This window comes from Bidens hawaiensis, unplaced genomic scaffold (assembly GCF_021521415.1).
Source record: "Bidens hawaiensis isolate Kalapana, Puna unplaced genomic scaffold, B.hawaiensis_p1.1 tig00009224_1, whole genome shotgun sequence".
Classification (NCBI taxonomy): Eukaryota; Viridiplantae; Streptophyta; class Magnoliopsida; order Asterales; family Asteraceae; genus Bidens; species Bidens hawaiensis.
In genome coordinates this window covers 661,899-713,283 of record NW_027491681.1, presented here as the reverse complement: position 1 = coordinate 713,283, position 51,385 = coordinate 661,899, and the positions used below count along the sequence as shown (strand labels likewise).

At 37.6% G+C, this 51,385-nt stretch overlaps 5 protein-coding genes and 1 non-coding gene across 6 annotated transcripts; 4 read left to right on the top strand and 2 right to left on the bottom strand.

The window, feature by feature from the left end:
• The first annotated feature begins 2,608 nt into the window (after positions 1-2,608).
• Positions 2,609-2,681, top strand: TRNAR-ACG (transfer RNA arginine (anticodon ACG)). The gene has a single exon. It is a non-coding gene; the product is annotated as a tRNA-Arg (tRNA).
• A 2,272-nt stretch (positions 2,682-4,953) lies between these two features.
• LOC143531736 (eukaryotic translation initiation factor 4B2-like) lies at positions 4,954-9,302 on the bottom strand. Its single transcript, XM_077026980.1, has 3 exons — positions 8,002-9,302; positions 6,279-6,716; positions 4,954-5,325 (listed from the first exon to the last, which is right to left on the bottom strand). Exons 1-3 carry the CDS (start codon positions 9,078-9,080, stop codon positions 5,301-5,303), a joined length of 1,542 nt encoding a protein of 513 aa, XP_076883095.1. The 5' UTR covers positions 9,081-9,302; the 3' UTR covers positions 4,954-5,300.
• A 2,155-nt stretch (positions 9,303-11,457) lies between these two features.
• LOC143531709 (uncharacterized) lies at positions 11,458-20,043 on the top strand. Its single transcript, XM_077026952.1, has 2 exons — positions 11,458-11,855; positions 19,802-20,043. The coding sequence occupies exons 1-2, from the start codon at positions 11,545-11,547 to the stop codon at positions 19,809-19,811; spliced, it is 321 nt and encodes a 106-aa protein (XP_076883067.1). The 5' UTR covers positions 11,458-11,544; the 3' UTR covers positions 19,812-20,043.
• A 1,502-nt stretch (positions 20,044-21,545) lies between these two features.
• Positions 21,546-27,964, top strand: LOC143531735 (coilin-like). Its single transcript, XM_077026979.1, has 14 exons — positions 21,546-21,769; positions 23,058-23,122; positions 23,219-23,476; positions 24,161-24,343; positions 24,459-24,648; positions 24,948-25,022; positions 25,467-25,538; positions 25,663-25,798; positions 25,955-25,986; positions 26,070-26,261; positions 26,358-26,429; positions 26,519-26,650; positions 26,811-26,949; positions 27,645-27,964. Exons 1-14 carry the CDS (start codon positions 21,572-21,574, stop codon positions 27,833-27,835), a joined length of 1,935 nt encoding a protein of 644 aa, XP_076883094.1. The 5' UTR covers positions 21,546-21,571; the 3' UTR covers positions 27,836-27,964.
• A 1,329-nt stretch (positions 27,965-29,293) lies between these two features.
• LOC143531708 (2-phytyl-1,4-beta-naphthoquinone methyltransferase, chloroplastic-like) lies at positions 29,294-31,298 on the top strand. Its single transcript, XM_077026951.1, has 7 exons — positions 29,294-29,446; positions 29,546-29,610; positions 29,691-29,784; positions 29,957-30,045; positions 30,348-30,543; positions 30,615-30,714; positions 30,912-31,298. The coding sequence occupies exons 1-7, from the start codon at positions 29,315-29,317 to the stop codon at positions 31,010-31,012; spliced, it is 777 nt and encodes a 258-aa protein (XP_076883066.1). The 5' UTR covers positions 29,294-29,314; the 3' UTR covers positions 31,013-31,298.
• A 628-nt stretch (positions 31,299-31,926) lies between these two features.
• LOC143531743 (cysteine-rich receptor-like protein kinase 2) lies at positions 31,927-40,247 on the bottom strand. The gene is made up of 7 exons (XM_077026985.1): positions 39,488-40,247; positions 39,110-39,223; positions 38,894-39,033; positions 38,097-38,307; positions 37,534-37,768; positions 37,271-37,421; positions 31,927-32,362 (listed from the first exon to the last, which is right to left on the bottom strand). The coding sequence occupies exons 1-7, from the start codon at positions 40,239-40,241 to the stop codon at positions 32,021-32,023; spliced, it is 1,947 nt and encodes a 648-aa protein (XP_076883100.1). The 5' UTR covers positions 40,242-40,247; the 3' UTR covers positions 31,927-32,020.
• Between the last annotated feature and the right edge of the window lie 11,138 nt (positions 40,248-51,385).

Below are 51,385 nucleotides of genomic sequence, written 5' to 3'. Positions count from 1 at the left end.
TCACATACCTAGCACCCGCAGGGAATTAAAGCCAAGAAAACCTTGGCGAACAAGTAACCGTAAGACGGATGCGGGTAGAGTGTAAAGGCAAAACCCTTCACATACCTAGCACCCGCAGGGAATTAAAGCCAAGAAAACCTTGGCGAACAAGTAACCGTAAGACGGATGCGGGTACAGTGTAAAGGCAAAACCCTTCACATACCTAGCACCCGCAGGGAATTGAAGCCAAGTACCTCGGCAACCAAGTAACTATAAGACGGGTGCGGATACAGTGTAAAGGCAAAACCCTTCACAAACCTAGCACCCGCAGGGAATTGACGCCAGGAATACCTTGGAAGTAAAATAACCGTAAGACGAGCGCAGGTACAGTGTTAAGGCAAAACCCTACACATACCTAGCGCTCCGCCGGGAATTGAAACCAAGAAGGATCTTCTGGGCAATGCTTGCGGAAACGGAAATAACATCCCCGCATAGCGGGAACGTCGAGAACTACGTTGTTCGAAGCTCCAGGATGGAATTGGTGGTCTTAACATAATTGATCACTATGTTCAAAACCACCAAAACCTCAAGGAGAATCCACACAAGTGGGACTCAACGCTCCTGACGTGCGAGGAGATTACAGCCTACCCGCATCATACCCAAAGACCAAGCAGGAAACTCGGGCATTTCTGCAAGTGACAAGGACTTCCGCGGGAAGAATCCCCATGGAAAACCTTAGAAAAACCCTTTTCAAAACCCTCTGCTTAAGTCCAAAAGTTCACCTCACTTTATTAAACACTCATGAGAAGAACATTGGACTGGGGGGACTTGAAGAGGTAGGTCCCAGCAAAGCCCAGTTGGACCCGCAAGACTCACCTAAAAGAGGGACGTCTGCGCAGAAACCAACTGGATCCGCATGACCAACCATGCTCAGAGACGTGACGTCCTTACGCGCAGTACGCAAGCTGGTCCCGCAGGAAATGCCTCCCGATGGTGAAGGACTCCGCCTGTTCCCGCAGCCTCGGATACAAGCCATCAGGGAAGGCCACCCGCGCAGCAAGGCTACACGCACAAGGCACTTAGCTCTCAATCACTCAGTGTCACCTGAAGGAATGAGCGAAGCCGGGAACAATCCCGCACAAGGGCGGGAGGGGGAATACTCCCGCCCAAATAAGCCAGTCCGTACGATACAGGAAGATCTTCTGTACTGTACCTGACGAGGTATGGGAAAAAGATCTGACTAAAGATACGACAGCTTATTGACAACAGTATGGCGAGCAGCATGCTCCTGCACTGTATGTCACTATTAGCCGCTGCCTACTCACCAACTACTGCCATACCATGTGCGTAGCCGTCAGTTGGTGGAACAGGAATAGTATACAGCAGGCCTGGTCGCCATCAGCCGCTACCTACCCACCAACTACCAGCAGGGCACGTGCGTAGGCTACTGTGGGTGGAACAGGAACACTGTTGCAGCCGGCCATACCTCTTTGGAAACCTACCTTCGGCTATAAATACCACAAATGGTATGACCATCTCATCTTATCATATCTTACCACATTATCATCATATTATACCTGATATCTGCTCTAGCAATCTCTTAATATACTTTTATATTTAAAGAGCAATCTAGTCTGATTCTCACGCCGGAGGGTGGTCACAAGGAGGAACCCCCCCTTCTCAGTGACGAGCTCACGGTGTCTGTTTTGCAGGTTATCAGAAGAACCATCTTCCAAGGGTCTAACCCCTCGTGGGAAACATCTATCTAACCCCCAGGTTACCAGTAATCTGCCCGGGGTCCGGTTAGTGTTTCTTCAGGTACCTCTTAAAATTTAAGAAGTCTCTCACTCATGCTTTATATATAGTATAGATAAAATAATAATAATACCAAAATATAGTTAGTGTTTAAGGCAAGTCGAATAAATGTTTGGTTGGATTTAACTCTAATGAACCAACGCGAAACGTGGGCTACTCACTAGTGAATAAAAGTGGATTAGATACTTTTCTTCTAATAGATTAAAAATTATAGAATATTATGATTTTTGATTAGTGTTTTTTTCTTTTACGTTTCTTAGTCTTTATATTTATGGTGTAGTTCAACTAGGTGACGTTTATGGGTTCTTAGCATTTATATTTCGAATCGCGAATATGTGATTATATACTACACTTATACATAACATATTAAATATAACAGTATTACTGTAACAGTGACAAAGAGAAAACGTAGAAGCAATGTAACCATTCTATATCTCACATTTAAAACATTATATGTAAGTATCTTAAACCGTTCTTGCGGTTCTTTATATATTATTGGATCTGAAAAAAACTCTACTTAATGTCTAGATTTGTTCTTTTTTTCAAAACATTGAACTCTGAAATATAAAAACTTTTAAATTTTTGAATTTACAGTTTATTCTATGCTGATGCTGATACTGATAATATAGAATCCCAATATTGTAACAACCTGACAACCAAGGTGGCCCACCAATCACCACTCCCAAAGTTTCACAATCTCCAATAGGTCTAACTAAATCTGGTCCAGACTCTGCTCCATTTCTCAGTCCGTGAACCTTTGTCGTAGTATGGTTTATTAATATATAAACATTTATATAGTAAATCATACAAAACTGACTCCGTGGCCCAATGGATAAGGCGCTGGTCTACGAAACCAGAGATTCTGGGTTCGATCCCCAGCGGAGTCGGTATTCCTTTTTGTCTGGCTTTTTATCCATTCAAGTATTCAACTACATAAATTATCATTGAATTCATTCTTTGAACAATAAGATTTAGGCGCCATAAATAGGCCTGTTCACGAGCCGAGCCCAAGCCAAGGCAAGCTCGGCTCGATAATCAATCGAGCTAAAAATTTGAGCTCAAGCTCGGCTTGGTTCGGCTCGAGTTTTTCTGTAATAATAAAAATTATATGCAACCATCAAGCTAAACTAAATAAATATGGCGTTAAGATCAACACCAACAAAATACAAACTAAAAGAATACGTCTAATAACACCATCGAAAACAAAATATGTTCAACAAGTCTAAACCAAACCAAATACAAAATTAAGCAGAGAAGTATCATCTATGAGCGACGGCCGATGGCGGAGTTGAATATGAGCGGCTAGAGTTAGGGTGGAAAATGGAACGTATACTGATTATTGAGTGTGTGAACTATGAAGTATCATCTCTCAGTTACTCAGTATATGAAATTATGAATATGAAATATGGAGTGAGAAATGAAATTGAGCTGGATTAAAGGAAAGCCCATGTGTTAAAATAATTGGGCTCGATAATTATATGCATGTATGTATGTATATATATATATATAATAAATTAAAATAAAATAGTTCGAGCCAATCGAGCGAGCTCGAGTCGAGCCGGGGCTAGCTCAGGCTCGGCTCGTTTACAATCGAGCCGATTTCGAGCGAGCTTTCTCCGAGCTTTTTTCGAGCGAGTTTCAAGCGAGCTTCAAGCCGTGAGCATTTTGAACAGCCCTAGCCATAAACCTAATACAACCAAGACACAAAAAGTCACATCTATCTCTCAAGAATCAGATTAATGGACAGTGAGCTCCCCCCTCCCCCCCCCCCCCCCCCCAAAGAAAAGGAACAAGTATGGATCAACGACTATGTTTCTTTGTTGTAACCCATCCATTGTTGCAAACAAAAATGTCCATTAAAAATTGGAATTGCGCTAAAATGTGCTTGAACTTATAATGAAGGTAAATTAATAAACAAGCTCGAGCTCAAGACCTCAAGTTACTTACCAAACTCGACTAGGTTCGCATAGATATAAGTATATTAGTTATATTATTATTATACATTTTAAATATACATAATAATTGCTATATATAAAGTTACGATAAAAATAACAATAACAAGCGCATTACGTTGTATATAGTATTATAATCATATAGAACCATACATACACAAAGTAGATATTTACAGCAAGTAAAGTCAGACTTGAAAAATTACGAACCATACCAACGCTTTATCAATAGCATTTGAAAAACTATAGTTTTAAGGTTAATGTCTTGTTCGTTGAGTCGTTCAATGTTCCAGCGGCGTGAACTGCTTATTAAGCAATAACTAATTCCGACAATAACAAAATATGGTTTATTTGTCATAAAATAAAATGTTTTATCCTTTAATGTGACACATTAAAACTTACATGTAGTAGGTTTAATGGTTTTAACTTTTAAGTTTTAACTGGCTAAGAATGTTTTATAAACATAACTGACAGTTCTTTAGTTTATCATATTAAGTTCTACATATAAGCAAGTATGTGTATGCAATAACAGAAAATAAACCCAACTTATAATTTCATTAACTACATCAACTTACTCATCTTCCATTAACTTTTCTTTTTCTTTGATTTTCACTTTATGAATTCTTTTTCAGGGCGGGTCCATCGGGAAATTAACATCAAAGTCAAGACCTTTAGCCCGAGCTGCTAGATCCGGGCTCAAATTCTGGCATACCCGCGATAACTAATCAAGAATCCATGAAAAGAAGACGGTTAAAGGTTGCCCCCTACTCGTTTGAGTACTGCTGGCCCGTTTAAAGGGTGCATGATGGGTGGCAACTGGCATCCATCATGAAACCCGCAGTTTGAAACCGAACCAGTTTGAGCACCACCCGAAACGCTTGGTGCAGTTGCATATGCAGTACATTATGCTAATGTGATCTTGATACTTGAAAAGTTGAAAAGCTAATTGCACCACCTCATTTGATCGGTCATGAAGCACGAAAGGACTTAATAAACTTATAAAATGAGCATTCGGTTTCTATCTTGCAAAAACAATCTACTATGCAAATCAAGAGAAGATACCAAGACGACCACAAAATACTGAAATATGAATATATGATACAAGTCCAATCACAAAACAATAAAATCTACTGCTAAACCAATCACAATATACTGAACCAGTTTTTTCATTTAGGTCTGTAAACGGACCGAACAAATACGAACAGAATATGTTCATATTCGTTCGTGTAACTGTAATCAAACAAACGATTGAGCACAAACAGAAGCAAATTCGTTTAAAAGTTGGTTTTCCTCATACAAACCAATGCCAATAGTAATTCAGAAGAATAAACACAGTTAAAAACTTAAAATCCAGTTATCCAATTCTAGATTTACAATCAAAATTAAGAGTGTTTGGGTAACAAAATAATAATAAGAATAATAATAAGATAATAAACTCCTGACCTTTTTAACCAAAGTTGGAAAATCCTCTACTTGACATGAAGCTTTTAAGGTGTCAAAAAAAAATTGAATTATTATTTTCTTCTCTTCTACTTGCCAAACACCCCACATTCACTCTCACCATCTATCCCTTGAGCTTGACCTGCCAACAAAACATCCAATCACTAATGTTTAATTTCATTAAAAAGTAGCGTTAACATTGATAGCCCTTTTTGGATAGCAAAACTAAGTCGTTTAAAACTAACATTCATAGAACGTTGGGTCATGACATTACTATTCACGACCCGTTGGACACAAGTAAGTAGCTCTACAACCTCAGGCGCTAGGAAACCAAAAGTGAATTCTATTTAGCTTTTAAGTTTTCTAGTAGTAACGATAAGTATTTTTGTATTTAACGGGAGGTAACAAAATTAATGAAAAAAATGCCATAAAATAAGACAAAAAGAAAAGGTACAAAGTGACAGGTGAAACTTTGCTATCTTTGCAACAAAAAATAAGGAAAAAAAAGTTAGGTTGGTTGCTAGAATTAAAAGTTGGTACATAGTATCTTGCAATTTAATGCAAAAAAAATATAATCAAATCAATGTATTAATGATTGGTTTGTTACTTTGTTTGTCCTTGGAACACCAAGAAGTCAATGTCACAAAAAACACATGATCAAATGTATTAATGATTGGTTTGTTGGCTCTTGACCACCAAAAAGGAAAAGAGCACACAAAAACACCAAGAACACACAGGACAAGAATATCACATTATAATACGGAAATTTAACTTTTTTTTTTTAAATCCACATCACAGTCGACATTTATCATTTTATTGACCATTGCTTACATGGACAGGCGTCCATATCAGCATATTTTTAGCAAGTCAATAATTTGGGATGAAACCTGCTATCAACTATCTTTATCGAAGTTACAAAATGGAAGTATATTGTATTGTAAAAGAAGATCGTGTGCTTCATTAAAGAAAGATTAATAAACTAAAGATCTTTTTTATCTGCTCAAGTTTCAAAGGAATGTAATGTTGGGAGCATACGGCCTAAAATTTGTTTAAAACATCTTTTGTGCCAAATATAAAAAATTTTGAGAATTATACCTGCCAATGTCTCTGTTGCCCAAAAATCCTCTATTATCCGATCCACCACCAAAACCTCTTCTGTCATCACCGCGTCTCACCCCAAAATCACCACGGGACCGGGGCCTCTCTGAAAAGTCAACACTTCTGGATTCATCAATGGAGCCAGATCGAGAAGGTGGTCTTTCTTGAAAGCCCAAGCCCGCTCTTCCTGAACCAGAGCCTGGTCTTTCTTGGAATCCCGATCCCACTCTTCCTGCACCAGAACCAGGCCTTTCAATTGTCTTTTGACTGAACCGTAGCTTATCATCAAGATCCCGGCTTAATTGTTCCAGTTCTTTTTCTTTCTCAAGTAATGTATTTTGTAAATCGGGTTGATTTTCAACAGATTCTTTCTCTAAATGCGTTTTGAGATTATGTATTTCTTCCTTCAAATTCTTTTCTTCCTCTGTCTCGGGCCTGAAAAAGTAATAACCCTTCAGATATCAAGAGAGATTTAACCGTCTGTCTACAGTTCTACACAGTAATTTTTAGAATTTTTTCAGTAATATCTAATAATATTGAACTGCACTGAGTGACAAAAAGCTTGTCGAAAGCATGCATCTTTAGCTAAAAAGTAACATTTTAACCTAATCTAAACACAGTTTAAATTACAAGTATTAACTATTAAGAGCTCTAATCAAGCTCAACCTTGAAATTTATCAATCCAAAAAATATATAGATAAAAATGAAATTATAAACCAAAATGAAAAAGCCGAGTGAAAGGGAACCAAGATTCAGAATTTACTTATAAGTTATAACAACTAGGCAATGAATGGTATCAAAATACACCTAAAACAAAATAGCAATTTTGTTCAATTAATGCCCAAGCTGACTATAATGCGTAGTGAAGTGTTGATCAAGACAGTCATATTTAGAGTTTAACTAGACTACACAAGAAAAAGTAAAATAAAACGAAAGACTATGCTCAATGAAGCATTATTGTCCACCTGAATAAATGGTAATGCATACATTATTTTACCTAGCACTCATTAATCAAGTACATAGTATATCAACTATTTCCCAGAACACAATATTCTTGGTTTTCCCAATATTGCATAAAAAAACTGCATCTACAGATACATACTCAAGCTCAGAGAAACGTGACCGTCTTGCCAGACAAAGTAAAGGGCAAACAAGGTATAGTACCGAGTTACTGACATAAACTCTAGAGTACTTCAAAGAAACTAGTTGCAACAGTATTTAATAATCTGTTCATGCCAAAATGATAGATGATACTATGATAGTCCCAACTCCCAAAGCAGGCTCAAATCAGATAACTTCAATTCATATAAGTTCAAACAAATACGATCAAAATCACCAGCTAAAATATGCGTATCAAGTATCAACAACTCAACTATTTGGTTATAAAAAACAACTGAGTGAGTTTTTAGCCTATAAATGCTTCTCATGCCACCTAATATAGTATTTGAAGCATGCCTAAATTTAAGTCAAAATCAGGATATGGAAGAAGATTAACTCCAGTAGTCTAATAACTATTGTGACAAACAAGAACTAGTCCAAACGGGTTCAACCAAATCATTTTGTGACAGTAACATGCTAGATAAATTTAATGCTATGTCTTCACAACTTCAGTTCAACTATAGAATTTTCATCATCCTAACAATGCAAACTTCTTTAACCTATAGTTTCTCAAAGCATTAACTGATACAATTAAGCAATATTATTATAGAATAACAATAACCTGCCAAGACGCCGTCGCTCCAACTCTAAATCAATCTTCCGGTAATCAACACCTTTCTCTTGAAGCAAAACTTCTCTAGGCTTAGCATCACCAAACGGATTCACCTTAGCTCTCGGTGCAGACACCTCTACCGAGCTACCAGAATGAGCACTCTCCGGCCTACTATTCGAATGAGAGCTTGTCGGACGACTGTTGATAACCTTAGCCTCAACCTCCAAATCCACCTTCCTCCAATCCAAACCTTTCTCAGCCAATATCTCCTCCCTAGGTCTCGCATTCCCAAACGGATTCGGTTTATTATCATTATTAGCCCTAATCGGAACACTCTCACGGTTAGGCGGATCCAACACCAAACGACGCCGCTCCTGGCGCTCCTGGTTCACGTTAACTCCTCTACTCCAACGGTCATTTTCCGGTCCCACCGGTCCACTAGAATCACGAAAACTGGAACCGAAATTAGATCTAGCAGGTGCTGGAGCTATAGGCTTCTTATTAACTGTCCAATTATCAATCTCATCAGCTCTAGAAAACGATCCGCCTGCGCTAGGGCTTCCACCGAGCGAATTATACCGGTTCGGCCTAGAACCGGCATAACCGGAATCAAACGACGTCGTTTTCTTCGTCCTCGCCCAATTATCAACCTCGTCCGCCCTAGACGGTTGATCGTAATCCGAATTCCTCGAAACCGGACCTCTACGATCGTCATCAAATCCACCGTACGATCTCCTATCACTCCGATCACCTCCACCGGACCGGCCACCGCCGTACGACGAGAAACCACCGCCGATCCGTCCGAACTGCATTTCCTCAGCGGTCCGTTGTTTCGGACCGGTCGGAAGCTGCATCATCTCGACCAGAGTCAATCCTCTGTCACCTCCGGTACCTGTCCCGGCCATCGTGAACTCCTGTAAGGTCATTTTCGTCTTTTTCTTACCTTTTTTAGCCGTTACCGCTTCTTTCAAGCTCGTATAACTCTCGGCTGCCGCCGCCGCCGCCGTTGCCGCAGCTGCGGCTTCCTCGGCTTCGGCTCGCTCGGCTTCAGCCGCCCAGTCGCCGATTTTACCCCATGGACTTGACATGATGAAAACCAGATCTAAATTTGTGGAGATTGATTCACAGTGTGTTATAACTCCGGCGTACGTACGGCGGAGATTGTGGTGGTTGTGTTGAATTAAACTAATAATCTATAAGTTTTAGAGAGAGAAAGAGGTTGGATGAGAGAGAAAATGGGAGTGGTTGGATGACGCGCGTGGAGAGTACGGAGGAATAGATGAAGTGATGGAAGTGACTATAGCCGTTGGATGGGTTGGGTTGTATGTTAATTAGAGTGGGGATGCGAAGTAGGTGATCTGGTGGACGTGGCAATATTTTATTGGGTAGACGTGGGTACAGTACAGAGATTAGTGTGTGAAAAATGGTAAGCAACAGCTAACAGGATGAGTTGCATTTTAACTACTTTGATATTTATTTATGCACCTTTTGACCCCTTGATAAAAAGTGGGTGATGCTAAAATTATCCCTCGTGAATGTTAAAAAACCTATTGTAATTGTAAATAAAAACAGATAATGATTTGACGCTTTAACATACTATATGATCTGATAAAAACCGTAGCACACTACAAAATTTATAAATTGGCATGTCAATGTATATATGAGATCACATGCAGAATTAAGGTTGATCTCGTGGCTTGAGTTTGGTGGAGCTCGAGCTTGGAATTAACTGAGCCATGTTGGCTCGAAACAATTAATCAAGTTAACAAACTTCTAATGAAACTTAGTTAACTTATATTTTATTCCAAATTATACTTCTATGTCGTCGATAATTTTACTAAAAAGGACAATCGACAACGCATGTTAGGCTCTTAGCGCGAGGGGGGATAGTAAAACCGTTGAAGTCAAACCTTGGAATCATAGCACAAAGACAAACCAAAGCACAACCATGATAAGAATCCATAACACGTATTTGTAAGACGTGATCCTTAAGCATTGAATATTGGGCCCTATAGGCCATAGAGGCGTATAATAAAGCCTTTACACCCGAATACAAACCTTATACCACCGACTTAATTGGTAACTAAGCAAGTCGTCATTGGAAGTCTTCAAATATAGGATATCCGCAAACCACAATGTCCTCCACCACCACATGCAATCCTTGGTTAAAAGACATCACCTCTTTCATGTGTGCTTTTTGGGACATCCTCAAGCCAAACAAAAGTTTGGCACTATCCATACAAGATCAAAGCATGCGTAGCTCACTATGAGGGTTACACGGTTATGGAAGAATACACGTTACATCAACAACATTAACAACTCTCTTATCTGCCAACCCACTAATAAACCTTCAGTCTTTACTAACGGCTCCCACCCATATGAAGCTTCAAACCCCATAATGGCTTCAAGATGTTTATAGAGAATAAACCCTTACGAAACTTCTTACCATAAACAACTCAATTTTCTTAATATCTAGTTCAAGGCCCAATGTTGGACCTACCATCCCAATGATATCCAACACTCTAGTGAATCCTGCAATTATTCAAAAAGAAGTGGTCATGGTGATTTTCCTTGTTGGACCCTTTATGATGGACATATGCTCATCTCTAGTATAGAGTTTTGATGGTTGCCGGTATAAGAGTTCACTGGTAAATAAGCAACTTTACAAGACAACAAACGAGTTCAAACCTGCTCAAGCTCAGGTTGAATTTAATCCGAGCCAAATCGTGGTCCCCTTTAGTAACTAGATCTTTTGACCCGATTCTTTATACACATGGTATATTAAAGCTAGTGGTGTAAATGAGTCGAGACGCTCGCGAACTACTGGAGATCGGCTCGTTGAAAAGCTTGATCGAGCAAAACTTAATTGAGCTCGAGTCTAAAAGTAAGCTCGTTTAATAAACGAGCCCGGGCTTCACCTATCGAGCTCGATCCGAATCGCGAGCCTAAACGAGCTTGTCATTTATTTAACTTTCTAAAATATATATTTAACATGATGTTATGAAGAAATAAATAAAAATAACTAAATAATATACATTTTATATATAAATTTATAATTAAAGAAAATATAAAAATAATTATAAATACATAAAAAAAACTTTAATACACAATAAACGTGTAACATCCTATGTGAATCTCATATCGGGCGTGGACATAAGAGACTATTGGTTCATAAATAAAGTAATCCGCATCTTAAATCACCAACACGTCTTGGGCTTAATGTTAGCGAACGAGAGATGAGATTCACAACCAAAAGTAAATCTATAAGCTATTCGTGAACAAATTAGACACAAGCCAAGCTCCATGTAAGTTAAAAAAAGCTCAAGTTTAACTCGGCTCGTTTGCATCCCTTTAAATAGCTACTTCAATTGCCATTACTAATAAACTTGGCTCGTTTGCATCCATTTAAGTAGCTGCTTCAATTGCCATTACTAATAAACGAGTCAAGGTTTGTTGAACAAGTTCGGGCTCGACTCGACTCGTTTACAAACCTTTAACTACTTCAATTGTCATTGCCATTATACCAAATTTCCCCAAACCAAAACCCTAACAATGACCTCAACGTACAAAGCCTTCTCGTCAATCTTCACACGGCCACATACCGGATTACCCAACCGGATATCCGATTCACAGCAATGGCGTGGGATCCGCGTGAAGATACTGAACAACAACTTGGAGAGAGGATTGACTTACATGCAGAGGATAATGCAATCGAGTGGAATCGAACGGATGATTAAGAACGAGCAGTTGTATCATATTAAGAACTCGGAGAAGCGTGTTTTGGCTAAGAAGAATCTGCACCGTAGGCTTAAATCGCAGGACCTGGCTCGTAAGCTTAAGTCGATTCTCGTTAAAAAAGTCAGGTACGGTAATTAGTTTATCTAATTTGTGTTTTAGTTATAAATTAATAATGCATTTATAGATATTAGATTAGTTAGGGTTTATAGTCATAGTTAGAAGATGTAATGTACAAACGAGTTGATCGGCCCGCGAGTTAAAATGCTCGTAACTAGCTGAGCTTGTTTGAGCTCGAGCTAAGCCCGGGCCTCAAATAAAGTTAGTTCAGTTATCAAGCCCGAGCTTAAGCTTTGTATGGGAAGCTCGTTTAGGTTTGTCGAGCCTTAACGAAGTTCGTTTAATTTTTGTTTATGTTATACTATAAGGCTCTAGGATTTGTCTGATTGTTGTATATATTAATTATATATTGCTGTGAAATGGTGAACTTTGGTTGCATTTCTAGATTTTAGATTAGTTAGGGTTTATAGTCTTCTGATTGTAGAGGTGGTACAAACGAGTTGATCGGCTCGCGAGCTAGAACTCGGATTGATGAAATGCTTGTAACTAGCTGAGCTTGGTGTTTGAGCTCGAGCTAAGCCCGGCCTTCAAATAAAGTTAGTTCAGTTGTCAAGCCCGAGCTTAAGCTTTGTATGGGAGGCTCGTTTAGGTTTGTCGAGCCTTAACTAAGTTCGTTTAATTTTTGTTTATGTTATACTAAAAGCCTCTAGGATATGTCTGATTGTTGTATATATTAGTTATATGTTGCTGTGAAATGGTGAAATTTGGTTGCATTTCTAGATTTTAGATTACTTAGTGTTTATATTCATACTGTCATCATAGTTAGAAGATGTGATGTTTGAACGTAAGCTCCAATAGTCTTCTGATTGTAGGGGTACAAATGAGTTGATCGTCTCACGAGCTAGAACTCGGATTGATAAAATGTTTGTAACTAGCTGAGCTTGTTTGAGCTCGAGCTAAGCCTGGGTCTCAAATAAAGTTAGTTCAGTTATCAAGCTCGAGCTTAAGCTTTGTATGGGAAGCTCGTTTAGGTTTGTCGAGTTTAATATAAAGTTCGTTTAATTTGTGTTTATGTTATACTATAAGGCTCTAGGATTTGTCTGACTGTTGTATATATTAATTATATATTGCTGTGAAATGGTGAGCTTAGGTTGTGTTTCTAGATTTTAGATTAGTTGGGTTTGTTGTTATATTGCTGTTATAGTTAGAAGATATGATTTGTGTTTAGGTTATGTGATTTATGAACGTAAAGGCTCAAGTTGTTTTTTTGTTTGTTGTATATATTGCTGCATAATGTTAAAACTAGCTTGCATCTCATTAGTCGGGGTTTATTGCTATAATGTTATTATAATATAATTTGTGTTTAAACTATGTGATTTATGAAGTATGAACGTAAAGGCTTAAGGATCCAGAAGCCTTTTGATTGTTGTATATATTTCTGCAAAATGTTAAACCTGGCTTGCATTTCTAGATTTTGATTAGTTAGTTTATATTGTTGTACCCATATCGGAGTTAGAACTTCGAAGATATTATTTGTGTTTAAATCATGTGATTATTAAACGTAAAGGCTGCAGTAGTCTTCTGATTGTTGTATATATTACTGCAAAATGGTAAACTTAGCTTGCATATCTAGATTTTTGTTTAGTAAGCGCTTATTGCTATATCATTATTGTAGTTGGAAGATACTATTTGATTGGGTTTCCTTTGGAAGTCTAGGGGTGTAAACAGGCCGAGCTCGAGCTTGATTAGGCTTGAACTCGGCTCATTTCAAGCTGTTTTTTTTAAATCCTGAACTTGGCTCGCTTATTGTTTAGTAATTAAGTTTTATACGTTTTCAGTTTTTTTTATATCTTTTGAGAAAAAACCATAAACAAGCTTAAGCTCGGCTTGAGCTCGTGTAGTACCTTAAGCGAGCCAAATCTTGGCTCTAGCTCAGCTGTTTAGTGTGAAATTCATACAGTCCAAAAGAGGGAAAACTCAAAAATACACAAGGCTCAAGCTCTATAAATAAACGAGCTTTATTTGGGGCCTCGGCTCAGCTTGAGATTGAAAAAGCTCGGCTCGTTTTAAGCTTTCTGTCGATCTGAGCTCAAGTAGCTGTCGAGCAGCTCGGCTTGTCTGTGTATAAAACCAATTGAATTCACTATAATCAAAATAATTTGAACTGTACCTGTTTGATTTCTCACCCTTGGTACCAGCTGTTCAGCCTTTTCTTCAGTCTCATCAAGACATTAGAGGGATGTACTGTTTTTATACAAGGTTTTTTTAGTCAGTTTTGATTTAACTGCTCGCTAAAGATTTTATGAGTGAAGAACTATTATATAGGTTATTTTGTCATGCATTTACATAATAATTCTTACTTATTAGAGAAATATACATAGATTCACTCATTCACCAAACTTTCTAAGAAATATTGATAAAAAATTTAGAACTCAGAAAGATTCTGTAGACCTTATTGGTAGTGCTTAGACAACCAGTATGTGATGACCATGAAAGTAAATCCCATAAATGCGGATGGCGCATGCTTGTTTTAAGTTTAATTGTGTATAAAGTGTTAGGAACAAAAGGCACACACGAACAAGAAATCAAAGCGATAAAGAACACGAGAATTTTACGTGGTTCGGTTGCAGTGTACAACCTACGTCCACGGGGTAATTAGGTTTGTATTATTTTGGTGATATCTAATAACAAGTACAAGAGACTATTTATAGACCGCATATTAGGGCTACTCCCTTGCTAAACAAGCTAGAACCCAATTGGGCCCAATAGGGTTAGGGCCGGCTAAAAAAAATAACCTCCCTAACTCCTTTAATATGCAGTTGTCTAAATGTGGGTCCGGGGATACCACATCGCCCAACAATCTCCCACTTGGTGTCTTCGGACCTAGAAATGCACCATCTCTTCTGTACTTCTGTAAATGAAAATCCCTCCTGATCTTCAAACCATCCTAATTACCCTTGTCTCCTCAACATTATTCCTGGAGACCAGCTGAAGCTATGCAAAGCTTCAGCTTATCCAGCACCACACACTTGGTAAACATATCAGCTGGATTTTTAGCACGTGGGATGTTCTTCAGACTGATTGTTCCTTCACTGATCAACCCCCTCACGAAGTGATATCTCATCCCTATATGCTTTGTCTTTCCGTGATACACTGGATTCTTTGCAAGTTTAACTGCACTCTCATTGTCACAGTACAATGAGTAGTCGGGTTGTTGTTTTCCTAATTCTTCAAGAAAAGTCTTCAACCAAACTAGTTCTTTGCTGGCCTCTGCAACAGCCATGTATTCTGCTTCTGTAGTTGACAGAGCCACACTTTTCTGAAGTCTAGACATCCAGCTAACTGCTGTCCCTCCCACTGTGAAAACATACCCGGTAGTGCTCTTGAACGTCCCTTTACAACCACCCAGATCAGCATCTGTGTAACCTCTGAGTATGGCATCCTTTTTTCTGAAACATAACCCCATCTTCTGAGTACCCTTCAAGTATCTAAGTATCCATTTGACAGCCTCCCAATGTTTTTCTCCTGGATCTGACATAAACCGACTAACAACCCCAACGGCATGAGCAACATCTGGTCGAGTGCAAACCATTGCATACATTAGACTCCCGACTGCTGATGCATATGGGACTTTGGTCATCTTCGATCTTTCTTCTTCAGTTTTAGGAGACTGATCTTTGGTGAGCTTCAAATGACTTCCCAATGGAGTATTCCTAGGCTTGGTTCTTTCATCATTCATCTTGAACCTTTCTAACACTTTCCCTATGTATTTTTCCTGGGATAGTGTTAGAGTACCTGCCTTCTTGTTTCTAGTGATGTTCATTCCCAGTATCTGTTTTGCTGCACCCAAGTCTTTCATTTCAAACTCTTGGGACATCTGTTTCTTCAACTTGCTTATTTCCTTCATATCAGATCCTGCAATCAACATATCATCAACATACAACAGTAATATGATATAAGAGTTGTTGAATTTCTTCAGATAACAACAATGATCCATCTGGCATCTTTTAAACCCCGACCTCTCCATGAAATTATCAAACTTCATGTACCACTGTCTAGGCGCCTGTTTCAGACCATACAAGCTCTTCTTTAGTTTGCAGACCCAATTTTCTTTCCCCACAACCCGAAACCCTTCAGGTTGCATCATATAAATGTCTTCTTCAAGATCACCGTGTAGAAATGCCGTTTTCACATCTAGTTGCTCTAGATGTAAATCTTCTGCTGCTACAAGACTTAAAACAAGTCTGATGGTAGTCATTTTCACCACGGGAGAGAAGATTTCATCATAATCAACTCCTCTCTTTTGTTGAAAACCCTTGACCACTAAACGGGCTTTATATCGTTTAGACCCATCATGTTCTTCTTTGACCCTGAAGACCCATTTATTTTGCAACGCTCTCTTATCCTGCGGAAGCTTGACTAAGTCCCATGTCTTGTTCTTTTCTAGAGAGATCATTTCATCCTTCATAGCATTCTCCCACTGGCGAGAATCCTTCATCTTGACTGCTTCAGAGTAGCTTTCGGGTTCACCGTTTTCTGTCAAAAGAATATAGTTAACTGAAGGATTGGAATGACCGGGACTATACCTTTCTGGCTGTTTAGTAACTCTGGTGGATCTCCTGACCCAATTTTCAGTCTGGTCAGGCTGTTGTGGGATCTCCTCGTCTTCAGACTCTGAACTCCCACTGTCAGAAGTTTCTTCTGACTCATTATTTCCACCAGCTTCAAACTCAGGAACTGTGTCGACTTCAGTTTCTGTAGCGGGTTCCTGAACCGGTTCGGGGATCGGTTCAGATCTCTGGTTTTCAATTTTGAATTCAACCTGTTGCTTCTGAACCCTAGAGTTTGGATTTATCACATCTTTGTACAACTCAGCCTCATTAAATGTAGCATGTTTGCTGCGGACTACTTTTCTGCTTTTCGAGTCCCAAAGCTTGTAGCCCATCTTGTCTGACCCGTAACCAATGAAAACATACTTCTTGGCTTTTGAATCTATTTTGTCAGCATTCGGATCTAGGTCATATGCACTGCACCCAAAAACCTTTAAGTGCTCATAATTAACCGCTTTCCCCTTCCATTCTTCTTGAGGTGTTTTGTAACCCAACGGAACTGATAGACCTCGGTTGATAAGATAGGCAGCAGTTTTAACAGCGTCTGCCCAGAACATTTTAGGAAGCCCTGCATTTATCCTCATACTTCTGGCTCTTTCATTTAACGTTCTATTCATCCTTTCTGCGACTCCATTTTGCTGAGGAGTACCTGGAACTGTATTTATCATCCGAATGCCATGCTCAGCACAAAAGCTAGTGAACTCTGAGCTAATGTACTCCCCTCCATTGTCTGACTTCAAGCACTTTACCTTCAGATCAGATTCAAGTTCAACAGCAGTTTTCCATTTCTTAAAAACATCAAATACTTCAAATTTATTTTTAAGAAAGTAAACCCATACCTTGCGTGTGGCGTCGTCTATGAAAGTCACATAGAATCTCGAGCCTCCCAAGGATTCAACACGTGTTGGTCCGAAAACATCTGAATGGATAAGCTCTAATTTCTGAGCTTTAGGTGCTTTCCCTGTCTTCACAAAAGATACCCTCTTCTTTTTTCCAAAAACACATATTCACAGATAAACTTGTTTTCAAGTCAATATCTCCCAACCCAGTAATTTCCAAGATTTGGTTATTAGCAAGACTTACAGTACCAAAATTGCCCCGTCTGAAATTCTTCATCTTTCTCGAGTTTGAGATAGCATGAAACAACGCACTCGAGTCCATAATCCAGGACTCGACTATATCCTCAATACAGCAGATCAATGCATCATCAGAATCTGATGCTGTTGAGGAGGCAACATTCACTTCTTTCTTGTCTCTGGGTGGTTCTGTACATTGACTTCTGAAATGACCATTCTCATTACAGTTCCAACACTTTATGTCGTTTCTTGTTTTTGAACTCCCCTTTCTGTCTCTTGATTTTGATCTTCCCCTGTTACTTACCCTCTTATCTTTCTTTCTACCTCTTCCCTCAGTACTTAGCAAAGTACCGGATGATTCACCTGCATTCTTTCTCCTGATATCCTCTCCTAGGATCAAGTCACGAATACCCTCGAACGTGAGTTTGGTGGTTCCGGCTGAACCACTAACGGCAGTGACTGTTCCTGACCAACTTTCAGGTAACGAGGACAATAATAGCAAAGCTTGCACTTCATCATCAAATTTAATATCAACAGATAATAACCGGGATATGATAGAATTGAACTCATTTATATGAGAGGTAACAGACGCACCTTCCCGCATACGCGTATTCACCAATTGTCTAATTAAGAATACCTTATTAGACGCGGAAGGTTTCTCGTACATGTTTGACAACGCGGTCATCAAACCCTTAGCAGTGGTCTCATTCACTATATTGAAAGCAACGTTCTTAGCCAACGTGCATCTGATGACTGCTAGGGCTTTCCTGTCTAGATCGGCCCATTCTTCATCCTTCATATTCTCGGGATTTGACCTCTCAAACATGGAAGCAAATCTTTCTGGCATAACAAGTCCTCGACTTGCATCTTCCACCATCCAAAATCCTGCCCATCAAACTTCTCGATTCTGATCTTACCGTCCTCAGTCATTATCTTTACCGAGTTTCTAACGGAAGCAACCTGCAATACTGATCAGAACTGTTTGACCTCTTCTGGTCAAAAGACAGATTGTACTGTAGCGCGCACTGTTCACACGCCGGAAACACTGTAGCGGCGGCGGTACTGTAGCGGCGGCTAGGGTTTCTGATTAGGGTTTGGTGGCGACTGGCGGCTGGGGTTTATAGTGTGATCCTTGCTCTGATACCAGTTGTTAGGAACAAAAGGCACACACGAACAAGAAATCAAAGCGATAAAGAACACGAGAATTTTACCTGGTTCGGTTGCAGTGTACAACCTACGTCCACGGGGTAATTAGGTTTGTATTATTTTGGTGATATCTAATAACAAGTACAAGAGACTATTTATAGACCGCATATTAGGGCTACTCCCTTGCTAAACAAGCTAGAACCCAATTGGGCCCAATAGGGTTAGGGCCGGCTAAAAAAAAAATAACCTCCCTAACTCCTTTAATATGCAGTTGTCTAAATGTGGGTCCGGGGATACCACATCGCCCAACATAAAGAATTCTAATAAAGTGACTAAAGTCCTGTTTGTGATATTTTGTGTGTTCACGCGCTTGAAGAAAGTGAAACCTAAATTTTGGAACAGGTCTAATTTGTACTTAAACCATGAAAGTCCTGTTTGTGATATACTATGTGTTCATGCAATTGAAGATGGATAAACCTATATTTTTGAATGGCGTTAAATTGTTCTTAAAACATGATTGAGTAAGACCCATAATTTGCATTTTTTTTCTTAAGTATTCAATGAAACATGCTACTTTGTATATGGCCTCAGATTTTTTGTCAGATGTAGTATGTTTGTAAGGAGTTATAGTAGTATGCACCTGATAAGTAGTTAAATACTCAAGTTTATTTGGTTTGATCGTTGAATAAGGTTTAGGATAGTATGGGTTTCTTTTGGTTATCTAATTCCTAGTTTATTGAAATATATTTGAAGTCAAATGTGTTTTGATATAGCCTGGAGGTTAAGTTTGGTTTATTATAAAATGTGGGTCATGAGTTCTTGTAATAGGCAGAATACATTTTTTTCGGTTGATTGGGGTTTGATAAAAACTGTGTTTGTGTTCCTGCGTTTTCTTGTGTTTGTGATTCTGGGTCATTAACCACTTTTAGTTATTCTCATAAGCAAACAAATAAATAAATAATGCATTAACGATGATTACAAATACCGTGTGTTCCAACAATTTTCGAAACGTTTGACTAAAACGAGTTAGGAGGTTGTATTTAGTTATCCTTATCCAACGTTTTCTTTAAGTCTGTTTGATAAATACTTATTGTATCAATAATCTGTTTCTAGAACATGAAGTTTTTGACAGGATAAAAGAATGCTTTGCCTTATTTGACATGCTTGACTCGATTAATGCAGGGGTTATTGACTGGAACTGGATAATAACTTTGATCGAATGCTGGAGGAAACCGTTACATCCTTTTTGATCTGCTACTGCTATATTTTTCATAAAAAATTCAAGGCTTAAGCTTGTGAGCCGTGTGTGTTCAGTCATGCATGTACTTGAATAGTTGAATTTATCTTTCCCTGTATTACTAGATTTTTTTTGTTTGTTTTCTATTTTTTAAAATATCAAGCAACAAAGTAGAGCCACAAATGAATGAAATCATTCCTAATATTTTAACGAAGTGGACGAAAAGTTTTCGCTAAAATTTGAAATTTTGATTAAACAAATTAACGAGTAAGTATGAACACCACTTGATTACTTTTCTACTTAAGGTTTGTGTCGTGTTTTGAGTCGTGTCAGAAATCCGCACCGACTCCTGTTTTCAAAATTCAATCCTAACTGAATGCGGTCAAAATTGTGTATCTAACACAACACAAATAATATGTTTGTTAAATGATTCATACTAATTGATGGATTTGTATAATTAAACAGTTTAAACACATCATATTCTTTTCTCAAGGGCAAACCACACAGCTAATTTTCTCTATGGATGTTCTGGCAAGTCATAAATAAACATACCTAGGTTGTTTGTACATGAAACTGAATCACAGACAGTTAACCGGACACATATAGTTGAAAAAGGAACATGCTCATGTTCGCTTGTTAAGAATCTAAACACGCAGTTCACGAATAGATTAATAAACATAAACGAACATAAGCGAACACAAGCAAATATAAATGAATGAATATAAACGATCAAATATAAAACATAAACTAACAAACGTAAACAAAATAAAAATAATAATATTTTAAGGAACAAACATAAATGAATGAACAATAACAAACAAATGTAAACATGTATGCATGTTTGTTCGTTTATTAAATATAGAACAAACAAGCTTCCCGTCAAACGGTTCACTAGCAATTCACCGAACGTTAAGATTCGTTTGCAGGCAGACACAAACAACCAAACGACATAGTTAGAGCTGTAAACGAACCGAACGAACACGCACAAGGCCTTGTTCGTGTTCCTTCGTTAAGGAAATAATGTGTTCACGAACACTTACTGAACTAGATTTTATGTTCGTGTTCGTTCATTAAGGAAATTAATGTGTTCAAGAACGGTACACGAACACAAACACTTAATTGAACAAATTGAACGAAGACAAACAAGGGCATGCTCGTATTCATTCATTTAACTTTAAACGAACACAGACACTTAATTGAACAAATATTTACGTTCATGTTCGTTAATTAAAAAATTGAACATTTGTGTTTGTTTGTTTAAAATCTAAGTGAATATAACTGAACAAAGATAAATGAACATATATGAACACAAATAAACATAAACGAACATAAATGAACACACTTAAATGAACACAAATTAACAACTATAAAGCTTTAAGTAGATAACTCATACAAATAATAATAATATTTAATTATTTTTTATAAATACATAAACATACATAAATAAACATACATAAACGGATATAAACGAACGTTCATGAACGTAAATGAACGAACGAAACATGTGCTCATGTTTGTTTGTTTAATTAAACGAATACAAACTTTTTGTACATGTTCGAACATAAATGAACTTCCCATCGAAGGTTCGATTAGTTTACGGGTCTAGAAAACCAAACCACTGTGTTACCATCTAAAGCCAAGGTTTACGACGGAGGGGTTTTAGAGCGCAGTATCCATCCACTTCCGTCAGCGGCGTACACACCGTTGTCACTGAAATGGAGGTTCCACCGTTACGTATCCGCATAACATTCGACGATTGCTCAGTTCTTAACCTAACTCAACGTTCCGACGGTATGACCAACAGCTGGACTCTAATCCAACCAAATCAACACCCGAACATCTCAGACGTATGCGTTCATCTTCTCCACAAGTTCAACCTGCAGCATTCGTGCCCTAACGGCATCATCCTCTTTGTAACTAACACTCTATATTCACTCCATTTCGATTGATGCTAAATGTACTAAATAAAACCTAATTAGTTTGTTAATAATTATATACCTAATTTGGTATACTTATAGAGTTTTATTCATAATTCTCTAGAATGTCGATATTTAACCTAATCTGTTGTACGATTTGATTTGTAATGCGGATGTTGAAACTGTAACTTAGCTCGTTTTGAGCTCATTTTCTAAAGTTCGAGCTCGGCTCTTATTATTTGTTTATTTGTATACATTTACTATTTTATTATATACATATTTTTAAATGATTTTAAGCTCGTCGTGTGTAGAATTTTACTAGTAATTCTCTAGAAATTTTTGCATTTAGCTTTTCAATGTCGATATATAACCTAATCTGTAACACGATTTGTAATGCGGAATTGCGGATGTTGAAACTGTAACTTAGCTCGAGCTCAAGCTCGGCTTGTTTTGGCCTTTGAGCACTTTTTCTAAAGTTGTGAGTCGTTTTTTTATTATTTATAAATTTTTTACATCTACTGTTTTATTATATATATTTTGAGAAAATTTTTAAACGAGTCTAAGCTCGGCTTGAGCTCGTATGTAGCAGCGTAGTACCTTAAGCAAGCCAAGGCTCGGCTCGAGCTCCGCTGTGAAGTTTGAAATTAATATATACAAGTCCAAAAAGAGTTAAAGCTTAAAATACACAAGCTCGTTAACGCTCGACGAGCCTAAAATATTTACTTAATACAAGGGTTGAGCTCGGGCTCTATAACTACACCAGCTTTATTTGAGGCTTGAGTTCAGCTCGGCTCTGCTCGTTTTGAGCTTTTTATTGATTCAATATCGAGTATTTTGCGAGCCGCTCGGCTCATTTACACTCTTACCTTAAATTAGTAAAACTGTTTTTGGATGTTATTAGCATTTTACCATTAGTGTGTTTTAAATTATAATAGGCTCATAGGTTAGAAACACAAATAATACTGAATGTGATGTTATATTTTATAGGCCCGAGTTTGAGGTTGAAACTAACTCATTTTGATTCTAAAACTACTGTTCCTCTTTGTTACAAACTTACGTGTTAGTATAGAACTATGCATTCAGTCATTAGCAACAAAACTGTATTCTCTTGGAAAGCTAATATAATCTTTTGTACATGTATGTATTATTTTCTGTTTTTATGTCTTTGCAAAATACCTAATATTGATGAGAGGAATTCAATTTGTGACTTAAAATCTGCAAATTCAATGGTTTTACTCTATCTGTTAATGGGCAGTTAAGATTATGCAACTTTGACCTCCTGCAGATGGAAGGCTTTGTGTTACCACCATCTGAGTCAACTCGTATCTTGAAGGATAATGATATTATTAGGTCAGCTTTACATAATTACATTCGACTTTGCACTATTGTTCTTAAACAAACGTGTACTTAGCCGTTTAATAACTCAACATGTGTTTGTTACTTCAGTGTGAAAAAGAAAGAGCTGGCTTTGGGTGAAGCAACAGAGGGTGAAGATGCATGCAATTTGCTTAATGATGAAGTTAATGGGAGGGAACCTGTAGATAATGGGGTGCTACTTTTAGCCAATGAAGAGTTTGATAAAGAAACTGGAGGCTACCAAAGTGAATATGAGGAAGGTGAGATGGTAAAGTCGGAAGATGAACCTGCACCAAAACAAGCGTCTTCTAAGAAAAGAAAAGCCTCCACAAAGCTTAAAACCTCAAAGTAAGTCATGCAATTGTTATGTGCCTTCTGTTATTTATTTAGATTTGTGGTATAGGATAGGTTAATTGCATAGAAGGGCAATCGACTTTGGCTCTATTTATATCTTAGGTAACACACATTTTTATGCCAGAAAAGACCATGAAAATTTTAAACGTTATGATTTTAGGTAACCAAATCAGTCAAAACGCAGTTGACATTTTGGTTACTATGTTGACTTTTATTTTGACATGATGCCTGAAAACCGGCTATCTAAGGTGATTACCTCAAAGCAAATTTTTAAAAGTTGATGTTTTTTTTACTTTCCTAAAAGACACAGGTTACTCAAAGCAGAAATCCAATCATAGTTGGTTACTTATGAATTTAAGCCCTATAATATATATTGTATAGTAGATGACTAGATGGTATTAGATGCTACTCTCTCGGTCCCATGAAATATGAAGCACTTCCCTCTATTAGACGCCCCTAAAAATCTGTGGCATTTTCTTTGTTTCATGCATATTCAATATATAGTTGCAATATTGCTCATTAGTATTTATTTCAAATTATCTGTATGTATATTATGGTCTACAAGATTCATTATATATGCCATTATTCAATACATTTGAAAATTGGTTGACGGCATTTTTCAAACGATGTGCAAGTTTGCTTGTGTGGCTTACATGTGCTTGCTTTTGTGAATCATAGGAAGAAGAAACACCGATTGGCTGTAACGGATGATGTTGAAGATAAAGTTTCAGAAGAGGATAATGTCATAAATGATGATGAGGATCATCCCGAAAGAATCGATAACAAAAAGGTTAAATCAAAGAAGAGGAGTGGCGGAAAAGCAGTCATTGAAAAGGTTAAATCTCCTTCTAAGGAGAAGAGGTAATTTTATAATCCTCTGTTGTGTATGGCTGTATGCATATTATTAAATAAATTTCGTAGACGATGCTTATATTTTATAATTATTTCTCACAATAACTTGCTTTTGTGAATATAGGAAGAAGAAACATCATTTGGAGGCGGTTTTTATTGGTGATGACAATAATGGGAGCGAAAAGATTAGCAAGAAGAAGGCTAAACCAAATGGGGAGATTAAAAAGGTAAATGCTGAAACAAGTGACAAAAATATAGAAGATGACGTTGAAGGAGTCGAGCATGCATTTTCTGCACCCGATGGGGCTAAAAAGGTATGGTACTGTGTTTAGAATTACATTCAACTTGTGAGATACAGTGAATCGTGTTCCGTCACATGGTCAATAGTTTCTAGCTTTTTTATTTGGTTCTGTAAAAGACAGATACTTCCTATACTGCTTTTATATGATTGTGATATAAACATAAGGACCCTACATTACTGTTTTGACTGGTATATATATATATATAGATGCACATGCACAAGTATTTCTTAGTCATTAAAACAGTTACTGAATAAAGCTAGTTGTTGTGTTTGGTGTGGTAGCACTTATCTTTTCTTGGTATGTATTATCAGGGCCCTAGTAGAAGTGCTAGAAGGAAAAGGGCTAAAAGACAATGGAGGCGGGAACTTGCTAAAAGTGCACATAATGTAAGTTGTTAATTAAAAGTACAGGTGGCAAATTTTGACTCATTTACTTATGAATGGTCAAGTCAGGTTATGTAATATTTCTTACGGGTCAAACGGGTAAAATAAAAAGACAATAACTTAAAAGGAAACAGGTCAAATGGGTTATAAGTTGCTCCAAGTGTATTTAATGCATAAACAACGAGCTTTTACTAAAATGAAATATTTTTTTGTAACCATATACGACACAAGTTTTTTATAATATGATGTAGAAAATATCAATAAAAAGTGTTTTGGCCAACCCAATCCAACCCACCTGTTTTAACCAATTATATAGTATGCTCATATTGCTACCTTTAAATTGCAAGTAATTTCTCTTTGAAATGCTAGAAAACCATGTGTTTTGAAGCCCTATTTTCTCATTTTCAGTTATATGAATATCTCATCACTTCTAATATCATATTGCAGCCCGATACTCATGTGGAGCCAGAAATATCCAAAACCGAGAACAAAGAGGCTACTAAGGATCAGGAGGGACCCGTAAGTAAATTTATATTGAAAACGAATATCTATGTAATAAAACAAGTGCTTTATTCTTTGAGTCTTAAGATATAGTTATTCATTATTAATTGTTCAAGTTTCTTTCTATTTGCTGTTAAAGCAGGATCAGGTGCCTGCAAAAGTTGTGCATCAGACTATTATAAAACAAGAAGAAAGTAACTGTAATGATAATGGAGTAACTAAACTCGTTCCTTGTGTAGTCAGGCCAGGACATATTCGCTTTGAACCTCTTGATGATGGTATGCATCGTCTAGTTTATACATTCACTTAATCATCAAACAGTCTTATTAAGTATTTCCCTATGGCTTATAATACTATAATTATTAGTTTGTTTTGGATCCAATTCCATGTGTCATTGCAGAGTGCTAAGATAACACTGTTTTTGTGTCTTGCAGATGAAGATGCAAATCATATCGAAGTACCAGATGTATGTATTCCAGTTATCCTAACTTTAATTATGCCGTTCTTCATTCAACTTTCTTCTCATTGGACTTTTGAGTTCTGATTCAGGTAACTTTTCAGTGGAATGGTATCAGCAAGAAAAAGGGCCAAAAATGGGGTTTAGATAAGTTTTCTACTTCTAAAAAGGATGACTATCAAAATGCAAACGAAGAACTTTCCACAATGTTGACTATAGATGCACAACCACCTTTGACTAACCCCGTTGACTTTGATCAGCTTCCTCTGTGCAGCTCACCAAAGGTCCCTTTTCCCTCACCACACACACACACACACACACACACACAAGTACATAGCATTTCACTATTTTTAATGTAACAATGGTCTTACAATTTTTAGGAGGGTGATGCCATCGTGTACCGTGTTCTTGAGTTATCAGCTTCTTGGACACCCGAGCTCTCTTCCTTCAGGGTACAGTTTACTAGAAACTATATTCAAGCAAAGATGCCATCGGGTATTTCATTATTGTTTATATGCTAAAAATTCAATTTTAATTACAGGTTGGGAAAATATCATATTATGATGGTGATAACATCATTTTGATACCGGTTCCAGAATATCCCATTGTATCAGATAAAATGGATGAAGATGGCCCTGAAAACTCTCTTTATAAAGAGGATGGAAGTTTAGAGGTACTTAAAAGCTTTCAGAATTATATATGATTGGACAGTTTTACCCTCTTTACCACTTTTAGTTACTGTTCCACCATTGAAATGGTGTATGGGTAAAATTGTCCACACACATATAATAAATGTATTATCTTTTGTGTCTCACTTAATGCTTTCTGTGCAGATAAAGTTTGCAGCTCTTGCTGATGTACGCAGTCTCAATCAAAGTAATTCAGATGCTGTTAAAGTTATCAGTAACGGAGTTAATGAAACTGCTCCAGTTGTTGACGTTAAGGAAAATCTCCCAAAAGATCCAACTCCAGGTATATTATTTGTTAACTATATTTATATATACGTTTGTAGTTATTTTGAATTTATCATTAAGGGTATTTTAGTAATTTCAATGCGCTTAACTGGAAAAGCTAATGCCCATCCATTTCAAGGACCATCCTTGTTACGTTTTAGAAATAATGGGGCAGTATGCATGTTCTTTTTCAAACTCAAGGACCAAACTTGTAATTTGGGAAAATATCACGGACCATCCGAGTAACTAACTGTATTTATAATATTAATTTTTTATATAAAGTAACATATTATTTAGTTATTCTATCATAGTTTTGTATAGTCATTATGTAAAAGTTTATTTAATATATAAAGTTAAAATTATATAAATAATTGAGCTTGGTGTTTAATAAATGAGCTCCAAGAAAGGCTCCAGCTTGTTTAAGCACGGGCTCGAATCAACCTTTTAGCGAGCCGATCATGAGCGGCTCGACTCATTTACACCTCTAATGTTATTTAACCTTTTGGTGCTCAAACAAACAAAATTAGTAAACTTTAGAGGTGGTAAGGTGGCGGAATGGGCGGGTTGGGTCATTAGTCACTTTTTATACAACCAGTTTCTCAAATATGATAATATAGTTTATAAACAAAACGTGAGAGGAATAGTTAATAAATCATCGGGTCAAAGACCTATGCGCGCATGCATTAATGGATTTGTTATAATTTTCTTGACTAGTGGTAGGAAACAAAGAAGTCAACACGTGGACTGAACTGGAGGAGTTTTTAAGCGCAAAGAAATTAGAATTGATGGAAACGAATGAGGAGATGAAAAGGGATGCTGGGCGGAACAAATGGTCATACAGAGCCTTAAGAGGTAGCGCACTTGGCCCGACAATATCCTTATTACGATCTCAAAACAACATATGAAAGAATTGCAGTCTGTTTAGTACTAATGCCATGATTTAAAGTTGGTTTTAGTTAAGCTGCACAGAAGATCTAAAATTTTGAGACCTATTAGTTCTACTGTATATGGATGGAATTTGACATGGTTTAATCAAACCCTTTGCATACCCATTCGGTTCGTGGGTGTATCCGTTTATGATATTATGTGGCTAAAAATTATCTCTTATGATCTTGAACTCACAGAAAATGTTCAATTATACTTGTAACAATTCAATAGTTTTAGTAACCGGTAGTTTTTAGCAAGATACTATTTGTTATTTTCTGAAGATCGTATAATATATTAGTATATCCGGTTAATCAGACTGGTATCATCTAGTATCACACCAATATAAAACTTTTAAAACCAATGTCATACCACAAAACTTGTCCCTAATCATGATTTTACCTCGATTAATCAAACGATCAAATACTAGTTGATGGTTTGGTACAAATCCATATGTTTCGAGTCAGTAGAAGAGATTCTTGCGTACCCGGGTAAGAATATTATTTGTAAAAAAATGTACTCCCTCCGTCCCATTATAAATGTCATAGTTTGACTTTTCAAGTCTTTCTTTTGCAACCTTGACCGTAAATATTTTTGTTCCTGTCATATAATACTTGATAAAAATTATATCAATGTAAAATACATTTAAAACCCAATCCATTCATATATTTTACACCAAGTATTATATAACACAAACAAAAATATTGTCGATCAAAGTTTAACAAGAAAGACTTGAAAAATCAAACTAGGACACTTATAATGGGACAGAGGGATATGGTTGATAAAGAATGATGTTATCTTTAATAAGTAATGACGCTCCTTTACTGATGACGAAATTAGTGAATGACATTATATGGGTGAAACAAAGAAGCAAAAGAACGAGTCTAGATTGAGAGAAGTGGTGCATGTTCAACTTTGTTAATTTTCCACTATAAACGATTGTATGTTTTGTTGATGTTATTTATTTTCCTTTGTATTGTTTGGACTGCTTGACTCTTGTAAGTGGTTTCTCTTTTCGTTTTCATAATATTAAAAATCGAGGGTCAGAATGTTTACAAACTTGTGTACAATACATCTTTTATACATGTACCAAAAAAAGTGGTCCAGCCTTGATAAACTGGTTTAGACCTGACCCGACCCAATATGCAGATACGTATACCCGTTTGTAGTTGCATTCACCGAACCCGATTTTGGATCCGAACCAAATTAAAAAAACATACAAAAAATCATTATCCTTGCCCCAAACCTGTTTATAACCCGAACCAAATCGGTTTGATAGGTGATAACCGTTTTCCTCCAAAACCACATACCCATTTTATATTGCATGTTGATCAATCCGGTAGAGTATATAATATAACCCGAGCGGGTTTGTTTATTTGTTTCAAATAAATTGTTTGTTTTTAACCCGGGATAACGTTATCCTGAAACCATCGTAGCAATAATAATACGCAAATGTAACAATGACGTCACTCTCATCGGTGCTTCAATTCTCGTTTGCGCCTTCGGTTAGACGACGGCAGCCGCAGCAAATTATCATCGCCTCCGGTGACCGGCAAGCACTCTTCAACCGCATTGCTCCTGTTTACGATAACGTACGTACGTACGCTTAATAATTTTATTCCTAAATAGAATTAGTTAATTATTATTTGATTGACATGCAATTAGTAATATATATGATCTGTTACTTACAGCTGAATGATTTGTTGAGCTTGGGGCAACATCGCATATGGAAACGAATGGCAGTTGATTGGAGTGGGTAGGTAATCAATTCAATTTAATTCAATAATAATATTATTTAGGCATTTGAGATATGAATTCAAATAGTGATTAATGTAGGGCAAAAGAAGGTAGTAGTAATGTACTGGATTTGTGTTGTGGAAGTGGTGATCTGGCTTTTCTCTTGTCTCAAAAGGTTGGACTCAATGGCCAGGTCAGCTATTATTATTATTCACTTCAATTAATTTAATTTAATTAATTATTAAACTAGTTTAACTTGTTATCATCACTTGGAGGCGCTCGAGTACGCCTGGCTTGGGCCAGCTGGGTCACCCCGTACGGAGTACCTAGACAATTCTCTGTTTGTTGACCCTAATAATTTGCAGGTTATTGGCTTTGAGTTTTCAAGACAACAACTAGACATTGCTTCATCTCGCCAGAAATCACACCCAAAACCCTGCTACCGTAACCTTAAGTGAGCATAGTATATTTACATTTTGTTTAACTAAAGTGTCCTGGTAATTGAGTAATAGTTTAAGCTTTTTACTTATGAATGGGTCCATCCTGGTTATGTTTTTTGGCCGAATACGGGTCAAATAGTCATGCATAAAACCTACAAAGTCATTTATTTAAAAATTTAGATTGTTATATTAGTATTGAAATAATATAAATTCAGTTATATATGACAAGCTAATTATTTTATAAAAATAAAAAACATGTTGGAAAAAAGTGTTTCGGGTCAACTTAACTCAATGGTGATTATGCTATGGTTTATAGGTGGGTTGAAGGTGATGCACTTGATTTGCCATTTTCTGACTGTTATTTTGATGCCATTACTATGGGCTACGGACTAAGAAATGTTATTGACAAATACAAGGCACTGAAAGAGGTGTATCGAGTTTTAAAACCAGGGTCGAAAGCTTCAATCCTTGATTTCAACAAGACCACCGATGAATTTAGGACATCTATTCAGGTTTGGTTTACATTATGCCTTGTAAGTTTCATTTTGTGAACATCCCGTGAAGTTTATGAGTTTTGTGGTAGGGTTGGATGATAGACAATATAGTTGTGCCTGTAGCAGCTAGTTATGGGCTTTCAGAGGAATATCAATATCTAAAGACTTCAATTCAAGAATTCTATACAGGTTCGTTAATTTTATACGACTTATCTTTATATATAATAAAACAGAATAACAATGATAACATGCCACTAAGTAGGCATGATTTGGCCTTCAATTTCCATCTGTTGGAAGTTTATTAATTTGACGAGCTAGAGATCCTAAGATACCGTAAAGTTTTATATGCTAATATACTCACTCCGCTACTTGCAAATAATATATAGGCGAGGAGTTAGAGCGTCTTGCTTTAAAAGCAGGATTTTCAAGTGCTAAACATTTTGAAGTCGGAGGAGGACTCATGGGCAATTTGGTTGCTACACGATAAAAAAAACCTGTAATTTGTTTGAGGATTTTCAGATGCTTGGTTTTCATCAGCAAAGGTTAGAAATGATATTTTTGGTTCCAAAACTTTATATATCCATGTTACTTCATTCATGAACAATATGTGTTTGGTAATCTTGTTATATATATGTTTCATTGCTTTATTTGTCTATCTCCTTAGTTATTAAGAGATGTAGAATAATTAGAGCTGGAACTACAGGGAATCTTTAGCATTTGAGTAAGTGAATTTAATGTAATCCTCGATTAGAAATTTAGAATAGTGATTCATGCATTTTTACAATTTGAATCTAGGGCATGTATTGATTTTAGAATCTGAATTTAGGGGCATGTTTCTCTCCTAACGGGTCAAATGGTAAGGTCAAAGAAGCTAGCTTAATAGAAAATGGGTCAAATGAATCTAAACCCTAACGCATAAAACCTCCAAATCATTATATTCATGATTCATGAAGTCAGAATGTAACACTTGAATTAAGATAATATAAGTTTATAGTCATATTTGACACACTAATTATTTATAGAAAAAAAGAAATGTTAAAAATTGTTTCCAACCCACCTGACCTGCCTTAGTTGGAAAGGTGTTGGAAGGACAATCCAGTCATAACCAACCAAACCCTTTTTGACTAGTAATTATACATCATCTTTAGGATCTAAACCCATTGTGACATGTTTCTAATCCACCTGACATCCACCTGACCTGCCTGTTTTGCTATCTCTAAAGTAATTAATATTTTCTTCAAAATAGCCAAGTTTCAGTTCGTTTATAGCACTTTCCTTTTTTCTTCAGTTAGTGAGGCTTCTTTTCATGCCCTGTAAAAAGGATTTACAAAATGATTAATGTTAAATTATAGAAAAGAATAGTACCTAAATTATCCCAATAACATTTACTAAACATTTACAGTCACCTTAAATCACTTTACACACCTATAATTAGTTTATCACTGTAACAGTATTGTTTTTCTAATCATGATTGATTAATTATAGCTAACTAATGTTACCTCGGGTATAAACGACTCTGAGAAACTGCAGCAACCGAGCTAGAATCATCTACGCTACGGTTATTAGGTAGACTTTGTGCAATGTTATTAAGTTCCATGGTCTCTTCATATATAAAAGGGGGATTAGAGGGGAAAGGTAAAGGTTCATCATTTGTTGCTAACATTTTTAGTGCTGCTGACATGGATGGTCTTAAAGATGGAGCTTCTTGGGTGCAAAGTAGTGCCACATGCACCACCTTAATAACATCTTTTTGGAAATTTATGTTGTGATAATTTTGCATCTTTAGATTTGGGTCAAATATTTCCTCTACTGTGCCTTGGTTGAAATGCTTCCATGCCTGTTCATTCAAAGTGGAAATAATTTTTATAACCTTAATCAATGCATTTTGATGTAAAAATAGTTCATGTTGTCAACTGATATCTTAAGCTTTAGGTAAAAAAAATGTGATTATAACTTGAAAGTTTTCTAGAAACCAAATGGAGTAATTATTATGTAAAGTGTATAAATCAGTTTATTGAAGGTGATCGTATTATTATTTTGTATGTTAATAATGAAGGAGATTACATCTAAATATATAGAAGTAACTAAATACACTTAGCTACCCTCTACAATATAACAATTAATAATAATAATCTAGTCTAGCTGACATAGTCTAATATTCCCCCGCAAGTTCAGGGCGGTTCGCGATCTGTAACTTGGACCGTAGAAAACTTTTGAGATGACAAAGGCTTCGTAAAAACATCGGCTATTTGATCATTCGTTGAAATGAATTTGACATTGAGATGACCTTGAGTAACCTGTTCACGAACAAAATTAAAATCAACCTCGATATGTTTAGTACGAGTATGAAACACCGGATTCGCAGTGAGATATGTGGCACCAAGATTATCACACCAAAGTGTTGGTGCTTCGCTGTGCAAACCAAGCTCTCGAAGAAGAGACTTTAGCTAAATTAATTCTGCAACCGGGTCTGCAATAGTCTTGTACTCAGATTCAGTTGAGGAGCGAGAAACAGTTCGTTGTTTGCGAGCAGACCAAGAGATAAGGTTTGAACCCCAAGTAGATAGCAAATCCCCCTGTCGAGCGACGATCGATTGGACAACCAGCCCAGTCAGAATCAGAAAAGGCTTGCACGTTGGTAGACCAATGAGAGTCAGAAAAGGCTTGCAGCCGATAGCCTGTATTGTGACGGAACCAAAGACCCATGTTCATTGTACCCTTTAAATAACGCAAGATGCGTTTGACAACTGCCCAGTGGTTTTCTGTAGGGGCGTGCATGAACTGACAAACCCGATTAACTGCAAATGCAATGTCGGGACGGGTAAGAGTCACATACTGGAGAGCGCCAACTGTTTGTCTGTACCGAGAAGGATCGTCCAAAGGAGGACTATCATCAGGAAGCAAGACATGAGAAGTACCCATAGGAGTGGAAATAGGCTTGCAATCCGTTAGACCCGACCGATGCAAAATGTCTCCAATGTATTTTCTTTGGGAAAGAACTAAATCATATTCCTTGTGAATGACTTCCACCCCAAGAAAATAGTGTAGTTGCCCCAAATCTTTAAGAGCAAAGATAGAGTTAAGACGAGTGATAATCTTGGAAACTGTATCAGCATTGTTACCGGTGATGATGATGTCATCCACATAAACCAGGAGATACACCAATGAGCCTTGAGAATTGAGAATAAACAGTGATGGATCAGTCGTTGACCCATGGAACCCCAACTGATGAAGAGCATTTGATAATTTGTTAAACCAGGCACGGGGAGCCTGCTTGAGACCGTATAAAGATTTGTGCAGAAGACAAATATGACCCGGTTTGGTAGGATCAACGAATCCAGGTGGTTGGCACATATATACGGTCTCCTCAAGATCACCATGCAGAAAAGCAGTCTGAATATCCAGTTGGCGCAAGGACCATTTGTTTGTAACAGCTAACGATAAAATCGTCCGAATAGTAGTAGGTTTGATGACTGGACTGAACGTCTCATGATAGTCCACTCCGTGTTGTTGATGAAAGCCCTTCGCAACCAAACGGGCTTTAAACCTGCAAATTTTCCCGTTTTCATCCTTTTTTAACCTGTAAACCCACTTGCAATCAACAATATTAGTATTAGGAACAGGTGGCACAAGAGTCCACGTGCCATTTTTATGCAGCGCGTCCAACTCTTCGGACATAGCGTGGCGCCATTCATTATATTTGTTGGCAATAGTAAAACTGGTTGGCTCAATGGGTAAGGAAGAGGTAATTTTGGCTATATAGGCTGCTGGATTATACCGATCAGGTTGTTTAGGCTTCTGTCGGAGGTTGGGTGGTCGGGAACGAGTAACCGTAGGTGCTGGGTTGTTAGGATGGTGGGAGTTGGATGGTTGTTGGGCAGCGAGGGGCTGTTCCGTATGTGTGTGGTGGGCTGGAGAGGGCTGGGCAGTAGGGGGGGAAGGCAGGGGGGTTTGTTGGGCTGTAAGAGGTTCGGTTATGGGAGTGGGATCAGCATTTGGTGGCTGATGGGGTGAGGATGGTGGAGATAAGTCAGTGGCAGTATGTGTGCTCGTATCGGGTGGGAAACCAGGTGGTGGATTGGGAAATATAGAGATGTATGGGGATGCGGGTGGTGATGATGGGGTCGGTTGTGGTGAGGGTTTATATGGGAAGACTTGTTCATTTAATCGAACGTGCCGAGCTATATAGATACGCTCAGTGGAGGGATCAAAACAACGATAGCCATGGTGGGAAAGACTATAGCCAAGGAAGACACACGGAGTACAACGGAATTCGATTTTGTGACGATTGTAGGGGCGGAGGTATGGAAAACATTATGAGCCAAAGACTCTCAGGAACGAATAATCAGGTTTGCGGAGAAAGGCGTGTTCAAAGGGAGATTTGTTGGAGGATACGCGTGAGGGAAGCCGATTAATTAGGTAAACGGCTGTTTCGAAGGCGAAGTGCCAGAAACGTTGGGGCATAGTTGAGTGAGCCAATAGGGAAAGACCTGTTTCAACGACATGCCGATGTCTGCGTTCCACAAACCCGTTTTGCTCGCTGATGTGTGGACACGAGCGGCGATGGATGATGCCAAGGTTGCGACAGAGGTTGGTGAGTGGGCGGAATTCACCCCCCTAGTCTGACTGAATGGATTTTAATTTTCTGTTAAATTGGCGTTCAGCCATTGTGATGAAATTTGTTAATATAGCATGAGCATCAGATTTTTGTGCTAAAGGATAGAACCACATATAACGAGTACAATGATCAACACACAACAAAAAATACCGATGACCATCAATAGATGGTTTTGGAGATGGACCCCAAACATCACAATATACCAGATCCAAAATATTATAACTATGAAAATTAGAATCGGGTAAGTGCAATTTTGATGATTTTCCCATTTGACAAGAAGAACATAAATCGTTTGATAATTTGTCCAAACTGGTAAAGAACAATGAGAAACAATAGAATTAAAAACTTGAGCATGAGGATGTCCTAAACGTTGATGCCAAGTATTCGAAGAAGCTTTGACAGCGGTGAAGGCAACCTTGGGCAACGACTTGAGTTGTGGAAGACGGACACTGGGACCCGTTAGGAGGGTACTGCGTGTAAATTCGTCCTTCACAACAAAGAAAGTAGAGTGAAATTCAAAGAATACATTATTGTCAAGGCAAAATTTTTGTACGGATAAAAGTTTTTGTTTAAGGGCAGGAACATGAAGAATATCAGAAAGTTTAAAGGTTTTGAGTGGAATTTGGATGAACCAATATGTAAAATAGGTATAGAATTACCATTGCCAACAAGTAATGAATCATTACCATAATATGCCTCAGAGTTGTCCAGGCTAGTTAAGTCTGGAGTAGCATGATGAGTTGCACCCGTGTCGGGCTTCCAAGCAGTTCCAGATGATGAGGCCACATCTGAAAAGGCTGAAAAATTCGCCTGAGGCGTTGGCCGATTTTGCAGGGAGGGCTGATTGGGGCATTGAGAGGGGAGATGCCCGATTCCGCATCGGTTGCAGTGACCGTATACGGTGTTTTGAGTAGAAGCCCATTGAAATTGTCTAGTACCACCATTGTCTCTGGGGCGTGGAGTAAAGGGACCACGAGAGTTGCCCCGAGAATAACCACTGTTGTTTCTTGTGCCACGATTGTTATTATAGGAACGAGACCCAAAGTGGGCCTGGGGTCGTGGTGACAGATTCGGGTTCAGCTGGTAACCCAATTGGGAGGCCATCTAGTTGTATATTCTGGAGTTGTTGCAACCAACTGGTCAAGGTTGGGTGGGGTTGGTAGAAGATTAGGGGTAGCCGAGGAGTTGGAGGCTGCAGCAAGTAAAGCTTGCGGGTTGTTTTGCACCAGTTTAGTGACCACATAATCATGATCAGATAATAGTGAGTAGATTTCATAAAAAGAGACAGGTGGTAGGCGGCCAAGCAAGGTTCCTTTCAGGCCGTTGTATTCTTCACGTAGCCCTGCAAGGGTAAGCATGACAAGTTCTTTATCCTTTACCGGTTCTCCGATGTTGGCAAGAGCGGTTGCATATTCTTGTACCCTGCAAAGATAGTCAACTGGTTTTTCGTCCCCCTTCATCGTGATGCGGAGGAGTTGACTTCTAAGGGTGAATTCATGAGAAGCAGTGACGGGTGCGTAAGCCCGTTCTAAGGATAGCCAGACTTCACGGGAAGTTTTTCCCTGAACATGCTGATATGATTATTCAGAAACGGTTGAGATAATTAAGGTGCGGATATGAGCATCGTTAGAAATCCAGGGAATGTAACTGGGATTATCAGTAGTTGCGGTTTGAACAGTAATCTTTTGTTCGGGACATGGAATTGTTCTGTCAACATAACCGAAGAGGTTATGTGATGTTAAGAAGGATTCGATCATGGATCTCCAGTAGCCATAGTTGGTGGGCTTGAGAGTAAAGGCGAATTTGTGTGAGTTATGGGTGGTCTTTTCTTGGTTTGAGAAGATAAGGATTGCTGCCATTGAAGAAGAGGGTAGGCGGCAGAAGATGATTAGGGTTAGATGATAGGCGGCAGAAGGTGATAAGGGTTAGAGAAGATATTGGCTGATTTGGCTCTGATACCAAATCAGTTTATTGAAGGTGATCGTATTATTATTTTGTATGTTAATAATGAAGGAGATTACATCTAAATATATAGAAGTAACTAAATACACTTAGCTACCCTCTACAATATAACAATTAATAATAATAATCTAGTCTAGCTGACATAGTCTAATAGTATATACTTACCGTAGACGGTAAACTGTCGGTATATTCATCGGTTTTGCTTCGGTTGCTTTCCATTCCGGTGACCACCTCTAGAATTAGAATACCAAAGCTATAGACATCTACCTTTTCGGTTAATTGACCATGGGCTAGGTATTCTGGTGCCATATACCCACTGGCAATGTCAAAATATTTACCAAAAAAAAGTTAGTTTGCCTCTTCCTTCTCTTTTTTACTTAAGTTATCTTTTTTGCATGATTATTTTTATATAATAAGAGGATACTTACAGCGTTCCTGCAATTGCAGTGCTGATGTGGCTTTTATCACCTTGAATAGACCGGGCCAACCCAAAATCAGCTATTTTGGGACGAAACCTTAAGTCTAATAAGTTGTTAGAAGCTTTAATATCCCGGTGAATAATCCGGTGTTTGCTATTCTCATGAAGGTAAACCAAGCCTTCTGCTATACCAATAATAATCTCAACTCTCTTCTCCCAGCCTATTTCCCTGCCTTTTACATCATCTGTACAAATTCACAAATGTTACATCTCAAATCATTTGATTAATGATTTTAGAGTCAATGGGTAACGGCTCAGACTTACTAATGGGTCGAGAGTTATGTAACATGTAATATGGGTTTGGATTCATACAGGTCATTTTAATTATCCATGTCGGATTGGCCACCAAACACTTATTGTCCATTCTGTAAACTTTTTATAGATAGGTAATTCATTATTGTTTCTATAAAAAACAATATTTTAATAAATATAAAACCCGTGTGAGATAAAAGAAAACATATAGACAAATTCACAACCAAACGAATCGAAACTGTAATAACATTTTTTAGAACTTAACAAAAATGCAGTTAAGGCTCATGTTGGGCATATATTCGTATATAAGAACGGTTTCGGATTCTGAACAACTGCATCCTAGTAATCTAAGAAGATTTGGATGTTCAAAATTGCAAATTAATTTAATTTCGTTATAGAAATCTGCTACTTTGAATTTGTAGCTGATGAAAAACCTCTTCACGGCTATTTCTCGTCCATCTGTAAGAACCCCCTGAAATAAATTTCGTTGTTTACGTTAATAATTTCCACCAATTTAGTTATGAATTGGTTGATTTAGTTTTATATGATCTCTAATGGGTGAAACATATAATTGTAAAACAACAAAAATTAACCTAAGGAAAATGTGCCAACTAGTCAAATAGGTTTTACATGTTGAAAGCATCCTGAAGCATAACACGTTAAATGATAAAAAATGACTGTTATGCAAAATAATATAGTTTTTATTAGGTCTGTAAACGAACCGAACTTTCAGTGAATTGTTCGTGAACCGTTTAGCGGGAAGTTCGTTTATGTTTGTTCATTTAATAAATGAACGGACATGCATAGAAAATTTATGTTCATTTAATTAAACGAACGGACATAAACATAGTGAACGTTCGTTTGTGTTCATTTAAGTGTATTCATTTTTATGTTCGTTTAGATTTTAAGCGAACAAACATAAATGAACACGGACATGTTCCTTTTTTAAACGAACCATTATGAACACAAAGTTTTGTCCGATTAAGTGTTTGTGTCGTTAGGTTTGTTTACTAGCCTAGTATTTATGTAAGCTTATTTGAGCCTCAAATCTGTCAAACCTTGTACACGGTCCCGAATCCTCCTTCTCCAATCTTATTAGAGTCATCCCAGTGTCCTGTAGCTTTTTCAACAGTTGAGTATTTGAAGTACAAGCCACTATCGTTAAGAATCTTTACAAGTTTGCAAGTATCATACGAACCTAGAAATTATAAGCAATTAGTAGTTTGTTTCATGGATTTTTCCGAACATGTTTTTTGTCCAGATGTTTATTATACCTCTTCTCTTGTGTTGTACATATCTACGTTTCCTTATATACAAAATAATGATCAGAGAAGTTGTAGTAACCGCCGCAGTACTAACAACTGATACCGCAATTTTTATTATCTTTCCTGCCAATACCAATATCACTATCGTTAAGAATCTTTTTGAACCCGTTTTTCTATTATTAGTGTTAATTCTTATCATTCCAATAAGAGTTTGTTTGGAATTTAGTAAAACTGTAGGCTGAACTGCTAACTACAGTCTTGAGGAGCGACAAACCAAACCGAGCACTTGAATGAGTCAGCCGGTTTTACTCGTTTTGACGGTCAAGCAGTTTTTTTAAATTCTTTTTACAAAGTCATTAGTTTGTATTAATAGTAAGTTATGGTTGCCTTTATTGCTAGATCTTCTTTTTACCGGTACAGGATTGAGAAAATTAGTATCCGAATACCTCATGAAACACCCCAGGTTCAACACACGACGCTCGGACCACGGTGAACATTTCGTTAACGACATAGATGCATTCTCCAAACACGCCCTACAAGAACTCGGGCTCAAAGTCTTCCAACATTGCGCCAACACGTAAACCGAATCGTTAGTACCCGACACCAACATCTCTTCCCTAGCAAAATAGTCATTGTTTCTTAGTGCAACCGATACAGCGTTGGCCGCCGCTCGACTTGTTGACTCTTGAAACAATGCATCCTCTTTTGTTGTATTCCCACAAACCATATTATCTTTCGGGTTTGTATACTCCTCGAAGAAGCTATAATTTTGGATTCGCATAAAGCAACCGTCAAGATAAGTCCACCCACCGTTTCGGGGGTGGCAATTGGGAAGGATTGCACGCATTCGGGCATAGCATGAGATGCAATCTTGTGAAGAGAGATCACCGTAGCATTGGGCTAGAGCATAGATTATATTGGGGCCAGTACCCACAACTGTTGTCACATTATGTGAAGTTCGAATCTGGGTCGCGATTGTATTTATCGTACGGACAAAGTTCTGGATGAAAATCGTCGGGTCTGCCTGTAAGGCGTCATTGCACTGCATCTTGATTATTTCGGATCGCGCGTCACCATTTGATTTAGATACTTGTATGATCAAAGCGACGATGAAAATTATAATTGTAAGTGAGGATTTCATCTTCTAGTATACGGGACTTTGCCAGAAAGCCGAAATACAACACCAGTTTCGGATCTCGGAACCCTAGAACCATTGTCGGATTCAGTTGGTGGTGCTCAAATGATGGGGGTTGGTTGGTGGTGAGTCAGTTGGTGGTGGTGGCAGTGTTCATGCTGGTTTTTTTTTGCAAAAAATGTGAGCTATCCTGCCAAAAGTGTTTTTCCGGCGACCTGCAAGTAGCATCGTTAGGATTCTAATTAGTCGCGAACTTTTGGAAACATACGTTAAAATATGAGACCGTCAGCAGTCAACTCGTTAGTTGAAACCGACAGCGACCAAAAGATGACAGTTAGGATTAATAAAACTAATACACTTATATTTTAAGTAGTAAAATAAAGCATTAGATATTCAGCAACGCTCAATCTTGCTAAAAAAAGAATATATAGGTTTAACTTATCAAGTAAAAGCAATCATTTACAGAAAGGTTTTTGGCCTAACTAGTTAATGTGTTGAGGATTTAAGTCTTGTAGGTGAAATTTTCTTCTTCTTTTGACTGAAAACCGGCTTATTCATTTGTTACAGCCCGATAGGCAGTAACCGGACGTTGTAGTGTTTTTAAAACACCGATATTAATCTAGTCCGAATTTGATTTGTTGCCCTTCGAAGATTTATTAATATTTTGTTGATTAAAAAGATCAAAGTCCCATAGGTTCAAGAACTATCTGAAAATAGGCTTTTGAGTTTGTTTGTGATGGTAACATACCAACATTCAACATGGTTGCGTAATTGACTCTTTCAATATACTTTGCTTTCAGATTCAGATAATATTATTTGGGCTTTAGTGGACCAGGTCTTCAATTCCCTTTTGACTTTTGGTGTCTATTTATAATTTACACAACACAAATGTACAAATCTAAAACAAATCCAATCTTCTTATCTTCTTATACTAATAAATAAAGTAAAATAATAATGCTTAGGTGTCAAACTCACATTCAAATACTCAATTATAGCCTAATTTTCCTGTATAATTTTCTAATATCTAATTTTATTTATCCGAGTTATCCGTGGATCATGGGTCAAAACCAGTCTGACAATTGAATTATAAATGTATATTGCTTTTTATCAATCCTAACTATCGTCTTTTGATCGCTGCCGAATTGGCTGCCAACGGTCTCAACTTTTAACATGTTTGTTCCCAACGGTCCGCGATTACCATAATCATAACGCCGTTAGTCGCCGGAAAAATGTTTTTGGCCGGAAACGTCACATTTTTTTTCTCGGAAAACACCACCTGAACACCGCCACCACAACCAATTGACTCACCAACAACCAACCACCACCACTTGAGCACCACCAACCAACCACCACCACTTGAGCACCACCAACAGATTCCAAGGATGGTTCTAGGGTTACGACGACCTCAATAATTAGGGCTTTTACTTGAAATATGTTCACAACCAAACGAATCGAAATTGTAATAACATTTTTAAAACTTACCAAAAATGAAGTAGTTAAGGCTCATGTTGGGCATATATTCATATATAAGGATGCTTTCGGATCCTGAACAACTGCATCCTAGTAACCTAAGAAGATTTGGATGTTCGAAATTGCAAATTAATTTAATTTCATTATAGAAATCTGCTACTTTGAATTTGTAGCTGATGAAAAGCCTCTTCACAGCTATTTCTCGTCCATCTGTAAGAACCCCCTGAAATAAATTTTACAGTTCACGTTAATAATTCCACCTGTTTAGTTATAAATTGGCTGATTTAGTTTTATGTTATCTTTAATAGGTAAAACATATAATTGTAAAACAACAAAATTTAACCTAAAGGAAAACGGGTCAACTAGTCAAACAGATTGAACATGTCAAAAGTATTCTGAAGCATAACATGTTCAGTGATAAAAAATAGATTATTAAGCAAAATAATATAGTTTTTATTAGGCATGTAAACGAACCTAACGCTTAGTGAACTATTTGTGAATTGTTCGGTGGGAATTCGTTTATGTTTGTTCATTTAATAAACAAACGAACATGCATATAAAATTTGTGTTCATTAATTAAACGAACGAACATAAACACATGTTTCCTTCGTGAACGTTCATTTGTGTTCATTTAACTGTGTGTTCAATTATGTGTGTTTGTGTTTGTTCATCTATGATCATGAACTCTTTGTTTAGATTTTTTAAGTGAACGGACATGAACAGAGATGTTTTTTTTGATTAAGTGTTCGTGTTCGTGTTCATGTTCGTTTAAAGTTAAATAAACGAACACGAACATACCCTTGTTCGTGTTCGTTTACAAGACTAGTTTTTATGTAAGCGTATTTGAGGCTCAAAATCTGTCAAACCTTGTACACGGTCCCGAATCCTCCTTCTCCAATCTTATTAGAGTCATCCCAGTGTTCTGTAGCTTTTACAACAGTGGGGTATTTGAAGTACAAGCCACTTTCATTACGAATCTTTGCTACTTTTTTGGCATCATAAGGACCTATAAATAATAAGCAGTCAGTAGTTTGTTTCATAGATTCTGTTGAACATGTTATTTTGTCCAGATGTTTATTATACCTCTTCTCTTGTGTTGCATATATCTACGTTTCCTTATATACAAAATAATGATCAGACCAACTGTAGTAACCGCCGCAGTACTAATAACTGAAAGCGCAATTTTTATTATCCTTCCTGCCAATACCAATATCACTATCGTTAAGAATCTTTAATATCATGTGTTTCTGTTATTTATGCTATTTGTTATCATCTTAATCCGAGGTTGTTTGGAGTTTAGTGAAATTCTAGGCTGAACTGCTAACTACAGTCTCGAGGAGCGACAAACCAAACCGAGCACTTGAATGAGTCAGCTGGTTTTTCACTTGTTTGACGGTCAAGCAACTTTTTAATTTTGCGTAAAATGTGTAAAAAAGTTGACTTTTAGGTAGCGTTTGGTATGCAGGAATGGGGAACGGAATGGAATGACCCATTATGATGGAATGGAATATAGTGTGTTTGGTTGACCAAAGGAATGGAATGACCCATTACATAGTCCATTCCATTCCCTCTAAAATACCTCAATTTCATTCCATCCATACCCCATGTTTTTTTTCATTCTATTCCCTCATTCACCCTACATCACCTTCACCACCCTCCCAACACCACCACTACCCAACATCAACACCCACCACCACCATGCCACCATCGCCGTCCACCGCCGCCACCACCCACCTCCACCAACCATCACCATCGGTGCCAGCCACCCAGCACCGCCAGCCACCTGCCGCATATATCAACCATCGCCCCACCATCACACATACCGCCCACCGACACCGCTGTCACTACTACCACCATCGGAGTCCACCGCCGCCACCACCCACCTCCACAAACCATCGCCATCAGTGCCAGCCACCCACCACCTCCAGCCTCCCGCCGCATCCATCAATCATCGCCCACCATCACACACGCCGCCCACCGTCACCGTCATCGTTGCCCACCACCACCTCCACTGTTACCGCCGCCACCACCTCCACCGTTACCGCCACCGCTCCCACCACCACCACTCACTACCATTTTAATTTTATTTTTTTCTTACCTACCAACAATACAAAGTAATGATTTATTTCATTCCCATGTGGTAACCAAACATTTCATTGGAATGGTAATAATCCATTCCATTCCTTTGTCCATTCCATACCACGTCCATTCCATTCCGTCGTCCATTCCATTACCCCATAACAAACAGACCCTTAAATCTAACTCCACCATATAAATATATAGGTTAAACGGGTTTACACGGTTGGTTTCAAGTTCTAAAGCGAACACAACTGGCTAACCATTAAAACCTAACCGAGAGTCAAATTATTTGGATCTCAAACAGTTTGGTATAGTATAATGATGATAAGTGTTTTAAAAACCGGTTCAAACCGACCGGTTGACCGGTTAAACCGGATTTCCCACAGCACGCCGGTATTTTGAGTCCGGTATTTTTGGCCGGTTTGCTAGAATATCGTACCAGCGGTTTTTTCTAAAATACCGGTTTTTACCTGCAAACCGGTTTAAAGTACGAGAAATTTTTGATATTTGCGGCTCATATTTTTCCAAAATTTCTTTTAACACAACAATTAACATTCAAATGTGTAAACTTTATGACTATTTTTTTTAAATTAAGTGCTTTTGTATTATTTTTTTAAAATATATATTAACTTTTGGATTTTTTTTTGTTATATAATCATTTACTTTTGAGTTACTTTTTGAGTTGAAGTCGAATTTATAGGAAATTCTAATGTAAAGATTCAACCGGTTGTACCATTTTTTAGCCCAATCAGGTACAAGTAAAATACCGATTTTTAAAGCATTGGTTATGATTACCTTTATTGCTAGATACCGGTACAGGATTGAGAAAATTGGTATCCGAATACCTCATGAAACACCCCATATTCAACACACGACCCTCAGACCATGGTGAACATTTCGTTAATGACATAGATGCATTCTCCAAACACGCCCTACAAGAACTCGGGCTCAAAGTCTTCCAACATTCCGCCAACACGTAAACCGAATCATTAGTACCTGACACCAACATATCTTCCCTAGCAAAATAGTCATTGTTTCTTAATGCATTCGATACAGCGTTGATCGTCGCTCGACTTGTTGACTCTTGAAACAATGCATCCTTTTTTGTTGTATTCCCACAAACCAAATTATCTTTTGGGTTTGTATACTCCTCGAAGAAGCTATAATTTTGTATTCGCATAAAGCACCCGTCAAGATAAGTCCACCCCCTGTTTCGGGGGTAGCAACCAGGAAGAGCTGTACGCATTCGGGCGTAGCATGAGATGCAATCTTGTGAAGAGAGATCACCATAGCACTGGGCTAGAGCACAGATTATATTCGGACCAGTACCCATAACTGTTGTACATTATGTGAAGTTCGAATTTGGTTCCCGATTGTATTTATTGTACTGACAAAATTCTGGACGAAAATCGTCGGGTCTGCCTCTAAGGCGTCATCACAATGCATTTTGATCATTGCGGATCGTGCGTCACCGTTTGATATAGATACTTGCATGATCAAAGCGATGACGAAAATTATAGTTGTAAGTGATGACTTCATCTTAGCCATACCATTTAGCGGATAGCTGTAGAAACCGTGTAATACACTTGTAGTTAGTGTTTGGGTGATATATGGTGTAAGAAAAGAGTAGGGTAAGCTGTTACCAGTTACATAACCGTTTTATGTATTATATTTAAATAAAAGAATGCGTACGTTACGAGTCTTTGTTAGAATTGTTATGTATCAAACCACTTTATATAGTGACATATTTATTAAAAAAAAACTGAACAAAACACAACTTATTCGATCAAACCATAAATTTGCATTGTTTGACTTTACTAATATTTGGGTTATTAATATCTGTGTGTGTTGGATGATAATTATTGTACGAGGAAAACATGGAAATAATAAATGCTAACATGTCCACCATTATTAATAACATGTTATGCCAGGTACTTTTCTTTTAAAAAGAAATTCTGAACAGAGGGGATTTTGTAAACCAACAACAAAACAAGATCTAGCAAGGATTTTTTTTTATCGTAAGACGTCTCTCATAGTGATAATGATGTTTCTCTCAAATTGTCTCATTACTCAAGTTCGAAACCTCCTTACCCACTTACCATAGTGTGCCCATATATTTAAGCGCGCTCATAACGAGAATTCAGACTTGGATTCTCCTAGAATCTATTTTTTTAGAAAAATCATTTGACCACCCCACCAAAATGGTGACGGCAGAAGGATTTAGAAACCAACTACAAAACACCTATTACATACCACAAGGGCAGTTTAAAACACCAATCCATATAAATTAAATTAAAATAATGATCAACATATCAACTTAATATGTTTAATCCTAATTAATTAATAATAATAAAAATAAAACAAATTTAATGATTTGGGTAAGTGTACATACCTTTTGCCTACATTTGAATCATTAGATATGGCTCAAAGTGGTGGAGAGAATGCTCCTTAGTCAAAGGAGAAGAGAAATGAGAGGTATGTATAGACGTGTATTAGTGTATAGATTGATTATATAGTATTTGCATACATAGAAGCGGTCAAAGGAGTAATGAAAGAGTTTCATTTAATTTATTTAGTAGTTAAATTGTTAAATATTATTGAGTAAAGATCAATCTTATTCAAAAGAATATATACACTCAATTCATCAAGTAAAAGCAATCATTTATCAAAAGGTCTTTTGCGTTCAAAAAAAGAAAATGATCTTTTTCCTATATTGAAGGGTCAAATCGTAGATAACCAAAAAAGATGTGTAATTTAAGCCGTTTAAAAAAAAAGAGTAAAAGCAATCATTTACACTACAATTAGTTGAATCGTTACTTCCATTGGCTAGCAAAAGGTCTGAAACGACGACTTTCTTCTTTTAACTGAAAATCTGACTTTTATTTGTTGGAGCATTCAGGTTCTCTACATCTACAATGTCATTAAATTTTAAATAAATTAGTAAAATTATCATCACGCCATGATCTCTATAGTGATTCTCTAAGTATAGAGATTGACAATTTATTTTCTGTATATATAATTTTGTGAATTAAAAAAGAAAAAGAAAAGGTAATAACAAGAAAATAATAAAGAAGTACAATATAAAAGTTTATGTAGATAAACAAAGAGATAAGATGTGAGATGTTTTAGAAGACCGTCTATTTTTAGGGGCCCATTGGTGTTTAAGAAACACTGATATTAGCATAGTTGGAATTTGATTTGTGTTACCCTTAGAACATTTATAAATAAAAAATTGTGTAGATTAGAAGATCAATCCCTAAGGTTCAAGTCTGAAAGTAGGCTTTGAAATTGTTTTTGACGGTAATATTCAACTTGGTTGCGTAATTGACTCTTTCAGTTAAAATAAAAAATTACAAAATATATATTATTTGGGTAACAAATTAAACAAATATGATCTTCACAAATAACGATGTGGTTTATTAATATTACAATTTACAACTCATCATATATAACATCTTTTTTTTTCATTAATCAGTAATCACTGAGTACATTATTTTGATGATAAAAAATATTTATATATGTTTGTAGAGGTAGGGTATGAAACCCATCATTTGGCTAAGTATGACACTAATTGCATACGCCGGGCGGAACACTAGGCGCCAGGAAGCCACTAACGCAAGGCGTAGTGCATGGCGCGAAGAATGGAGTCCAATATAGCTTTTCCTGACACCTCAGGAATGGTAATGCAAAGGTCCTACCAGCATGGGACAAAAAGATGGTAACCCACGTAGGGATAAACACCAAACCAATGAGGATTTGACAACACATAAAGGATGGTACAAACAGTACAATCAAATCCTTGTTAAAAGGCCATAATGTCCACCAACTTCCACCAACCACCACGACCGCACGAGTGGGGAATATTATTGGTGGAGAACCTGACAACGTGGTTGGTCACACTCTCTCTCCTCCGGCTATAAGTACCAGTAAACCTCCGAATGGTAAATGATATACTCACTCTCACTATCAAATTATACCCTCTCGTATTATCAAATACTGATTCTCACGCTGGAGGGTGGTTACGAGAGAATCCCCCCCCCCCATTCCTCGTAACGAGCTCACGGTGTTCTATTTTGCAGGATACACTTGTCTGCGCCAAGAAGGTTTTATAACCCATCGTGTAGAATAATTAACCATTACCCTCGGACTAACGTGTTAGACCTTGAGGGGTGGATTTGTGTTTCTTCATTGGCGTCATCCGTGCATATAGCTAGAACAGTAACTCACTCCGTTCTTGGCTCAGATGAGTGGCAAGACTACACCGAAGGAGGTTGGTCAAAAAACCAACCTCGAAGGAAACATCGAAAACCTGGACGTAGAAAATACGGACGGAGGTCTCCTTAACGCCTCCACCGTTCACCCTACTATGACAGATAAAAAGCAAACAAAAGCGCGTTCAAAAACAGCTATGCCGCCAGACATCATGGCATGGCTCGAGGCTGAGCAACAAAAGTTGAGAGACAAAGTACAAGAAAAAACGAAGTCCGTTGTAAAACCTAGATCACTGTTTGATACAGATTCTAGTAGCAACGAGGAAGAAGAATCTGAAGAAAACTCAACACCGGCTCGGGCGAAAACACCATTCACTAAAACGTCTCCTGCTAAGCAGAACAGCAAAGCAGGAGAGAAATCTCAGAGGTCGAACCAAAAGGCAGACACACGCCTAGACGACCCTGACTATGAAGAGAGCTAGAAAGGACCAGAGGCCAGAAAATTAGTAAAGTACCACCCAGAAGCGGCGGTAGATTTTTCCAAACCATACCGGCCAACAACATCGGCGGGAAAATCAATGTTCGTGGCAAGAATAGCCGAAGCTGAACTACCAGAAAATCCCAAAATCCCGCCAACGGTGGGTCAATATGATGGTATCTCAGATCCAGATGATCACTTACAAACCTTCACAGCGGCGGGGTTAGTATCAGGATGGACCATGCCGTTATGGTGCCATATCTTCACGCTAACCCTAGTAGGAGCCGTTAGAGAATGGTTCGAAAGATTACCGGATAATCAAATCACAAGCTGGGAAGACCTAGCGAAAAAGTTCACTCAACAGTTTAGCCAGCAACGGCGACATATCAGTGACCCAGCAGATATTCTAAACGTCATCAGAAAAGATAATGAAATGCTTGAAGACTTCATCCCTAGATTCAACCAAGAAGGCCTGAACATCGGTGGCGTAAGCGAAGAACTTCTGCGGGCAGCCTTTCGCCAAAACGTAAAATGCGACGACCTCATACGGAACCTTACGGGTAGAGATGGCATGCCGCAGAGATGGGACGATGTTATGACCGTGGCCAAGAGATACGCGCGAATGGAAAAAAGTTTGGGAAAAGAACTGGCGAATAACGTTGCCATGAACGACATTAATAGGGCCAGCCACGGCAAAAGAATATCCTCCGTATGGTCAAGGTTGAACAGCGAAAGAGAGTCCACATTCGATCCATACAAAGCAAGACAAAAAATTCAATCAAGTACGCCCAAACGAACGGATCTAGATGGACCCCGCTGACAAGAAGCCCAGCCCATATAATGTACAACAAAGGGATCCAACTGAAGAAGCTGACACCAGTTAAACAGGGGCCGGGCACAAACATGAAAAGTTATTGCGACTTTCATGAGCAACATGGCCACAAGACAAATCAGTGTATCAACTTGAAGGACGTGATCGAAGAATGTGTCAAAAAATGGCAAACTGGATCACCTTGTGAGAAACATACGAGGGAAGTACAGACGCCCACCTCCAAAAGATGGCGGAAGACCAGAAAAGAAGATCAAATACCTACACGCTAACATGATCTCGAGCAATGTTCAGAACAAGAAAAGGAGGACAGAATGGGCGCCATGGAAGGAAGAACAAGTTATCTTTCCAAGAGTCAGAGGAGGGGTGAACAAAAGGGCACCTTTAGTAATTACGCCGCGTTTCTTTATCGACACAGGGGCAACGTCCAATATCATGTACCGCCAGTGTTTCGACCTGGTAGACGAAGGAGACAAACGCCGGTTGATATACGTCTATTTATACATCTTGAATCCCGTGTAAAGTTTTGTTTATTTAATGTTTTGAGTTCGTTTTAGTTCGAGTTTCGTTTTATCTTTTATTATTTAAGGTTTTGAGTCAAGTTTTATATATTTATCGTGTTTTAACTCTTTTGATGTCTTGCATGTTAAACTTAATTCTTTCTATCATTTCATGCGAAGTTTATGTTCGTTTTACTCGTCAATGACAACATGATTAGTTCACTTAGAGTTTAGATTTGTTTTCATGTAGATGGTGGCTTTGGAGTCAAGGAAAAGAAGTTCTAGAAGTTTCTCATCGTTACTTGGAGTTCAAGAAAGGGGCCTAACATGAATAAACAAGAAATAAGTGCAAAAAACGAAAATTCACCCCAAGGGGCGCCGCGCCACGCCTAGGCAAAAGGCAGTTTGCCGTCGCGGGCGCCTAGGCCTTTCTGGTCACTCGTTTTTGCAAGTCCAAGCCCATTATGCGTTCTATATATACATCTTTATAACCAATCCGAAAAAAACAACTTTTGGCAGCCGATTTTGAGTCAAAAACCAAGGGTTTGAAGGTGATTTGAAGCTAGGAACCAAGGAGGATTGAGAGAGCTTTCATCCGGGTGTTCGAGGATCAATCGCAAAGGGTTTTATCGCTCTAAATTTCGTTCCTTGTTCATTATTCTTGATGTCTTTCCTCTTTGTTTTTAAGACTTGTTTAGGATTGTTTTTAATAATGATTCTAGGCTAGACTTCATGTCTACCTAGGTTTGATGAACATGTTTGAGACTTGATTCTTGCTTTGGACTATTGTTTAATTATGGATTTCGTTATTTAATAGTAAAGACTTGATTTTGTTTTCATGATGCATATAAGTATTTGTTATCTTGATTGATTGTTAACTATTGCTTCACATAGATATTTTATCTATTGATTGTGTTCTTAGATTCAGGGTTCATGTTTAATCTTTACTTGGTGTTTTGATTATTATGGTTGAATAGGCCTATTAGATCATAGAAGCTTGTTGATAGTTGGTTAGGGTTTTAAATGTTTTGCTAAATTCCAATAGCTGTGAGTGAGGAGTTGTTCTTGTGTCTTGGTCAATTGCATGCTAGGATAGATTGTGACAATATTCTTGCTTAGTGTGTTGATCCTTGTTCATGATGTCATGTTAGTTTATCAAGTTATCTAGAGTTTTGTGTTTCGTAAGATTGCTTGCTTTAGATACTATTAATTAACCCTATTTGATAACTTTGCGGAAATCAATTCAACTGATTGCTTAATAATTTAATAATTGTTCTTTGGGATCTCATTTGATTCAGTCAAAGGTCCTTAGGGTTTGTTAGATGAACACGTTTAGAAATCAGTTTCCATAATCATGTTATTTGTCCATTGCTTGATGATTATTGATGCATGGGATTCTTACCTAGGTAGATTCCTTCTCTGATTGGTTTCGATCTTGTGTTTAATTTCTTGTCTTTCGTTTGCTTGTTTATTTACTTTCTTAGTTTAATCTTAGTTTAATATTAGTTTAAAAATCCCCCTTAAAACATTAATAATAAATAGTCGTGTCGTAAGTCGAGTCTAATTAGTTAATTAACGTAATT

What these genes read in the sequence shown, in the direction of transcription:
- LOC143531736 (XM_077026980.1), bottom strand. Translation starts at nt 9,080, where the DNA reads ATGTCAAGTCCATGGGGTAAAATCGGCGACTGGGCGGCTGAAGCCGAG. An exon ending in GAGCGACGGCGTCTTGGCAG is followed by an intron (nt 6,717 to 8,001) that starts GTTATTGTTATT and finishes TTACTTTTTCAG; the next exon opens with GCCCGAGACAGAGGAAGAAA. An exon ending in GGCAACAGAGACATTGGCAG is followed by an intron (nt 5,326 to 6,278) that starts GTATAATTCTCA and finishes TTTTGTTGGCAG; the next exon opens with GTCAAGCTCAAGGGATAGAT.
- LOC143531709 (XM_077026952.1), top strand. Translation starts at nt 11,545, where the DNA reads ATGACCTCAACGTACAAAGCCTTCTCGTCAATCTTCACACGGCCACAT.
- LOC143531735 (XM_077026979.1), top strand. Translation starts at nt 21,572, where the DNA reads ATGGAGGTTCCACCGTTACGTATCCGCATAACATTCGACGATTGCTCA. An exon ending in CACCCGATGGGGCTAAAAAG is followed by an intron (nt 24,649 to 24,947) that starts GTATGGTACTGT and finishes ATGTATTATCAG; the next exon opens with GGCCCTAGTAGAAGTGCTAG. An exon ending in CTAAGGATCAGGAGGGACCC is followed by an intron (nt 25,539 to 25,662) that starts GTAAGTAAATTT and finishes CTGTTAAAGCAG; the next exon opens with GATCAGGTGCCTGCAAAAGT.
- LOC143531708 (XM_077026951.1), top strand. Translation starts at nt 29,315, where the DNA reads ATGACGTCACTCTCATCGGTGCTTCAATTCTCGTTTGCGCCTTCGGTT. An exon ending in TTGCTCCTGTTTACGATAAC is followed by an intron (nt 29,447 to 29,545) that starts GTACGTACGTAC and finishes TGTTACTTACAG; the next exon opens with CTGAATGATTTGTTGAGCTT. An exon ending in ATGGCAGTTGATTGGAGTGG is followed by an intron (nt 29,611 to 29,690) that starts GTAGGTAATCAA and finishes TGATTAATGTAG; the next exon opens with GGCAAAAGAAGGTAGTAGTA.
- LOC143531743 (XM_077026985.1), bottom strand. Translation starts at nt 40,241, where the DNA reads ATGAAATCCTCACTTACAATTATAATTTTCATCGTCGCTTTGATCATA. An exon ending in TGTACAACACAAGAGAAGAG is followed by an intron (nt 39,034 to 39,109) that starts GTATAATAAACA and finishes TATAATTTCTAG; the next exon opens with GTTCGTATGATACTTGCAAA. An exon ending in ACTGCAATTGCAGGAACGCT is followed by an intron (nt 37,422 to 37,533) that starts GTAAGTATCCTC and finishes TGACATTGCCAG; the next exon opens with TGGGTATATGGCACCAGAAT.